At 36.6% G+C, this 69,607-nt stretch overlaps 8 protein-coding genes across 13 annotated transcripts; 3 read left to right on the top strand and 5 right to left on the bottom strand.

The window, feature by feature from the left end:
- Window positions 1-725: 725 nt before the first annotated feature.
- Window positions 726-6,165, bottom strand: LOC132182077 (cold-responsive protein kinase 1-like). Its single transcript, XM_059595283.1, has 8 exons — window positions 5,786-6,165; window positions 2,941-3,344; window positions 2,703-2,825; window positions 2,446-2,573; window positions 1,786-1,999; window positions 1,436-1,667; window positions 1,161-1,311; window positions 726-1,067 (listed from the first exon to the last, which is right to left on the bottom strand). The coding sequence occupies exons 1-8, from the start codon at window positions 6,163-6,165 to the stop codon at window positions 726-728; spliced, it is 1,974 nt and encodes a 657-aa protein (XP_059451266.1).
- A 7,673-nt stretch (window positions 6,166-13,838) lies between these two features.
- Window positions 13,839-17,822, bottom strand: LOC132181446 (cold-responsive protein kinase 1-like). The gene is made up of 8 exons (XM_059594673.1): window positions 17,443-17,822; window positions 16,067-16,470; window positions 15,829-15,951; window positions 15,614-15,741; window positions 14,949-15,162; window positions 14,599-14,830; window positions 14,324-14,474; window positions 13,839-14,230 (listed from the first exon to the last, which is right to left on the bottom strand). Exons 1-8 carry the CDS (start codon window positions 17,820-17,822, stop codon window positions 13,913-13,915), a joined length of 1,950 nt encoding a protein of 649 aa, XP_059450656.1. The 3' UTR covers window positions 13,839-13,912.
- A 2,180-nt stretch (window positions 17,823-20,002) lies between these two features.
- On the bottom strand, window positions 20,003-24,004 carry LOC132183420 (psbQ-like protein 3, chloroplastic). 5 transcript variants are annotated; one of them, XR_009440413.1, is made up of 4 exons: window positions 23,312-23,998; window positions 23,054-23,156; window positions 22,877-22,948; window positions 20,003-20,524 (listed from the first exon to the last, which is right to left on the bottom strand). XR_009440413.1 is itself a non-coding variant. In XM_059596851.1 (4 exons), exons 2-3 carry the CDS (start codon window positions 23,777-23,779, stop codon window positions 23,061-23,063), a joined length of 564 nt encoding a protein of 187 aa, XP_059452834.1. In that variant the 5' UTR covers window positions 23,780-23,785; window positions 23,923-24,004; the 3' UTR covers window positions 20,003-20,524; window positions 23,054-23,060. The 5 variants fall into 5 exon arrangements, 2 of the variants coding, with proteins under 2 accessions (XP_059452834.1, XP_059452833.1); XR_009440412.1 differs by having other exon boundaries at window positions 22,877-22,940; XM_059596851.1 differs by lacking the exon at window positions 22,877-22,948 and having other exon boundaries at window positions 23,312-23,785; window positions 23,923-24,004.
- A 7,289-nt stretch (window positions 24,005-31,293) lies between these two features.
- LOC132180361 (auxin response factor 8) lies at window positions 31,294-48,224 on the top strand. Of its 2 annotated transcripts, none has more exons than XM_059593154.1 (14): window positions 31,294-31,443; window positions 31,611-31,723; window positions 31,967-32,065; window positions 32,240-32,296; window positions 32,417-32,572; window positions 32,655-32,739; window positions 37,856-37,946; window positions 38,037-38,201; window positions 38,312-38,434; window positions 39,857-39,932; window positions 42,876-43,023; window positions 45,851-46,875; window positions 46,967-47,157; window positions 47,689-48,224. In XM_059593154.1, exons 1-14 carry the CDS (start codon window positions 31,401-31,403, stop codon window positions 47,861-47,863), a joined length of 2,547 nt encoding a protein of 848 aa, XP_059449137.1. In that variant the 5' UTR covers window positions 31,294-31,400; the 3' UTR covers window positions 47,864-48,224. The 2 variants fall into 2 exon arrangements, with proteins under 2 accessions (XP_059449137.1, XP_059449136.1); XM_059593153.1 differs by having other exon boundaries at window positions 31,608-31,723.
- A 2,586-nt stretch (window positions 48,225-50,810) lies between these two features.
- Window positions 50,811-53,120, bottom strand: LOC132181210 (nascent polypeptide-associated complex subunit beta-like). The gene is made up of 6 exons (XM_059594327.1): window positions 52,988-53,120; window positions 52,791-52,858; window positions 52,486-52,634; window positions 52,321-52,377; window positions 51,925-51,963; window positions 50,811-51,171 (listed from the first exon to the last, which is right to left on the bottom strand). The coding sequence occupies exons 2-6, from the start codon at window positions 52,856-52,858 to the stop codon at window positions 51,008-51,010; spliced, it is 477 nt and encodes a 158-aa protein (XP_059450310.1). The 5' UTR covers window positions 52,988-53,120; the 3' UTR covers window positions 50,811-51,007.
- Window positions 53,121-54,128: 1,008 nt separating this feature from the next.
- LOC132181462 (pentatricopeptide repeat-containing protein At5g66520-like) lies at window positions 54,129-56,548 on the top strand. The gene is made up of 2 exons (XM_059594694.1): window positions 54,129-56,034; window positions 56,207-56,548. The coding sequence occupies exon 1, from the start codon at window positions 54,322-54,324 to the stop codon at window positions 55,900-55,902; it is 1,581 nt and encodes a 526-aa protein (XP_059450677.1). The 5' UTR covers window positions 54,129-54,321; the 3' UTR covers window positions 55,903-56,034; window positions 56,207-56,548.
- Window positions 56,549-59,322: 2,774 nt separating this feature from the next.
- LOC132181426 (uncharacterized) lies at window positions 59,323-60,193 on the bottom strand. Its single transcript, XM_059594634.1, has one exon. The coding sequence runs from the start codon at window positions 60,069-60,071 to the stop codon at window positions 59,493-59,495; it is 579 nt and encodes a 192-aa protein (XP_059450617.1). The 5' UTR covers window positions 60,072-60,193; the 3' UTR covers window positions 59,323-59,492.
- A 1,715-nt stretch (window positions 60,194-61,908) lies between these two features.
- LOC132180913 (protein LEAD-SENSITIVE 1) lies at window positions 61,909-65,199 on the top strand. Its single transcript, XM_059593906.1, has 2 exons — window positions 61,909-62,207; window positions 64,231-65,199. The coding sequence occupies exons 1-2, from the start codon at window positions 62,114-62,116 to the stop codon at window positions 64,968-64,970; spliced, it is 834 nt and encodes a 277-aa protein (XP_059449889.1). The 5' UTR covers window positions 61,909-62,113; the 3' UTR covers window positions 64,971-65,199.
- Window positions 65,200-69,607: the final 4,408 nt, after the last annotated feature.

Genomic DNA, 69,607 nt, shown 5'->3' with positions numbered 1-69,607 from the left:
ACAGTTGTGATTATGGCTCTGATACCATGTTAAAAATGAGTCTTGGGCCTAACTCAACCCAAAAGCTAGCTCAAGAGTTGAGGTTTCCCCTCACCTTATAAATGGACAATCTCCTTAATACCCAGGCAATGTGGGACTTCCAACACGCCCCCTCACGTGTGGCGGGAGGACATCCAAGCCAACACGTGCGACAATGGGTGACGGTGGGCCACAGCCAATTAATTGGGTTAGGCTCTGATACCATGTCAAACCTTGCAATTCGTAACAAAAGGAATGCAAGAAAAGAAGAAGAAAACTCAAAAACAAGTGGAAAACCAGAGAGGAAAACAGAGAGTGAATCAATTCATTGATATATTGAATTCAATCTGTTTCAAGATACATGAAGAAGTATTTATAAGTTTAACAAGTCTTCTAACTACTAACAACTAACTCTAATTGGTTATAACAAATCACCAACACATTTACAAAAAAAAAAATACTGTTCACGTGTATACTGTTCACGTGTATAAAAGACTCTTTTCTTATTCTGCACTCTCTCTTAATAAAATCAACAATAATTTTTTTATTCCGAATAAATTACCAAACACCTTTAATACCACAAATTATAATTCATTAGGGAATGAATTTCATTCCAATGTAAACCTATAGCTTCAAAAGCCTTTATCCAACGCACACAAGAAACTATGTATCAATCTTTATACACAAAGTGACAGTACTTGAGAGTTTCAATTATGTTTTACATTAACGACCAGGGACCTGAGAGAGACAGAGGCAGTGGCATTAGATGTAGATGATGCGGTTGAAGGGGATGTGTACGTGTCTCCACGAACCTTCTTCTGATCAGTATCAACGTAGGCTGGCTTGCTTGGTGGCTGCCGCTCCACTGACCCTTTGCTTTTGAGCAAAACGACAACTTCAGACATTGAGGGCCTCAGAGCAGGTGATGATTGAATGCATAACAGAGCAATCTCGATAATTCCTTTCACTTCTTCTGTTGTATACTCGTTTGGGTCTAAGGTTTCGTCCACCAACTCCTGATGCTCGTCATTCTCATACAATTTCCATGCCTATTAATTGCAACGTCAAATAGGGGAAAAAAAGTTTTAGTATTGTGATGATATTGCAGTATATATATAAGCATATTTGATATGGGAAATTACCCGCTCAAGGAGGTACTCGCCATTGGGATCATTCTTCACCTCGCTCATTCTTCGGCCACATATAATCTCAAGAACAACGACACCAAAACTGTAGATATCTACCTTCTCTGATAACTGACCATGAATTGTATATTCAGGTGCTGTATACCCTCTAATGGATTAATTAGATAAAATTAGCTATCATTTAATAATGGTAATCAAGGAACAAAAAGAACAAGCTTAAAAGAAAGTGGGGTGGTTAATTCTATAACTTGTAACTAGTTGAATTGGCTTACAATGTTCCTGCGAATCTGGTGTTGAGATGGCTTTTATCCTCGGGTAGAAGCCTTGCTAACCCAAAATCTGCAATCTTGGCTTGGAAATCATCATCTAGAAGAATGTTGTCGGTTTTAATATCTCTATGTATGATGCATACATGGAATTCCTCGTGGAGATAAGCAAGGCCCCTAGCTGTGCCCATGATTATATCATTTCTTTGTTTCCAGTTGAGAGACCCACGTCTTTCACCTATGTCAATCTCATTATAATGTTTGAATTAAATACAAGTTACAAAACAAGTCAAAAGATCCCATTTAAACGTTAAATGCATTTATGTGAAAACATTGAAGAGTTGAGCTTAAGTTACCAAACAAGAATTTATCGAGGCTGCTGTTTGCCATGTATTCATAGACAAGAAGTAGTTCTGGTCCTTTGGTGCAACACCCAAGAAGACGGATCATGTTCCGATGATGAACATTACTTATAAGCTTCACTTCACTCTCGAAATCTGCCTTTGCCCTTGAAGATTGGCTAATAGTTAGTTTCTTTACAGCAACTATCTTCCCATTTTTCAGAGTACCCTAGTCAATAACGCAAAGATAAAAGAGATAGAAAATTAATCAACCATAAAGCTAGAGGATTATAAATGCATTAATGGTAAATTTAAATGAATATCTAATAACAACTAAGGGCCTGTTTGGGTGTGCATTTGAGGGGCTTAAAAGTGCGTTTAATACTCAAAAAGTCTATATGAAGAAAAAAAAAAAATACACGTTTGATATAAAAAAATTAAAAACGCTTTTAAGGTTCTAAAAAACTCAAAAATGTTCAAAACACACTTTTGACAAAAGCTTAAAAATTGTTTTTTGATTTAAAAGCTCTATTTCTCAAACGCAATCCGAAACAGATTCTAAAAATGACTAAAACGCATTTTGAAGCTTTTGCCAAAAAAACTTTTTTTTGACATAAAAGTTATATTTTTCAAACACAATCTCAAACATACTCTAAATAAGTAAAAGAGTTTTACCTTGTATACATCACCAAAACCTCCTTCTCCGAGTTTGTTTTCTTCACTGAAATTTTTTGTTGCAGATTTCAAATCTTTGTACTTGTAATTCACTGGGCCTTGCAGCTCAGTTGCCCCTAGTATGTCACCTGCTATGGAGTATAAAAAGGTTATGGTCAGTTCATATAATAACTGCTCGCTTTCTTTATACTTTACAATATATGACACAACCTTACAAGTATACTCACAACAAAATCTTTAGTGTTTACATTAATTACCTCTAATAATTGGCTTGCGCCTTCTTAGTATTATAAACCAGACAAACACAGCTAAAATGAGAACAGCACCTACGACACCCCCCACCACTCCTCCAATAATGGCTTTCTTGTTGCTTGAACTTCCTGTAATTAAAAATAGGGCATCACCCATTTCAGTAATTAATATAAAGATTTAATACTAATTACGTACAAAGCAGGAAAATTGGAAAAAAGATCTCATTAATTACTCAAGACTCACCATTTCCTAAGAAGGGCAAAATATTAGTAGTTTGGTTATCAGCAAAGAAGGGCGTCTCTGAGTACCTCAGGAAACACCCAGCATCAATTGCACGACCAACTACACTAGGAATACATACTTCTGCATTTCTGGACGCAACTGTCAAGCAATCCTGACAACCTATTTCACTAACTGTTTCAGCACACTGCGCCACAGCATACACTGTTGCGTTACCAGCACTACCAACCGCTTCCTTCTTGCTCGCAGCAAAGAAACCATTAATCCTAGGCGTTGCAACCTGGAGATCTGCTAACAATTCTTTCACCGCAACACTAAAAGCAGTAGGCTGCGATGCTGTCTGATTTCCGCAAATCCCTTCATTTCCAGGCTCAGTGGTTTGGTCATAGAAGCTACTGCTCTCGTAGCTGAAAGAAAATTTAAAAATTTGTTAGAATGTTAATTAAATAATTAATTAAGTTTACTTTATTAATATTTTGCTGTAAATGGTAATTTAATATATATGGTTTGAGAGTAAAAGCTTTTAGTTGGAACATGTAGTTTAATGAGGTGCACAAAACATGTAGTTTGATATTGAGAAATGCTATTTAATATTTTTCGTCATTTCATTATTAGGGTTAAATTCATTTTACCCCCTGAAGTTTCAAGAGTTTTTCAATTCAAACCTCAATGTTTAAAAATTGACAATGTACCTCCCTAATGTTTCAAAAATTTTCAATTCAACCCCTCCGTTACTAATTTTTGTCTAGTTGGACGAAAATCATCCCACGTGCGTCTCACGTGGGATTTTGATGCTCTCTATTCTAATTTCGCTTTCATTAAAACCTATGAAATTAAGTAATAACTCTTAATTTCATAGGTTGTAATGAGGGTAATTACATAATTTAATAGGTTTTAATGAGGGCAAAATTGGAATAGAGGGTGGCAAAATCCCACGTGAGATGCACGTGGAATGATTTTCGTCCAACTAGACAAAAATTAGTAACGAAGGGTCTGAATTAAAATTTTTTGAAACATTAGGGGGGTACATTTCCAATTTTTAAACATTGGGGTTCGAATTGAAAAACCCTTGAAACTTCAGGGGAGTAAAGTGAATTTTCCCCTAATTATTATTATTGTTATTATTTTTAAAAAATAACTATTAAATTTGTAAAACCCACTTAAGTGAAGGTACTGTAAATCTTGCATATCGAATGATTAATTTCAAAGAAAAAAATAATATATAGCATTGCTCCTTAGTCGTTAGATATAATAATTTATAGTAGCCTAACTAGTAGGATAATGAATACGATGTAGTACCATACTATGGTCGACAGATTCGGATCCTCTTCAGTGCAAAATTGACTAGAAAATATCCAGTTAATTGTCAAAAATCTCTCTAAAGAGATCCTGAGGCCATAAATGAACATGTCATATTAATAAAAAAAAAATTAATTAAATATTATATATTTTTTAAAAATAATTAAAATATTAAAATATTAAAATATTAAAAAATAATAAATAAAAAAAACTTAAGGGGTGGCTGCAAGCCTGCAACTGGGTTGGCCAGCCACCCCCTTAAGTTTTTTATTATTATTTTATATATATATATATATATATATATATATATATATATATATATATTTTTTTTTTTTTATTAATGGGACACATGTTTCATTTATGAAAAACGCTAAAATATAATAACAACTCCACATTTTGCCCATAAAAGTCCAAGTGGCAAGATGTCACATCATATTTTTAGTGGAAGGAAAAAGACAAAAAAAAAATAATAATAATGTGGCATCTTGCCATATGAATTTTTATGGGCAAAAAATAGAGTTTTTATTAGATTCTAGCATATTTCTTCATTTATAGTCTCAATATCTCTCTAGAGAGATCTTGAACATTGACTATATATTTTCCGGTCTATTAATTTAGACTAGAAACATTCATGGAGGTGTTTGTTAAACAACACCCCCCACTATGGCACTGTTCATGTGTAAAAATAAAATAATGATTGATACGGGAAAATGAAAAAAGTGGTATTAAAAAATGAAAAATTTTATTTTGTAGTGATTTTTTTATTTGAATAGTAATAAAAAGTGAATGATTTGATATATAAGTAAGAATGTTTTTTTTGAAAAAAATGAAGTGAATAATGTGATGAAATGTGGAGAAATACGGGTGGATGGGGTCCATGGCGTGGGATTTAACAAACAAGGATGCATGTTACATGGTGGGCTACTTAAGTTAAAGTCAATGCCCGCACAGCGGTGGCCGGTGGAATTATCTGTCTAGATCTACCCATTGCCAGCTTAACAAATAATTATATCGTGGCCATGAGCCAGTTTAATTAACAGATTCTTAGAAAACAAAGCGTGCCAACTGTTAACTGTATAAACCAATTAACCCAAGTGGAATTTTTGAATTCTTTCGTCCCCAGTCCCCACTAGTCAAATTAATATTCAATTCAAGCAAGTATAAAAGAAAAGAAAACACACGATTGAGGGACAATTAATGATTACAAAATTAATTATTAAAAAAATATGTAATTCCACCGAACCCCAAGCCTCCAAACCCATAGAAACCAAGACCTCCCCACTGGTAAAGTTAACATGACGATGGTTGCGTGTGCGTAAGGGCATTTCGTTCCAGAAAAAAACTATAGGGTTTAATATTTATATAAACCATAGTTATATTTTTATTTTAATAATGACCATAGAAAAGGGTTAGTCAATTTAATTTTTTTATTTTATAAAAGCTTAATTTCATTTAATAAATAAACAAATGATATACAAATACAATATCAATCTGCATTATTTTATTATAATATAATGATCGAAAGCGTGGATGGAGGGTGTATACCTACCGGAGGAAGCAGCCGTCGTAGATGACGCGGGCACCGTTGGCGGCGGAGCAGTTGCGGATTTGAGCGACGGCGGTGGTGAAACAAGTGAGGCAGTCGGCGGTAGAGAGGTAGTTCCGGCACTGGACCGTGGCGTAGGCGGAACCCGTGACTTGCTGTGCAGTTGCGAATCTGGTGTTGGTGTTGTTGTTGAGCTGTGCTCTGAGGCTGGAGAAGGTGGCGTTTAGGCTTGCATAGAAGGCCGACTCGTTGGACACGTTGTATTGGCTGCAGCCGCTGTTTAAGAGATTGATCTGTGGGTCTGCAACAACCACAGCCGTCAACCACCACCATATTAACAATATCATTGACAACACCCCATGCTTCTTTCTATTTGGGTTCATCTTCAAGCTCGGAAGTAGTACGTAGCAGTACTTGGTATATATATATATGAGTTAGTCAGTTTAGTTGGGTAAAGTTTCATGTTGATTTAATTAGTAAACATAATTTAAATTCTCTCGGTCAACTATATTGGGCTAATAGGGTTAGTTTGGATAGAAATTAAGTATGATAAAAAGGATCGATATAAATTTGAAATCCAAAATAAAATAAAAAATAAAAAAATAAAAAAACAATGTCACCATCGATGACGGGGTTCAGTGGTACGGTCTTGTAGTTATGTACCCACTAAAGAGCGAGTTAAAATCGTGTAATGAAAATAACTCACTTTTGATTAGTATTAGTCACTTTGTCAAATCCTCCCCCACGGGCCCCACCCCACTACGGTCAACGTTTGTTTATGCCTAGTCGTCCACTCCACTCTGCCATTTTTTTTTTTTTTTTTGAATGTCCATATTTGAGGATAATGGTGATGCAAGACTATATTGTTTATGCCTGGTCGTCCACTCCTTTGCTCCTTGCTCTGATGTTTGCTGGTGTGTCTTGGTGTTTTTTGTTGTTTTTTCCTGTATTTTCTTGCTTGTTTTATTGTCCTGGCGTTTGAGCTTAGGACGTAAATAATTTTCTGGCCTTTCAGGTCGAGAAGGACTAGTTTTGGCGTGGTGCTTTTGCTCATGCCTGGAAAATGGCTACCTATATCTCAGATTGAATTTGTACCGGACAGATTTGTTCTATAAGCTAAAGATTAGGCATGGATTAGCGGATGTAGACGTCATAGAATTTTAATATAAGATTTGTATGTTTTTAACCTCTATGACGTGTAATCATTTAGCTTCGGTTATGAATTTTAGAGCTTTATGCTCTATAATTATAAGAGCTTTTATGCTCTTGATTATTCATGAATGAAATATGAATGAATTTCTCTTAAAAAAATAATAAGAAGAATAAGAATAAGAAGAAAAAAAAGCTCTCTTCCACGAGAGAGCTCAACCCAACATTACTCCTTTCTTCCAAGCTAGATTTGTTCGTCTTCGCCGTTCCTGTCCACTAATGCCCCACTCCACCACTTTTCCCAACCTACTACAAAAAAAAAAAAAAAAAAAATCAATTTCTGACTTGGCTACAGTACACGACTTTTTACCACGTCAGTAAATATTTTTCTGACGTGGCAAAGTTGGCACATCAGTAATTACTAAAGTGATTTTTTAACACGTCAAAAATTTCTAACATGTGAAAATGCCACGTCAGAAATTTCTGACGTGGTAAAATGCTGGCATGTCACTAAAAAAATTAGCTAGACATTCAACTTGTTCCCTCTCTTTTCCCTCTTTTATTATTTATTCTTTTCAGATCTTCTTTTTTTTCTGGATCTTCTTTCCCTCTCTCAATCTCCCTCTTCTCTCTTCACTACGGCCAGCTCCCTCTTCTCTCTCAGTCTCTCTGCACGGTAGCAAAAGAAAAGTGGGCGCAGAAGAAAAAGAAAAAGAAAATGAGAAGAGAAGAAGAAGAGAAGCAAAAAAAAAAAAAAAAAAAAAAAAGGAGAAGAGAAGATAAGAAGATTTTTTGGGTTTTTGAAAATTTGTTGGGTTTGACGTTTGGGTTTTTGATTTTTTAGGTTGATTTTTTGATTTGAATTTTTGATTTTTTGAAGATTTTTTGGGTTTGAGTTTTTCAAAATGGAGAAAAGAAGAGAGAGAGAGTGTGAGAAAATGGAAAAAAAGACTACCGTGACACTAGTCAATAATTCATTTGGAATCATAAAAATATAGTATTTACCGTTACACTTACACCTTAAATTAATCATATCATTCTTTTGACTAGCTAGCTAGTAGAATAAAAAAAAAAATGCAGAAATAAATAATAAGAAAGAAGGCGCGCGTGGATCGATGGAGGTTGTACCTGAGGAAGCATGTTACAATCCTAGGTCTATTAGTAATCTATTAGTAGTCTCTGCCTTGTCTCTTAACTTGGTTAAGAGTAATCTTTATTATTTTCATATGATTGTTATTTTTTCTTATTTCTTGTTAATGTCGTAGTTCTTAAATAAATAGGATTTCCAAGTCCTTGTTGGAGTTGTAAGGTATTTCCTTTATGGTGCCTTATGTCTCCCAGTCCTAGTAGTATAGGTTTACAAACTCTAGAGTAAATCTATGTCGGTTGTAACTTCTATTTAAAGCAGACTTTTGCAATAATATTGGCAGAGAATATTTCAGTAAAATTAACACTTTGTGTTGTGAGGTTTGGGGTCTCTCTAACGATCTCAATTTTCTGCAATCATAGGTAGGAAACGCAGGACTAGTCCTATTTTTCTACGTACCCAAGGTCCAGTTATGAGATCTATGGGGGTGTTTGTTAAACAACACCCCACCACACGGCACTGTTCATGGACCACGGCACTGTTCATGGATTAAAAAAAAGAATAAAATAATAATAATAATTGGTATGGAAAAATGAAAAAGTGGTATTGGGAAGTAAAAAATTTTGTTTTGTAGTGATTTTTTTATTTGAATAGTAATAAAAAGTAAATGATTGGATATAAAAAGTGAGTGATTTGATATAAAAGTAAGAATATTTTTTTGGAAAAAAAATGAAGTGAATAGTGTGGTGGATGTGGGGGAATGTGAGGGGGTTTAACAAACACCCCCATAGGCTCGTAACAAAGCAGCCATCATAGATGACGCGGGCACCGTTGGCGGCGGAGCAGTTGCGGATTTGAGAAACGGCGGCAGTGAAACAAGCGAGACAGTCAGCACTAGAGAGGTAGTTCCGGCACCGCACCAAGGCTGGCAAGGCATGGGCGGAATCCTGTGGAGTTGCGAATCTGGTGTTGGTGTTGTTGGTCAGCTGTGCTCTGAGGTTGGAGAAGGTGGCGTTTAGGTTAGTATAGAAGGACGACTCGCTGGACACGTTGTATTGGCTGCAAGCCTTATTTAAGAGATTGATTTATGGGTCTGCCAAAGCCACACCCGTCAACCACCACCATCTTAACAATATCACCCCATGCTTCTTTCTATTTCGGTTCATCGATTCTTCAGCTCTTTTAGATACGTAGCAGCAGGTGAAGTTTGAGAGAATGAGAAATAATTTTGAAACCAAAAGAAATAATTATCAAGGTTGTCCATACGGCTGAAATAGCGGTTGCGGTTAGTGGTGGCGGACGCAGGATTTTTCCTACGTGGGGGCATTTTTTTAATGAATAAAATAATTAAAATAACTAAAAAATAATTAAATATAAAAAATAATTTTTTGGTCTTCTTTTTGCATTGCTGTATTTTTTTAATGAATACAAAAATAAAGTTGAACAAAAATATAACCAACTGAATAAGGGTGCGTTTGGGAGTGCATTTTTTAAAAAATAATCTGTGATTTTAAACCAAATCGCAATTTTAGGGTGTTTGGGATTGCGATTTTAAAAATGCAAATTTTAAAATCGCAAAAAAATCTGCGATTTTCATAAGCTGATTAGAGGGTGCTTATTTGAAAAAGTGCGAATTTAAAACAAAATCACGATTTCTATTAAAAAGATATTTGGCGCAATAATTACTTTTTTTTTTAATGGGAATGAAAAAAATACCAAAAATACCCACCTAAAATATATTAAAACCCTTCTTTTCTTTTCTTTTTTTCTTCATCCTCGCTGTCTCATTCATCCTTTCTCCGCCCTGTAGCAGTGTGCATCATTGTTGTTCATCTCTCCACCCCTCTACCAGGTAATAATCTCACCTTAATATTTTCTTTCTCTCCATATAACTCCTTTGCATTTGTAAAACTTTTCACTGTTTAGTGTTCGGTGTTATTTTATGTGGTTTGTATAATTACTGTGCCTTTTTATATATGCGTTTATGTTCTTCGACCATTTCTACATAGTAAAGTTGTGATTTTTTTTTTTTTTTTCAAAATTTTATTTAGATTACCGTGCATGCATAGTGATCTGCAATCCATCATAGTATGCGTGTACAGTAACCGTGTGAAGTTTTTTCTTTAAAAAAAAAAAATTGTACAGTGACCAAGATGATGATTTTTCTTTGGTCACTGTGCACTGCATAGTGATGTGTACAGTGACGATTTTTTATGGCTTTTTTTTTTTTTTTCAAAGGTACTGTACAGTAATAATTTGTGATGGATTTTTATTTTTATTTTTTAATGGGTACTGCACTGTAACAATTGGTGATATTTTATATATATATATTTTTAATGGGTAATAAACATTGATAATTTTTTTTATGCATTTTTTTAATGGGTAATAAACAGTGATAATTTTTTATATATATTTTTTTCATGGGTAATAAACAGTTATCAAGTACTAATTTAAATTATTGGTGAATTATGTAACAGTTAAATTTGATAAACATTATTAGTTTAATTTGATGGATTGTTATTGTATTTTTTATTATATGTCTGTTTGGAATATGTTTCAAGAAATAAAAAATACAAAAACAAAAAAGCATATAGAAACAAGTAGTATAGCAATATATAATTGCCTAAGTAGAAAACTCAAAGTTAATGTCAAATTATAAGCCATACTTTTGTTTGCATATGTGTTAAAAATGGAGGCTTATAGATAATTTTAGTTATTTTACTGTTATAAAAAAATGTCCTTATTGGTAATTTGGTCATGAAAGCGCAATTATATGCTAATGTTATCCAAACACTCAATTGATAAAAAAGTACTTTTTAGCATGTTTTACCAAACGCCTGTGCGATTTTAAAAATGCAATTTTTAAAATCACACTTATTGAAATCGCACTCCCAAACGGGCCCTAAGTGAATAATTCAACAAAATTTTTAATTATGTTTTAAAACATATAAATAGAACTTACAATTTCTTTTGTTACTACTAGCGCTAATTCAATTGTCCTATTTGTAAATATGCTCTTCGAATTTAATCTCTATCACTAAGATGATAATCACACTTCTTTTTTTCTTTTTTCTTTTTTTTTAAAGTAAGGATCTCTGGATAGATTTGCTAAATCTACTTCAACACGAGGTTGTTTAGAATTTGATTGGAGGTCAATAGAATCGTTATTTTTCTCCATAATTTTAGACAACTACAATTATATATTTATACAATTAAAATATGAAAAAAAAAAAAAACTATATAAATTCATAAATAATTAAATCTAAAAACAATTAGCAAAAATAGGCTTAATAGCAATATAATTATATAAATATTAAGACAATCCATTTAAAAGAACAATTATTTTTACAAGGCTGACAAGCACGCGTGTTTTATTTTTACAAAGTCTTTTATTTTGTTTTTAATTTAAACAGCCGCTGTTCCCCACTTTGGGCTTGGATTCTTATTATTATTATTATTTTTTAACTTACACGGCTGCTGTTCCCCATCATTCTTTATTTTTTTTTTATTGTTTTGTTTATATTTGTTGCAGCCTGTCCCCACTCCCCAGTCAATATTCCTAAAAAAGAAAACGCACCGTTTAGAGTACTATTCATCGTCTTCTTCCTTCCCTTCGTTTGAAACACTAGGTTTCTAATTTTTTTCAAATTTCATTTTACGAAGGGGCATAATATATGGTTGAGGCATGAGAGAGAGGACATAATCATGGCTGAAGGGCATACTTATGCCTGAGAGAGGGCATAATCACGGCTAAGTGGCATACAAAAAAATTTTACCAAAGGGCAAGGAGAATTTTATGCCCCTTGTCGACCCCCCTGGATCCGCCCTTGGCGGTTAGCGGTTAGTGGTTAAAACCGCTAACCGTAACTGCCTAGGCGGTTAGTAACTTTTACTAACCGCCTTTGCTAACCGGGTAGCGATTAACCGTCTAGGCGGTCAACCACCCGATTAGCGATTAACCGCTTTGAGCTAACCGCTTTTTTCTAACCCTTTTTTTGGGCCTTTTTTTTTTGACCAATTTTGGGCTAGTTTTGGACTGGTTTTGGGCCAGTTTTGGGCTCACTTTAAACTTTTTTTTTTGGGCTCATTTTAAAGTTTTTTTTTTTTTTTTTTTTTTTTCAAATAAAATTCTCCATTAATGGGTTGCAACAGTATTGAAAAGCTCTTAAACAAGAAGAAATCAATAATAAATAATTACAAAGAAAATTCTCTAAATCCAAAAGGACCCTATGATCAAAATAAAAATAATGATCTAAATATTTCCAGGTCATATGAATATGTACAAAGAAAAAAAAAAAAAAACATGGATTTTTTTGTTTACCTATGCTGCATTGGACACAATTGAGAACACATGGTGTCAATATGAGAGAAGAGAGAGAGAAATCTGGATTTTTCAGAGCGTTATGGAGGAAGAGAGAGAACTGCACCGCGTGAGGCGTTGTGCTTGAGCTTTAGGGGAATTGAACCCCGGATTTCTTGGTGAAAAAATGGCGCATTTACCACTATGCTACAATAACTTATTGTGATTTATTATATGAAATATATATATAATATAAATATATATTATATTTAAAAAAAGCAGTTAGCGGATTTTCAAAACTCACTAACCACTAACCGCAACTGCCTAAGTAGTTAGCGGTTTTTACTAACCGCTTTCAAAGCAGTTAGGCGGTTACGTACGGTGATGCGGTTTTAAATTTCACCCATAGTTGTCCAACCTGATACCTTGAGGTCGAAGAAGACTTGAAGTCAAAAACATATTTTTTTTTTTTTTATTCGATGGAAAACCTTGAAAGACGTCGTCCGAACATGATATATGAGGACAAAACCTTGAAAGATGTCGAAACATGATATATCTTCATATCTACCTAGTTATATTGAAGAGGTATTTTTATCTTTTTACTTTTAAAAATATAAACAAAAATACCCATTCACTATAACTAATTGGATATTTTCTAGTTCATTTGAACTGAAAAGTATTTTAAATCAATGTCGTCCATCAATTAAGCACATAAACAATTAATTAATGTGCGTCACACCCAAAAGAAAAAACAAAAAAACAATTAAATGAACAACAATGTACTCATACCTCATAAAAAAAAGGATTAAATACTTTATTGCTCCATGTGGTTTAACAATTTTATTTTTTGTCCCTTAGGATTTAGTTTATATCACATGAGATATCTCAAGTTTACATAAAGATGAAGATAATACATTCATCTAAATTCCATTCAAAATTTCATAAAGTTACGTTAGCACCATTAAAAAATTGACGCGTATTCGTATACCTAATTATGACCCCGTCTTTTCAACCGTGAGAGGATGATAGATCAATCGTCCACAACTTGAAGAAGTATAAGCCAAGGATGTATTGTACTCGCGATTCAACAAGTACCGAAGAGTTATCTTAACCTTCGTTCGAGGGTCAACAAGTACCAAGAAGAAAACTATACCCTTAAAGGCTTAAAGCAGACTTCTTCTTCTTCTTTTTTTCTTTAAAAAAAAACTCTATTTCTACTTTAAAGGTTTTGAAAGCGTATTTAATGTCTAAACCTTATCAATAATCATTCAGAGTTAAAATTTCAAAAATAGTCATAAAGAGATAGTTCAATCGGCTAGAATCATGCTTAATGAAGCGGAGGTCACTAGTTCCAATCCTCCTTCCCTCTTGTGTAGATATGTAAAAACAAAAAAACAAAAAAATTCAAAATTTTTTTTTTATTCCGAATAAATTACCAAACACCTTTAATACCACAAATTATAATTCATTAGGGAATGAATTTCATTCCAATGTAAACCTATAGCTTCAAAATCCTTTATCCAACGCACACAAAAAACTATATATCAATCTTTATACACAAAGTGACACTTGAGAGTTTCATATATGTTTTACATTAGCGACCCGAGACCTGAGAAATAGAGGCAGTGGCATTAGATGTTGATGATGCGGTTGAAGTGGACGTGTCTCCACGAACCTTCTTCTGATCAGTATCAACGTAGGCTGGCGTGCTTGGTGGCTGCCGCTCCACTGACCTTTTACTTTTGAGCAAAACGACAACTTCAGACATTGAAGGCCTCAGAGCAGGTGATGACTGAATGCACAACAGAGCAATCTCTATAATTCCTCTCACTTCTTCTGTCGTATACTCGTTTGGGTCTAATGTTTCGTCCACCAACTCCTGATGCTTGTCATTCTCATACAATTTCCATGCCTATTAATTGCAACATCAAATAGGGGAAAAAAAGTTTTAGTATTGTGATGATATTGCACTATATATATAAGTATATTTGATATGGGAAATTACCCGTTCAAGGAGGTACTCGCCATTGGGATCATTCTTCACCTCGCTAATTCTTCGGCCACATATAATCTCAAGAACAACGACACCAAAACTGTAGATATCTACCTTCTCTGATAGCTGACCATGGATTGCATATTCAGGTGCTGTATACCCTCTAATGGATTAATTAGATAAAATTAGCTATCATTTAATAATGGTAATCAATGAACAAAAAGAACAAGCTTGAAAGAAAGTGGGGTGGTTAATTCTATAACTTGTAACTAGTTGAATTGGCTTACAATGTTCCTGCAAATCTAGTGCTGAGATGACTTTTATCCTCAGGTAGAAGCCTTGCTAATCCAAAATCTGCAATCTTGGCTTGGAAATCATCATCTAGAAGAATGTTGCCAGTTTTGATATCTCTATGTATGATACATACATGGAATTCCTCGTGCAGATAAGCAAGGCCCTTAGCTGTGCCCATGATTATATCATTTCTTTGTTTCCAATTGAGAGACCCACGTCTTTCACCTATGTCAATCCCATTTTAATGTTTGAATTAAATACAAGTTACAAAACAAGTCAAAAGATCCCATTTACACATTAAATGCATTTATGTGAAAACGTTGAAGAGTTGTGCTTAAGTTACCAAACAAGAATTTATCGAGGCTGCTGTTTGCCATGTATTCATAGACAAGAAGTAGTTCTGGTCCTTTGGTGCAACACCCAAGAAGACGGATCATGTTCCGATGATGAACATTACTTATAAGCTTCACTTCACTCTCGAAATCTGCCTTTGCCCTTGAAGATTGGCTAATAGCTAGTTTCTTCACAGCAACTATCTTCCCATTTTTCAGAGTACCCTAGTCAATAACGCAAAGATAAAGAGATGGAAAATTAATCAACCATAAAGCCAGAGGATTATAAATGCATTAATTAATGGTAAAATCTAAATGAATATCTAATAACAACTAAGGGCATGTTTGGGTGTGCATTTGAGGAGTTTAAAAGTGCGTTTAACACTAAAAAAAATATATTTGAAGAAAAAAAATGCATGTTTGGTAAAAGAAATTAAAAGTGCTTTTAAATGTCTAAAAAGCCCAAAAATTGTCAAAACACACTTTTGGCAAAAGCTTAAAAGCATTTTTTTTGACTTAAAAGCTCTATCTCTTAAACGCAATTTGAAACGGACTTTAAAAATGACCAAAACGTACTTTTGACAGCTTTTGCCAAAAAACTTTTTTTAACTTAAAAATTCTATTTTTCAAACATAATCTCAAACATGCATGCTTTAAATATGCAAAAGAGTTTTACCTTGTACACATCACCAAAACCTCCTTCTCCGAGTTTGTTTTCTTCACTGAAATTTTTTGTTGCAGATTTTAGATCTTTGTACTTGTAATTAATTGGGCCTCGCAGCTCAGTTGCCCCTAGTATGTCACCTGCTATAGAATTAATATATTAACTACTCACTTCTTTATACTTGAGAATATAAACATGTCACCTCCTTTAGTTTTCACATGAATTACCTCTAATAATTGGCTTGCGCCTTCTTAGTATTATAAACCAGACAAACACAGCTAAAATGAGAACAGCACCTACGACACCCCCCACCACTCCTCCAATAATGGCTTTCTTGTTGCTTGAACTTCCTGTAATTAAAAATAGGGCATCACCCATTTCAGTAATTAATATAAAGATTTAATACTAGTTACGTACAAAGCAGGAAAATTGGAAAAAAGATCTCATTAATTACTCAAGACTCACCATTTCCTAAGAAGGGCAAAATATTAGTAGTTTGGTTATCAGCAAAGAAGGGCGTCTCTGAGTACCTCAGGAAACACCCAGCATCAATTGCACGACCAACTACACTAGGAATACATACTTCTGCATTTCTGGACGCAACTGTCAAGCAATCCTGACAACCTATTTCACTAACTGTTTCAGCACACTGCGCCACAGCATACACTATTGCGTTACCAGCACTACCAACCGCTTCCTTCTTGCTCGCAGCAAAGAAACCATTAATCCTAGGCGTTGCAACCTGGAGATCTGCTAACAATTCTTTCACCGCAGCACTAAAAGCAGTAGGTTGCGATGCTGTCTGATTTCCGCAAATCCCTTCATTTCCAGGCTCAGTGGTTTGGTCATAGAAGCTACTGCTCTCGTAGCTGCAAGAAAATTTAAAAAATTTGTTAGAATGTTAATTAAATAATTAATTCAGTTTATTTTTTAATATTTTGAGATAAATGATAATTTAATATGGTACGAGAGTTAAAATTTTTAGTTGGAACATTTAGCTTAATGAGGTGCACAAAACATGTAGTTTGATATTGAGAAATGCTATTTAATATATATTTTTCATATTTAATTAATTATTTTTTTTATAAAAAAAAATTAACTATTAAATTTATAAAACTCACTTAAGTGAAGGTGTAGATCTTGCATATCAAACGATTAATTTCAAAGAAAAAAAAAATAGTATATAACATTGCTCCTTAATCGTTAGATATAATAATTTAATAGCCTAGTACGTAGGATAATGAATACAACGTAGTACAATACTATGGTCGGCAAGGCAAGGTCGTTGGTTGCTTAAGTTAAAGTCAAATGCCGGCACAGCGGTGGCAGGTGGAATTAAATGTCTAGACCCCATGACCAGCTTAAAAAGTAATTATCACAGTATGACAATGTGGCTATGAGACGGCAAGTTTAACAGATTCTTAGAAAACAAGGCGTGCCAACTGTATAAACCAATTAACCCAACTGGATTTTTTTAATTCTTTCGTCCCCACTAGTCAAATTAATATTCAATTCAAGCAACTATAAAAGAAAACACATGATTAAGGGACAATTAAATTATTAATTACCCATAGAAACCAAGACCACATGACGATGGTTGCGTGTACGTAAGGGCATTTCGTTCTAGAAAAAACTATAGGCTTTAATATTTATATAAACCATAGTTATATTTTTATTTTAATAATGACCATAGAAAAGGGCTAGTCAATTTAATTTTTATTTTTTATTTTTTATAAAAGCTTTATTTCATTTAATAAATAAACAAATGATATACAACATCAATCAGCATTATTTTATTATAATATAATGATCGAAAGCGTGGATGGAGGGTGTATACCAACCGGAGGAAGCAGCCGTCGTAGATGACGCGGGCACCGTTAGCGGCGGAGCAGTTGCGGATTTGAGCGACGGCGGCGGTGAAACAAGCGAGGCAGTCGGTGGAAGAGAGGTAGTTCCGGCACTGGACCATGGCGTAGGCGGAACCCGTGACTTGCTGTGCAGTTGCGAATCTGGTGTTGGTGTTGTTGTTGAGCTGTGCTCTGAGGTTGGAGAAGGTGGCGTTTAGGCTCGCATAGAAGGCCGACTCGTTGGACACGTTGTATTGGCTGCAGCCGCTGTTTAAGAGATTGATCTGTGGGTCTGCAACAACCACAGCCGTCAACCACCACCATATTAACAATATCATTGACAACACGCCATGCTTCTTTCTATTTGGTTTCATCTTCAAGCTCGGAAGTAGCACGTAGCAGTACTTGGTGTATATATATATATATATAGGACTATAGGAGTTATCCAGTTTAGTTAGGTAAAGTTTCATGTTGATTTAATTAGTAATTAAACAGAATTTAAAGTCTCTCGGTCAACTATATTGGGCTAATTAATAGTGTTAGTTTGGATAGAAATTAAGCATGATAAAAATGATATAAATTTGAAGCGAAGGTCACTAGTTCAATCGGTTGGGACCACGCTTAATGAAGCGAAGGTTACTAGTTCAAATCCTCCTCCCCCTCTTATGCGGACATGTCAAAAAAACAAAAAAAAAAGGATATAAATTTGAAAACCAAAATAAAAAAAACAATGTCATCATGACGGGTTCAGTGATCTGAAGACAATCTTCATGCAGTTATGTACGCACTAAAGAGTGAGTTGAAATCGTGCAATGAAAATAACTCACTTTTGATTAGTGTTAGTTACTTTGTCCAACCCTCCCCCACATGCCCCACCCCATTACGGTCAATGTTTGTTTATGCCTAGTCGTCCATTCCACTGTTCTATTTTTTTTTTTTTTGAATGTTCATATTTGAGGATAATGGTGATGCAAGACTACATTGTTTATGCCCAGTCGTCCACGGCTCCGCTCCTTGCTCCGATGTTTACTGCTGTGTTGTGGTTTTTTGTTGTTTTTTTTTCCCTGTATTTTCTTGCTTGTTTTATTGTCCTAGCGTTCGGGCTTAGGACGTAAATAATTTTCTGGCCTTTTAGGTCAAGAAGGACTAGTTTTGGCATAGTGCTTTTGCTCATGCCTAGAGAATGGCTACTTATGTCCCGGATTGAATCTACACCGGGCAGATCTATTCTATAAACTAAAGATTGGGCATGGGTTAGCGAATGCAGACATCATAGGATTTCAATGTAAGATTTGTATGTTTATAATCATTATGACGTATAATCCTTTAGCTTCGGCTATAAATTTTAGAGCTTTATGCTCTATAATTATAAGAGTTTTTATACTCTTGATTATTTATGAATGAAATCGGAATGAATTTCTCTTCAAAAAGAATATATATATATATATATATATATCTTCCACGAGAGAGCTTAACCCAACATTACTCATTTCTTCCAAGCTAGATTTGTTCGTCTTTGCTATTCTCGTCCACTAACACGCCACCCGCCACTTTTCCCAACCTCTTCGCTTTCCATCACTCATCTCTATGCTTCCAACCACCGCCATTGCGCCACTCACACGCTACATTTCAACAGTAGGGTTGACGTTGCAAAAAATTGAAAGATGGTGACCCTAAATTTACACTTTTTAAAGTTTAAGAGTATAATTGCAAAAGTGATGAAAAATCGGAGGTGTTATGTGAAGTTTTCCTTAAAATGTATTATGAATGACCGTTTTCTAGGGGTGTCAACTCCTAAGCCCGGCTTGCCAAATACTAAAACCGAATCGGAACCGGTACCCCGCTCTTCGGCTGAAATCGAACTGTAACCGACTGCTAACCTGGCCCTTGCCCGTTTACCCGGTCCGGTACCCGGTTTTTGAAAATAATTAGTGTTTGGGGCTTATTTTAGGTATTGGGCCTAAAATAAGCCCATTATTTTTTTCATAAGTTAGCTCATTTAAAAAAGAAACTATTAATCTTTTTGTCTAAATTAAAGAGGCTTTATTGTAATTGTTTCAAATAATTAAAAAATAAACCTAAAAAAGCATAAAAATCCTAAATAATCAATGTTTTTGCCTATATGAGCCTTAAAAATAAAAATTCAAATTTTTAAAAATACCCTAAACATAATTTTAAATTAGATACATAAATAAAACATTAAAACAATAAAAAGTATTGTTTTATATATATACTGAGTATTGCGTAATACTAAGAGTAAAAGAATTAAAATATATATATATTATTTAATACCCGGTTCCGGTTTTCCCGGTTTTGACCGGGTGCCAAAAACCGGGACCGGAACCGGAGTCCCGGTTTTTTTTTTTTTGAAACCGGAACCGGAACCGGGTCCCGGTTTTCCGGTCCCGGTTCCGGTTTCCCAGTTATTTTTGACACCCTTAGTTTTCTTTTACTTGCCAAATTTGAAATGTTTTCTTTCACTCCCTGCTTCCTAGCCTTTACATGCTTGCTAGAAACCGACAATTGGAATTTCGAAGGTTGAAAATATGAAATGTGAACAAATAGAATATATAAGTTAGTGAAATAAAATTCGGCTGCAAGAAAGCGAATTTAAGAAGATCATATTTTACTGCTAAAAAATTTACAGCAAAATATAATTTGTCTTTCCTTGTTCAGTCAAATGCTCTACAAACCAGCAACTGGAAGTTGAGGTTAAAAAAAAGACTTGAAACTATCAAGGTAGCAAGTTCCCCAATAACCCATCATCAGTTGTTATTCTGCCTCTGTCTCATCTTCATAAATCATAATCTACCTCCTCATCAGCTGTTGCATCTTGATGTTGCTGATACTCTGCAACTATATCATTCCTGTTGCTCTATGCCTCCGTAAACTCTATCTCATCCATCCCTTCTCCAGCTTGCATTGTAATGATTCCACTCAACAATGTTCTTGTTATGCAAATTCAGCATTTGTTCATCCACTTTCTTGGTGCTCATCTTACCACGGAACATACCTCAAGAACCAAATCTTCAAGATGTTCTAGTTACAGGATTGGTGAAAGACATTTCTCAATGATCTGCAGGGAAAAAGCATAGGAATTTTTGTTTTAAAAAATTGATAAGACTGCCTAATATAGTTTTACAGAATATGAATAGTACCAAATACTGATTGTGAAGGAGACTTTGAATTTATAAAACTAGATGAATTAAGCATTTACTACTCTTGCATTAAAAAAGTAAAACTAGACTTTTTTTTTTTTTTTGCATCTTGTCCTAGAATAGGCGCTTGAAAGAAGGGTCTGAATTGGCCGAGCACCAGGCGATGCAGCTAGCAGCTTGTCCATCCATCGGAGTTGATCTAATGTCCTCAAACCAGTGGGCGGTGCAGCATCATTGGTGTTGCTGCAAGGTTGCGTTGCTGCTCTTCGCACTTGCCTGTATGGCTGTACCTTATGCCGCGCCACAACCAAGTCCCTGTTGATGCCCTTGCCATTAACAATGTTTGATTTCCTCCATTCTGCAACCACCTGAGCGTACGAACACTTCACTGGAGCATACTTATCTCCGGTAAGGGTGAAGCAACGGGCAGAGGTGCAAGCTTCACAAGTAGGGAGACAACAGATATTGCAACACTTCCCTGAACCCACACCAACCCCATTTCTCCTCGCATTCAGGGATAGGGATAAATCTCCTCCGTCCACCGCCCTTGAACTCCTCTATGGCCATGTAGTTCCCATAAGAATTACTGCACCGCTGACCCAAGAAGTCAATTTGAGGATCCCTGAAAACAAAACCCCCCCACAAAATTCCACCCTAGCCACATCATCAATTGGTGAGAGTAGCCAAAATGCTCCTCTCTCCCCAGAAAGATCGAGTGTAGGTACCCTTTCCCTCATTCCACTATTCTCAGCCTGGAGTTAACCCAGGGTCGATGATGAACCCAAAATATTTCGCTTCTACGAAGAAGAACCTTCCCATGGAACCTTCGACACACTCCCAGACCTAGAGAGAGAGAGAGAGAACCCCACAAAGGCCTAAACCCCTCAAATTAATTAATAGTTGATGTAAGTAAGATTCTAACATTAATAGTTTTTTTAAAAAAAAACAAGATAAAAGTTAGGTACTAAAAGTTTATAGTTTTGTTCTATAGCTCTCTTTTACTTTTCCTTTTTTTTCCCCTCCTTTTTCTTTTACACTTTCAAAGTTTAAGTGAACTATCTGAGGTTCTGAGCTGTTCATAACAGATTAGCAGCGCATGTTGTTTCGCTAAAATATCACTCTTATGCTAGTTTTGATCAGCACACTACTCTTAGAGCAATTACATCAGTCCTTCGATTTTTCTACGAAAGAACTCGTAATTATCTGCTTCAAAGTCAGAATCAGTAACAGAGAAAAGCAAATTAAAAATAACTGGAACAGATCATATTCTTTGATACATTCTATAGCATTCATAAGACCATGTCTATAAAAAAAAATTCAAACCTGTGCACAACCTGTGTAAGAAAGAGAGTCCATGGGTGGAAACTTGAACTAGTAGGGTAAGAACGTTAGGAATCATGGCTGGCAAACATAGAAAATTTGACTAGTTGAAAGAGATTACTATAATATGTGTCATGTAGTATACAAAAAAAAAAAAAACACTTGATTCATGTACTACACTTTTTCTTTTGTATTTTTTGTTTTCTTTTTCTTATTGACTAGATTTAAATCTAAGACCTAATCCTACATGCCACCCTTTTACGAGAAAAGCCATGCCCTGGAACTAATTCCACATAGGACTTACGAGCCCCTTGTTCCTTCTTTTTATTTTATCATTTTATCCTCACAAAATAACCTTCTCATAGTTAAGATACATGTGCATTAAGTGTAAGAACATAAACAGCTCAGATTATGGACACATATTAACTTACATTTGTATAGCAATGTTCCGTTGGTTGAACAAGTGAACCAATCAATAGATCCTTGATTAGTATTTCATTCTTTTCTTTTTTTTTCTCTTTCCATTTTCATAAAATGATACTGAAACTCCATTTGAAAAAACACCTACAATTGCCTTATCAATTAGTTCAAATTACAACAAAAATGACCGCAGCTCTACTCATATATGACTTTGCTCTCCTCGTTTTATTTATTGTTGTTGTTTTTATTAGTACTTTGACAACCTCTGCTAACACTTTTCTTCTCTAAAATCATTTTTATTCATAATCCTATACAATAATTTTTCAGTTGCGCCCAAATTCCAATGCTTTATGACAGGATCCTAGATCAGCTAGTTTACAGTCGCATAAAATTCACGAAGTCATTACCTACGGCAAGCAAAACAGGTGGTTAGCACTTAGCAGACGAACACCCAGCCAGTAATTCAGCTAGTCAAATTCCATTAATAATTTCTTTCTTAAAAAGGCTCATCTTTTACAACAAGGTAATACCTTTGTCAATGTGTGTTTTACACCCATTTTTCAAATGGATGACCGAATGTATCTCTGCTGAATCCTACAAGTCTAGCCAAAATGAGCTCATTTTTGACAAACCAGCTAAAGTCCCATGTAATTTCATAATTCAAAGGACAAGAATCTTAAAAAGGAAAGAAGGAGAAGGAAAGTTACCTGACGATTATATTCTAGATAAAATATCATTGAGGGCCACAACAATGTTCTCATAGCACTGCCAGACACGTGATGCATCTTTATCCCTTGCCGCATAATCTAGCTGTAATGTCCATTAAACATGAACAATTGTCAATTCACAAGATTAATAAACAGAAAACTTGAAATGTCCTGTAAAATTCAACGGAAAGAAATCTTCTTTGCAAATTAAAGCGCCATATAAAAAGTCCCAACAAAAAAAGGGCCTCCAGGTCTTACTCTGGTAGCATTATTGAAGAGATCGGAATACAGCTTCCTTAGCTGGGGCCTCTCACTTCCAGGTTTGCCTTGGATTATGGTATAGATATCCTGTTTCAGGTAGGATGAGTTTTTCCTCAGCAGCTGCTGTGCTTCTCTCCATGACTCTGCCTCAATTAGAGATTTTATCTGTAACAAATCTCGCCCATGTTCTCTGATTCCACTCTTCGCCTCTTCAAATGTTCGATCAGGTGCCACCATATTCAGCTCAAATCCCACTGCAACTTGTCGACCAAAAATTGCTTCTGACCCTGCCAATAGCACCGACCCCATTGCCGCCATTCCTCCTATTCTTCTACTGAAATTAGACCCTATCACCTTCTGGGGCATCTCTCCGGACGCAAAAGAGGGCTTTATACAGCAGGTGAAAGTTGGAGGATAATAACATGAGAGATTGGGTTGCAAGATCAATGGTGTTTTCAATGCCATCCTCCACTGGATTTTAGCAATCAACTTAAATGGGTGTAATAATCTTTATCCAAAATCTATTATTGCAATTTCCAAATTTCAGCGCAAGAACCCCAGAGAATAATTGTATAAATTCTGGAGATTGAGCTGAGCTGAGAGAGTACCTGAAACTTTGGCAGAGATTTCAAAGGTTACCGTTGGTTGGTTGATGAGAGGCGATTCAAGAGATTTGGGCCGGGACAGAGGATTAGATTCCCGAATGAGAACGTCTTAGGTACTGACGTTGCACAAAAGTAGGCTTTTGTGCCACCAATTAAAAAGTGACACCTAAGCCATTCTTACCATTCTTAAAAGAAAAAAAAAGAAAAAACCTGCTGCACTAAATTATACCAAATTTGAGGAAATAAAAACTTCAAAAATTAATTAAAAAAAAAAAAACAAATTAGAAGTGTTGGCTCCATAGTGGCAACCACCACAAGTAGGCGATAGGGGTGGCTGTGGCTTTCCACCGTGGGCAGGGAATGGCCGAGCAAGCCATTCCCTCGCCCAAGGAGAGAGTTCCGGCGAAGAGAGATACGATCGAGAGAGAGAGAGAATGGGGAGAGATCTAGGTCCCGCAAAGAGAGAGAGGAGAAATCCAAGCCATAGGGGGCGATTCGCGGCCATCCCCCAAGCCACAAGGGGTGGCTTGCGGCCACCTACCCCCTGTGGCCTGGGTGGGTGGCAACGACTACCCCTAATGGCCTAGGGGTGGCAGCCAGCCACCCTCTCCATTGCAAAACTTTTTTTATTATTATTATTTTTTAAAAATTATTAAACTTGATATAATCAGGTGGTTGGGTTTTATTTTGGTAATATGTTCCATGCTGATGTGTCAAATGGTGAATGGTGGGCATAAAAGAGTACTTTTGTGCAACCTCCTTATCTAAGTTATTCTCTTACCAAATACCCAGTATTTTTTATTTTTTTTTTACGGAGAGTAGAATTCGAACTAGTGATTTTTACTTCATAAAACGTAGTCCATAGCTGATTGAGATACCCCTTGAGGACCTTACCACCCGTATTTATACCCACATTTTAAAACGGAAATTTTTATTTAAATTTTTTAAAAAAAAGAAAATTGTTTTAGAAAAATAAAAATTGTTAATTTTTTAAAAAAACTGAAATTTTTATTTAAAAAAGTTATAAAACAAAATAAAATCGAAAATTTTTAATTTTTTTTCTTATAAAAATTGAAATTTTTTGTTTTGTTTTATAACTTTTTTAAATAAAAATTTCAATTTTTAAAAAAGTTTAAAAAATAAAAAGTTTATATATATTTTTTAATTTATAGGCTTATTTTTGTCTTATTGAGAAATATATAGGGGCATTTTTATCTTTTTGCTAGCCTTGATGGATATTGACAATGTTTTAATAGTTTAGGGGACATTGTCAATTGGGTGATAGTTTAAGCGGGTATGTAAACTTTATCCTATATATTATATATCATAAAAGATGAAGCATGTATTCAATTTCAATAAGTTTATTATTTAATTAACTTGAATAGTATGATCTTGATTATAGTTAATAACTAAATATTAATTTTTATTTTTATTTTTTTACATCATTTACAATTGTCAATGATTAGAAAAAAGAAATAGGGAGGAAAAAGCACACAATGACAAGTTTGTTTGTTAAAGTGATCCGTATATAAGAATACCAAAGGTTCTGGAACTACTGCGGTGAGGTGAGAGGTGAACGTATTGTTTAACGGGGTTGCAAATTGGGTCTTTGTAACATAAGTTTTCTATATGGGATGCTTTTGGAGTTGGCTATCTCCTAGAGTAGCTTTACTTTTTGTAGAGTTATACAAAAATGTTTTCATTTCGTCACCAAATCTATGTATTGATATATTATGCTTATTCTGGTTGTAGAGATAAAACGTGGTGATTAATTTGATAACAGTTTGTTTAGTTAATTGAGTTATTTCATAAATGGGGTCTAAATTTGAAATTTCACAAGGGACAGAAAAATGGGGAAAGGGGAGAAGAGAGAGGACATGAAGTTGTTCTCTCCTCCGGAGGCATTCCAAGAGGAGGGGATGGCCTCTTAGTTAGAGGTGGGACTCTCACCAACAAGGAAGGGGATCTTGTATCTCTAAAAGTTAAAAAGAGAAAAGGATATAGACTCATACTCTCAATGCCTTTCATTTTTGTGTAAGGATATTTATGGCCATGCAATACATTGTGATTTCACCTTTTCATCCTTTAAGATATAAGTATTTTCTTGATTGTATGGGGTGGCCGACCACCCCAAACTCTTTGGGGGTGGCCGAGTCACTCCTAAATGGTCAGATTGGGGGTGGCTTGGCCACCCCATGCCCAAATGGGTGGCCAATTTGGGGTGACCATAGCAAATCCTCATTTTATTTATTTATTTTTATTTTGGTTTATTGAATTTGGGGCACAGGGGCAATTTTGAAAGTTTTAGACTAAAAAATGCATGTGCCTCGCACATGAGCAATTTTTCGTCAAATTGGACGTAAATAGTTAAAGGAATGGCTACATTGCAAATTTTTGATACTTTGTTGGGGTACATTGTAAATTTTTAAACATTAAACGTTAAATTACAAATCAAATAAAACTTTAGGAGGTAAAGTATAATTTTCCCAAAAAATTATGATCTGATCATTCAAATTCAAGATTTTGAATTTTTTGAATACCCATATGAGATAGGTTTTGAGAAGTTGGTAGATTTTGGGCTTTTCAATTTAATTTTCCATATTTAGGGGATTTTTTTGTAGTGAAAAAATTAATAGTTTATGATTCCTTTTGCAACAAGGAATTAGAATTGAAGATCTAATGGATTTGGTGTCTTTTTGTGAAAAAAAGTATTGGTCTGGTGTTTTTTCCCCCTATACTTGGGTGCTTGTACAATAAGTCAATAACTCACAGTGATAATTCCAGAGTTTTTGGGGACGTTATTAAATATCCAATAACTTTGTGGGCATTGCTCTCCAAATTACTAAGATTTATACACATTAAAGTGAATTTTGAAGTAAAATGATGAATAAAGAGAAAATATTTTACCTTTTGGCCACTTTATAATTTATGAGCAAAATAAAATAAAGCGGAAAATTCACATATTCTCCTCAAACTACCACTCAATTGGCAATATTTCACAAACTTTCAATTATGATAATATCCCCCAAAGTATCAAAACATTGTCAATGTCCTCCCAATGATGAAACTACCCTTAGTAAAAAAAAAATAAAAAAAAAAAAATAAATAAATAACACATTTCTCTCCATTTATAGCATTCAACCCGCAATTTATGTGGCCAGATAAAAAAATTTTATTCATAGTTTTCTCTCTCGTTTTTGTATGTGCATCCTCTTGGTTTTAGTTAAGGTCATACAAGTTAATTTTTAACTAGTTGATTAAAAGGTAACATAATCACCAATGAGTTTGAAAAGATAAAGGCTAATTTTCTGTTTAAATTTTTAGGAATGCATATAAGAAGTGCAAACGCTGTCCGTTCAATAAGAGTAATATAAAAGAACACATTGAGCAACGTAATTTGCAATCCCGCTATAAAAAGGTGAAGGGACACGATAGAATTAAATATAAAATAGATTTATAAGAATTTTGTGTCAATATCAAAGCATTTTGATGATCACTTCATAACAAGGAGACATTATTTTGGCAAAAATATGGTAGCTATTGGGGTAAACGGGAGCTGGAACCAAGACTCTTGGTTAAGGTTGTCTATATCGCCCAAAGAATGTATCTTTTAGTGTCTCGAGCCATAATGTAATTGACCATGTCACTGGACACTTTAAGTTTAAGTGATATAGATAAGTAATACATAGTAGCTTGTGAAAATTCTTCGTAAAAAGGTTTTATAAATATCTTTAATTTTACCTCTATTACATGTAATCTTTTAGTTTCAGCTATGAATTTCAGAGCTTTATACTCTAGGATAGTAAGAGCTTTTACGCTCTTGATTATTCATGAATGAAATTAGAAGGAATTTATATTAAAAAAAAGAAGAAAGAAATTGTTAGGAAGATGTTGGTTCACACCAAGTTTCTAAAATTAAGACTATAAGAGTAAGCCAAAGGAAATAGTAGTGAGATTATAAAAGAACTCTTAGATACATTATAATGGATAATTTCGGAATTATCTGAAGACGTTGCGGATGTTTTAGATATACCTTGTTTTACTAAAATATCTAGAACATATTATAGTGGGAGTTGAGATCCATTATTTGAATTATATCCCAAGGAGTGAAATAACATGCTTTGGATGCGGTTGATTAGATCAATTTATGGATATGTAAATCTAGTTGGTATTCCAACTAAGTCTGACAAACTTGTAAAGATGCCTAACAGTATTGAAAATCAGATGTTGTGATTAAATCTGCAAGTAAAAGAAAATAGCCGATAATGATAAAACCTTCAAAGCAATGGTAAGAAACTTTTATCATAAAGAAAGGGATCTACTATGAGAAATGTTTTTATCAGGAAACATTGCTAGAAGTCTATTCAGATCAACAGTTTAAGGTTTATTATTTTGACCAACATGACTAGTGTATCTGGAGATACAGTCAGACAAGTGTTTTAGCAATGATCTAGAGGTAAGATGCATAAGATCATTATTGAACTTATGCATGCGTCCATGTGGTGAAATATCAAGTTTGATCTGGCAATATCCAAACTATGATAAAACCTTTTGTACAAGAGATATGGTGGTGCCCAGTATTACTAAGACCTCAATCATTGATGATGATGTATAAGTTCTATCTGTAATCAAAATCCAAATATTGATGGATTGTTGACAAACTGTCATCGTGGTTTACCTAGAAAGTAAAAGAGATTGCTTACAGTAGACACGTAAAAACCACAATTTGTTATGATTGCCATCGATTGATCAAGTACTCGGTCAATTGTTCGAGACTAGGGTTGCATCGATCATTCGTTCTCTCAAAATTTTCTTAAAAGTCCAAAATCCCAACCCTGTCTTGATTATAAAAGGTCCAAGGTTAATTTAGAGCACACTTGTTTAAAACAAAATTTTATTTCAAGGTGTTACGCATATATATTTACCTAAGATTATGGAGAATAATGATTCTATTGAGTCTCAATCGAATTCCAAATGAACTCGAGGTAGACTTAACAAATTTGTTTGTAAATCCTTGCTTAAGAAGAAAAAAAATATGTTTATCATCCTAACGATAATGATCAAATTCGAAAATCATATATACAAGAAGGATAATTTTGTATAAAGACAACTTGAAAAAAAAAATTGTAGCGATTTTAAAATATGAAATATCGTCAAGAACAATTGAAAAGTGACTTTAGGCATGCAAAAATAATATATATATATGTGGGTGTGTGTGTGTTTTGAACCATAATTTAATTTTTTTCGTTAGTTATATTTGTAATATATATTTTTAAAACTCTATTGCTCTTTGTAAACCCTAGTACTGACTTTGTCGCTGCCCACTATTGTGTGATGCCCCCTTCTAAGAAATGGATCCTCTCTATTTTTTTTTTTTAAAGGATCCTCTCAATTTCATTTAAAATGAAGAAGAGCCATTTAGTGAAAAAGGTATAAAAATTGCGACAAGATTATTCTCATCTTATAAGAGAAAGATAATTATGCTTCACCCTTTTACCTAAGTGACTTATCTCTATTTCATTTGAAATGGTAGTGCTTCACCGTAGTAAAATAATTTTTATTCTTATTTTCTCATTTTAGGCGGTAAAAATAAAATTCTGTTCATGCTACATAAGCAGTTTTAAACCAAAAAAGTGAAGTAAAAAAACGTAGAAAATTTAACGAGTTAAAAGTCAAATTTAAACGGTCAAAAAAAGGTTGAATTTAAAAATTAAGGAGGAAAATTAAAATTGAGTGGTTGGAATATTAAAAGATATTATTAATAGGATTAATAAAATAAGTTAATAATAACAATAATAATTAATATTTTTTTTAACGGAAATATGAGAAGTTCATTGATTAAAGATTACAAGCATAAACCTATACAAAAATCATACCCACATACTATGAGGTTACAAAGTTATAGATACAAACAAAAATTTGTACAATCAAGTGCTAATCCATGTACAAATACAATTAAAGAGCAAATCGATCTGCTCCAAGGAGACTAGATCTAAGACATAAATAGTCAAATTTTCGAACAAAATTTATTTAAACTGACCGTGAGAGATAATCCCTCACACCTAATTATTCAAGCCGTGAGAAATAACCCATCACACACTAATTATTCATCACTTATGAGAGCAGATCTAGAGATCAGAAACCTTTTATTCAAAACAAAAAATACAAGCAAACAACCAGTAAGCAGCAGCAGCGGCCATAGCTCAGGGAGGAGATGAACGGCACAGTACAGTGAAAAGTGGACGAACACATAGTAGAGATGCTGAAGTTCAAATCGAAACACCTACAAACATAAAAAAAAAAAAAATAATAAATAAAAAATAAAAAAGTGGGATGGGGAGGGGGAGGGTAGGAGCGGGGAGCAGATGAAATCAAATTATGATTTTAGAAACCTTCATTTTTTTAATAATAATTAATATAACTCTCCTAATATGTTTTATGTTTTGGTTAAAATTTTCGATACTACCGACTAGTTTTCATTTAAAACCTTGATGCAAGCAGCGTCTTCCTTAAAAAAAAAGAAAAAAAAGAAAAAAAAAGGGACTCGTATCTCTCTTTCTCTTTCCTCATCATCTTCTTCTCTTTCCGATGACACGCTCTCTTCCTGTGTATCTATGCAATTTGTTTGTTTGTTTTTTTTTTTTTTTTTCCTTCTCTCTTTTTAAAACATAATCCGTACTCTGACAAGGACCACTGGAAGGATGGTGGCACATGCCTGCTGTCACATCACTACCGAGCGGACGGTCACAGATTCGCCAGTACGGATCTGGCAACGGTCCAGATTGAACTTTCGTCGCAGCTCTCTTGGACTCGCTCTCTCAGCTCCAGCTTGGTCGGGACCCCCCTTTATAAGAGAGGGAAAGGAAAAACACAGCTTTCCTTTTTTTTCTCTCCCTCTCTCTCTCTCTCTCATGTACCACTATGAGTTCCCCCTTTCAATTTCACTCTGACTGTTAAATCTCAGTCGATAGTGATAGGGCCTATCCTTCGTTCAACGGCCAGTGATTCTGTTTCCTCTCTTTTCTTTCCTTTCTTTCTTGCTTTCTTTGTTTGTTTCTTAGCGGAGCTCTCTCTTTCATGGCTGCGCTCTCGTGCGACATGCTCTGCTGTTTGTTTATGCATAGTGGAGTGACGGATCCTTTCCTTTTCGGGTTCCAATTTGCGTGAAATTACGGAAAATGCCTCTCTCCTCCTCGCTCTGAAAATCTTTAGCTTTAATTCTCGAACTACTGTGCAGAGATCGCCATCTGTGAGTATGGCACGAATTGGTAAATAGAGGCAGAGCAATGGCTTGAGGTAGCATAGTTAGGCTTGTTGTTGTACTCCATACCTTTAGAGTTTGTACTTTTTTTTTTTCTTTTTTTTTTTTTTTTTTTTAGTGAACTAAGTTATGGTAGGTTTGAGTGAGGGTTAGGGTTATATAAATCTCCCTCTGTAATTACAAAAAACAAAACAAAAAAAGAACAAAGGAAAAGCTTGATATGAAGCTGTCAACATCGGGTTTGAGTCGGTTGGATCATGAAGGTATCTATCATTCCATCTCATATCTTTCTTCTTCTTCTTCTTTATTAAGTTTAGTATTCAGATATTTTAATTTTTATGTCATTTTCATGTTCCTATTTTTTATTCCTAGTGTTATTTCTTCTTTTTTTTATTGGTAAGTTTTGTTTAAAATTTTGTTATTGGAGGAGGAGAGAAGAAGTGCCTAAATTCGGAGCTATGGCATGCGTGTGCTGGACCACTGGTGTCCCTACCAACGCCGGGGACTCGTGTCGTCTACTTTCCTCAGGGTCATAGCGAGCAGGTTTCTTATATTTCATTACTTCTCTCCCCTTACTCTGTCTTCTTTTGAATTAAAATTAAATTAAATTTCTATTTTGAACACTCTGTCATACTATACTTACTGTATTACTAAGTTTGCAAATGCTTTTTACTTAAACCAATTTGTTCTTACTATATATGTAATCTAACGTAGTAGTAGTAGTAGTATGATTTAGAGGAGATGAAATGAAATGTGAAATGAAGATGGTAGTTGTTCTTGTTGCAGGTTGCTGCCACTACTAACAAAGAAGTTGATGGGCACATCCCCAATTACCCGAGCTTGTCGCCCCAGCTGACTTGCCAACTCCACAATGTCACAATGCATGTGTGTTCTTTTCTATTTTCCTTTTCTTTTTTTTTCTTTGTTTTTTGTTTTTTGTTTTTTTTTTCCCGTTGGGTTGTGAGATATATTAATTGAGCACTATCTGTATTTCATTAAAAAAAAAAAAGAAAAAAAGTAAGAGTCTTAATTGGAATTTTTATTTACGAGGAATTTCAGGCAGATGTGGAAACGGATGAAGTATATGCTCAAATGACATTGCAGCCTTTGACGCCGGTATTCCTGACTTTGTTAATGTTCTTAAGTCATTTTTTACACAATTTGTTTTTACCTTATAGTGTTTTGCAATGTCTTCTGGATGGATTTGCAAATTTCCTTTCTCAATGATACACATAGGACGAGCAAAAGGATACATTTCTCCCTATGGAATTGGGGATTCCAAGCAAGCAGCCGACCAATTATTTTTGCAAGACATTGACAGCGAGTGATACCAGTACCCATGGAGGTTTCTCTGTTCCCCGTCGTGCTGCTGAGAAAGTTTTCCCTCCATTGGTAGAGTGTGCTACTTTACATTCTTTTTCTTTTGACTCTAAGTGGGATGCTGTTGCATTTTCCCTTTCTTTTTGCCCTGCAGGATTTCTCACAGCAGCCGCCAGCTCAGGAACTTATCGCAAGGGATCTCCATGATGTCGAGTGGAAGTTTAGGCATATTTTTCGAGGTAGATTTGAAGTATTGTTTATTAATGGTATTTGTCAGATAAAAAAAAGAAAAAGAAGAAGATGAAGATCTATTCATTGACGTTACACTCTGATATTTTGCTGCTGGCTAAGATTCTATAAAAAAGTGCCATCTCATGGTATTTTTATGCTCCAGAGCTATTTCTCTGTATCTTCGTGCCTGGTCTGACATGATACATTATTTCTTGGTTATTATCATTAGGTAATACGTTTATCTATAATATCTTTTTTTTGAGATAATTATTTTATCTATAATATCTTAGTAATTGTCTTGATACATCATCAAAAGGCGGTTATGTTTAAGAGGTTTGTTAAGCAACATGAATGCATAGAAGTCGTGTTGATCGGTATCAAATCTTTTGATGCTTTCTATTATCAAAATCCAGTGTCAAATTTGTTCTTGGTATCAATTATACTTGAGGTAAAATGAAGTATGGCATGTTCAAAATGCTATCTATGTTTAATAGCTTAAGTTGGACACAACTCTAGTCAGTTGCTGGATAATCTCTTTTATAATCAACTTTGTTATGGAACAAACCAACCTGGCTTTTTCACCACTTAGATGTAGAAAATGCTTTGTTCATGGCCCCGACAGAAAAAAGAAAAGAAAAAAAAAGAAAAGGTGTATATAGAAGTTTCTGGAATTATGATTCCACAATGAACAAATAAGTTGCAGTTGGAAGAATGTGCTGCATCTTTCAAAGCATTCCCAAAGTGCATTGTTTTGATATATTGAAGATGGAGTGGTAGTGATCGGATCTCCGTCTTCAAGCTGAACTTACATTGACGTGTAGTGAGTTATGTACTAGTACGCCTGTTTTCGTTACTGGGAACATTAGGTTGACAGCTTATAGCAGAGATCTAACAGTTAAAAGGATTATGTTTTGGCATTTTCGAAACTTATGAACATGTGGAAAGCGAATCTGTTATTTTTCATTGTATGTTGTGAGGGTGTGTTTCTTAAGTTATTTGAGGGTAAAATAGTATTAGATGTATTGTGTAGAATGTTTGATTACTAGTGGGCTGACCAAAAATTGGTTTTTGCTCTAGGTACTTCTGTTTTTCGTTTGAAATATGAATTAGGAGAGCTGGCGATCTTCTGACCAACATCAGAAGGCTAGGTCCAAAGAGTGGGGTATTAGCTATTAGCTGAAGCCAATCTCAGCTGATCCCTGGCCGTCTAAGGCCCCCTTTGTAGTGGGTCTCTTAGGCCTGTTTCACTTGGCCCACCCTAACCAAGTTTCAAAAAGAAAGGCCCCGATGGGCCCTAGTGTTTCTCAGGCTAAGTTCTGCCTCAAGCCTAGAACTAAGCTTTCACCGGGAGTGAAAGTGGGATCTAAGCCTTTTGCTTCGGGCTCAGGTGTGGTGAAAGGGTCAGGTGCCTGTGTTCAGCCCGACTGTCCTTTTGTGCTACACAAAGCAGCTGTCTCAGCCACTGATTCTCTTCTTGTGCCAGGAGTGGCTATGGAGATCTTGCTGGAGTTTGGTTGCCTTTTGACCAACATATTGGCTTGCGGTTGCCGCTTTTCATGGAGGGCAGTACCGTGAGCTCCTCAGAACCTGCCAGCAAGGATTTGGTATCTTTGTGCAGTTTTGATTAGTTTGTTTTGGGGGCCGATGTCCAAGAGGAGGATTTTGCCCGTAACTCTAGGTCTAAAGTGTTTTGCCAATCACATTTTGCCGACGAGGAATCAAAGATGGTAGCTTCTAGGAATGGGCTCTTCGATAGGGGTGTAAATGGTGTTGTTGTGGTTCCTGTAGAAGCGGCTTGTGTTTTGAGTAAGGTTGATAGTTTGAGTGATGCTAATTTTGACTCGAGGCCAGTCGGTTTTGCTATTCAATCAGGCCTTGTTGATGTTGGAGCAATTTCTAGGTTCGTTGAGAAGGAATCAGTTGTCAAAGGAGGAATTCTAATCTTTTCTCTGGACCTTGCTCCTTTTTCACCTTGCTCTTCTTTTGGGTATTTGAGGGAGGCCAATGTTATTGTTTGCAAGGGGGTATAGAACACTCTATGCGTTTGATGGGACGGAGCTAGGTTGTGCAGTAGGGAATAGTTAGCTTGTTAGGCTGTTAGCGCTCCGTGGCCTTGCCTGGATGTGGGTCCTTACAATAGGGAGGAGGCTATGATCTGCACTCCTCTAAAGTCGTGCCCCCTGCTGTGTTTGGGAAATATATTTGCTCAGGGCTGGAGTATTTTGTTTGGGTTCTGCAAAGAGTGAAGGAGATCTATTGTGTTGTGAGGCTTTCATGTGAGAATTATGAGGAGCAATCCATGGCTTTGTAAGGTTATGAGGACATGAAGTTGTTCTCCCCTCCAAGAGAGGATGGTTTCAGGTTAGTGTTTTGTAAGGTATTAACGCCCCCTGGTAGCACCTCTTTCCCTTGAAGGTATATTTGGAGGGGTAAGGCCCCATTTAAGAGTGGCTTTCTTCGCTTGGATGACCACTATAGGTAAGATCCTCACTTTGGATAACTAAAGGAAGCAGCATATCGTTGTGATTAATTGATATTGTTTGTGTAAGAAAAGTGGAGAAACCATCAACCATCTTTTTCTCCATTGTGAGTTAGCTAGTGCTTTATTAAACTCTATTTTTGGATTGTTCGGCTTAGCTTGGGTCATACCTCATCGAGTGAGCTTTGCTTGTTGGAGAAGGAAGTTTGGTAGTTCACCGAGTGAAGCACTCTGCAAAATGACTCTGCTATGCTTGATGTGGTGCATTTAGAGAGAGAAATGTTCGTAACTTTGAAGATAGAGAATTGTCACCTTTTTAGCTGTTAGAAGGCTTCAAAATCAGCAACACTACAGTCTCTCACCTTTTATTTGCCGATGACACCTTGATTTTCTGCAATGCCAGGCCTGCCCAGTTACGTTACCTGCGGTGTTTGTTTCTGTGGTTTGAAGCTGTTTCAGGGTTGAAGGTTAATTTGGCTAAAACGATGCTTATTCCGGTGGGGAATGTGGAGCACGTGGATATGCTAGCCGGTATCCTAGGGTGTGAGGCGGTTACCTTGCCAGTGAAGTATCTTGGTCTCCCATTGGGAGGCTCTTATAAGTCCAAGCATATTTGGGATGAAGTTATCGAAAAGATTGAACACCGGTTAGCCAGTTGGAAAAGGTTGTATTTATCGAAAGGGGGAAGGGTCACCCTTATCAAGAGTACCCTTGCTAATATGCCCACTTATTTTTTGTCTCTTTTCCATATTCCGGCGAGTGTTGCGAGGCGCATTGAGAAGCTTCAACGCAATTTTCTATGGGGAGGGATAGGAGAAGAGTTTAAATACCACTTGGTGAAGTGGGCGCAGATTTGCACTCCGATCAAGGAAGGAGGGTTGGGTATTAGGAATCTAATGATCTTCAACCGCGCTCTTTTAGGGAAGTGGTTGTGGCGTTATGGGTCGGAAAGAGATGCTTGGTGGAGAGTTGTGGTAGATGCGAAGTATGGAAGTTTATGGGGAGGGTGGTGTTCTGCTGAGCCTGGAGGGACGTGTGGGGTGGGGTTATGGAAGAATATTAGGAAAGGGTGGGATACTTTCAAAGGCTTTACGAGATTTGAAGTGGGGGATGGGACCAGGATTAGCTTTTGGCATGATTGGTGGTGTGGAGATTCTGCTCTCAAGATAGCCTTCCCGATCCTTTTTAGTATTGCTTGTGCGAAGGATGCCTCAGTTGCGGATAACGTGGAGATGTTGGGTGGGTCCATTCAGTGGAATGTGAGTTTTTCCAGAGAGGCTCATGATTGGGAGGTGGAGGCCTTTGCCTCCTTTTTCCAGGTGTTACATTCTACTAGAGTAAGAAGAGGGTCGGAAGATAAGTTATGGTGGAACTCTTCCAAAAGAGGATCATTCAAGGTCAAGTATCTCTTTTTCTCTTTGGCTTGTTCGGAAGGGAGGAGGTTTCCTTGGAAGAGGGTGTGGCGGACTCAGGCTCCCCCTAGGGCAGCGTTCTTTGTGTGGTTGGCAGCGTGGGGGAAAATTCTGACATTAGATAATCTCAGAAAGCGTAATGTGATTGTGGTGAACAGATGTTGGATGTGCAAGAAAAGTGAAGAGACGGTGGATCATCTTCTTCTTCATTGTGAGGTGGCGTCTGCTCTGTGGAGTGCCTTTTTTGGCCGTTTTGGGTTATCATGGGTGATGCCTAGACGGGTTTTCGAGCTGCTAGCTTGTTGGTGGTCTGCAGGAAGGGGGGGGAGTGCTGCAGTCTGGAAGATGGTGCCTATTTGCTTTTTTTGGTGTATATGGAGAGAGAGAAATAATAGGTGTTTCGAGGATGTGGAGAGGTCTATTGAGGACACTTTAGCCTATTGTTTCCATACTCTTTATCTCTGGACTGTAGCTTATGTTTCTCCGGTTCCGCTTAGCTATGTTGATTTCCTTGTACGCTTTTCCCCTTCTAGTTAGGTGTTCCTAGTTGTATACTTCCAGTGTACTTTGGGGCGCCCTACGCTTTTAATAATATCAGTACTTACCTATCAAAAAAAAAAAACTTTGAAGATAGAGAAAAGACGGTGGTAGAGTTAAAAGCCTTTTTCTTTAGCTCCTTTTTTCCATTGGATAGCTGCCTATGATAGTTTCTATTAAAGTAATGATTAAGTGATTAAACTTATCTCTTCATATTAGCTTAAGCTTTTGGGATAATTGATAATTTAACATGGTATCAAAGCCAAATGTCATGGGATCGAACTTTGACTCCGTCAAATGACCCCCCTTCATTTAAATTAAATATTCCACATGTTGGGCCTCACCTATTAAAATGGAGTTTGAGCCCACACGTGAGGGGGAATGTTAAATTAATGATCAAGTGATTAAACTTATCTCTTCCTATTAGCTCAAGTTTTTGGGATAATTGGTGATTTAACAGTTTTCATATTTCTAGTTTTTATGACTTTTTTGTTTTTGGTTAGGTGTTTCTCTTGTATACACGTCCCTTGTGTACTTGGGTGCGTCTTTTGGTTTTAATAAAATTCGATTACTTGCTAAAAAAAGCAACTTAACTGCACTCCTAGTTTATGTAGTATCTATGCTGAGGGTGTTAAATTGTGTAAACAATGCTTTTCTGAACAAGCTGACACTGTCTTTTTCTTGCTCATATTGCAGGACAGCCAAAACGGCATCTTCTTACTACAGGCTGGAGTGTGTTTGTTAGTGCCAAAAGACTTGTTGCAGGGGATTCTGTTCTCTTTATCTGGTGAATATGCCTATACTTTATTCCTGCGATGCTTTTTGTTTGATGCCTGGAATCCTGAGTTTTTATTCTTTTGGTTAATTACATGACCAGGAATGAGAAAAATCAGCTTCTTTTGGGAATTCGGCGTGCCACTCGACCGCAAACTGTGATGCCATCGTCGGTTTTATCAAGTGATAGCATGCACATTGGACTCCTAGCTGCTGCTGCTCATGCTGCAGCTACCAATAGCTGTTTTACTGTTTTCTATAACCCGAGGTGGCGCATAGTTCTCAAAGTCTTTTTTTTGGTCTTTTCATTCATCCATTTTTTTTTGTTGGTCTTTTCCTCTGTAATGCTTGCTACTTTGCCTTTTCAATTATGTACAGGGCTTGTCCATCTGAGTTTGTTGTACCCCTTTCAAAATATGTTAAAGCTATATATCACACACGTGTGTCAGTTGGAATGCGATTCCGGATGCTTTTTGAGACTGAAGAATCAAGTGTCAGAAGGTAATATAGTAGTTAATTGTTTAATGACACACTTGCTAGTCTTCATGTGATGATGTTTGTGCCACTTCTATCAGTTTCTTGCATTTTATGGGTTCGAACTTCATATCTGTGAAGACATTTGATGAGTTTCTTAGTGACTTTGTGGCGTTCTGTCACATAAGTACTGTTTCTTGTTGTTGCTTGAGTTATAAGAGGGTACTCAAATTAGTCATGATGTAGATGCAGTATTTCCATGACAGATTACTTAGGTTTCCTGGCATATGAATTTTACCACATTTTAGGCAAGGTATTTTGTTGACTGGGTAGCCAAAAGAGGAGTGCTAGTGACTGTCACCTCAACACTTGCTTTAACTTTCCTATCTTAACAAGACAATGTTTATTGTGGTGATGACAACAATAACTGCAACCAGCCTGAGCCAGTTGTTCAAAACAAATAAATAAATAAATAACCATAAATATAATACTTAGCCCAAAAAAGGTGAAAAGAATAAGAATATGATCGAAAGCCCCTCTTCTTTTTTCATAGATTCACCCATTTGAAGGTTTTCACTTTTTCAGTCACATGTCTGTTGGCCTGGCTGGTCCTCTTCTCTTCCTCTTATGTAGGTTTAAATGAATCTCACAAGCCCTTTTGCTTCAAAAAATGTCTCTCCTTTTGTTCCATATACAACCGATCCTACTTCTGCAACTAGGAGTAGGTTCTCTCACAAAAGTTGTCTCTTCAATTTGAAAAAACACAAAAGATGCGAAATGTAGCCACTCTCTTAAAACGAGAATAATTTGTGTTTTCAGAAGATAGTGTAGATCTTGCACTAGTGGCTGGTAAAACTCTGTTTCTATCCCCCCAATTTTTTGGGAAGAAGTAATAAGCATATTCTTCTAAATCAATGTTTAAATTTCAAAATAACTTGCCAAGTCCATTGCCAAACGGAGCCTTGTAGACCTAAGTATACAACTACCCAATCCATAAATAAAAACAAGTGTTGGACACCGAATGAGCCAACACGTAAACCTAACAATCTTGCCAGAGAAAGTAGATGATGGCTTTGTTTTAAATTTGTATTAATATTAAAATCACTCTTTCTCATAGTAATAAGCTTTTGCACTTTTACCTTTTAAAAGTCACCTTTATCATCTTTTTGAGGTGTGATTGTTGGAGCAATGGCCCCTTCAACTCCTGAGTCACCAAATAATGACATCCTACAAGCAAATGCCATGGTAAATGAACACTAGATACAGTTTTTTTGCATGTTGGTATTATTTATGGTGGGTAGGTTTCGGTTATGGTGGGGGTGTACCACAGAAAGTGCAAGCTAAATGCGTGTTCTTTATCTCTCAATGGTGTGGCAGCTTGGGACTGCTGCCTCTGGTTATGTTATATGCACATGTGTTCAGATGTGTAAGACTTGTTTTTTTTTTCAGGTACATGGGCACGATAACTGGAATAAGTGATCTGGATCCTGTTCGTTGGCCAAATTCTTATTGGCGGTCTGTTAAGGTACTTGAGCTTTTCTCATGGCATGCATGTATTCGCCATTACAATGTTGCATATCTTGTCTTGTGCATATGGAGGGAAAGAATTCTTTGCAGATTTTTTTCCAGGTTTTTTGTTGGGAAATGTAATTTTAGAAGAAGAATGTTAGAAAAAAAAATATTTGTTAGTGTATTTGATAGCATCGCTGTCACCAATTTTAATAGACTTTGTGTGTTGCAATTTTTTTCTATCAAGTATTGTAAACTATGTTGTGATAGTTCCACCTTCACTTGGTTTCTTGTAAACTCAACTAAGTTTTAATTTCTATGAATATGGGAGGCTATAGGTCCGTCCTCATCTATTAATCACGGTCGGCCACATGTTTTTTTTCCTATTTTATTCAATTTCATACCTTATGTCACCCTATTTAACATATCTTTCTTCACTACTACTCATGTTATTTTAGACCTCTCTCTCTCTCTCTCTCTCTCTCTATATATATATATATATATATATATATATATAATCAATTTGAATTAAGTCACTCTCTCACTAGGGAATTAATCAATTTTCATTGCGCATCGTCAAACCATTTTAAGCGATTTTTTTTCCTCACTAAGGGTCGCCACTATCTTTGAAAGTATGACTCTATTCCTCATCTTTCCTAGTATATCCATTGATTCATCTTTACATTCTCATTTTGCCACATTCAACTCATGAACATGTTGCTTCTTAGTAGCCCAACATTCCATACCATTGAATATAGCTGATTTTATAATTCAACTTAATAGGTATTCTATGATTAAACATACTCTTGATGCACTTCTCCATGTCACCCATTCCGTTCTTGTTATATGACCCACATCCTTGATCTCCTCATCGTTATGAATTATTGATTCAAGAAACTAGGAGTAATTGTTCCTTGGTATCTTTTGACCATCAAATTTTACTCTCTCAGTTCCTAGTTCAATTTTTACTAAACTTGCACTTCAAGAAAAATATACTTGGTTTTGGTCCTAATCAACCTAAAACCTTGGAATCTAAAGTATCCCTCCAAGTTTCCTTCTTGGCGTTAACTCTTGCTCTAGTCTCATCACCAAACTCAATATCTTCCGCGTATAAAATATATCATGGGATCGCATCCTGAATGAATCAAATAAGCATATGCATGACCAATGCAAAGAGATAAAGCTGCACATAGAGTGATTCAATCAATCGTTATTTACTAACATAGATAAAATTTACTTGTGTTGGTTATAGATTGTAGTGTAAATGTAAAGTTAGTGTATGGAATCAGGCTACCCTGAGTCCCCAATCAAAGATATGTTTATTGAATGGTTGAAATCTAGTGGAAATTTTGGTATAATCAATTTTCTATTAGTAGTTGGGATTCAGACACTTATTGTTTACTAATTGGAGCACCGAATATAACTTTTTATTTTATTTTCTCGACAACTCATATATTGTTAAACAAAAAAAATCGGCAACTAAAATATTGTTAAAGAAAAAAAAGGGGCTGGGGAAGAATTTGAGGCATGCAAGAATATTGAACTTCAATTTTGGCCAAAATCCAACTGTTAAATTAGGAAGAGCTTGATCAATTGTCTGAAGTTATTTCACAAAATGAAGGATATGTTAGCAAAGATATAGCTGTTCCATTCATTCAACATTTACCCTTTTGCAAAGATATTTTACAAAACAAAGCATATGTTTGTACTCAATAAAGGATTTATAGGATAATTTGTTTGTTTGTATAATTGAAGGGCTTATAGTCTAGTCTACTTTTTCATCTTTCAAAGATCAAGTTCGAGGGTTCAACTCATCATATGTGTGGATTTGTAAGGTTAGGAATTATTCTATCATTTGGACACACACATACATAAACTCAAGCACAAACACAAACATATCTGTATATGCACATCTTTTTGAGGTTTATAGAAAACATTCACTGTGAAATATCTCTCTTGCTAGAGAAAATAATGAAATAGAAGTAGAAAGTATATTTGTTTCATGTTACATGATTTACTTGGAGATAACTGGCTATTCAAAGATATAATTGATTTAAGAGCAAGAGGGAGGGAGGGAGGGAGGGGGGAAGAGAGAGAGAGAGAATACGCATAGGAATGCATAAAAGCACTGTTTTTAAGAAGCGAGTAATATCTGGTTATACTCTTATCATTTGTAAAGCAAAAAGGGCATAATTTGTACAATTTTCCTTGTCCTTTTATGTCTTGTGTATGTAAGATTGAACTGATAGTACATCCATGTATCATATCTTGTATATCTGCAAACACTTAAGGCTGCATTTTAATGATTAAAACTCTGTATAACTAATGATTCTGTTGTCTAGAGAATGTATGACATTTGGTCCTGCACGCTACTCAAAATTATCAATAAGTGGAGTTTTGTATGGGTGGGTCCTACTTCTTTTGCAATATATTTAAAGAAAATAGAGAAACAGAGAGAAGTTTATGAAAGAATAAAAAGAGGCATGTGGGAACACCTAAAAACACATTTTGTATGATGGTTGAGGGGGCTAATGTGTAGACATTCTGGATCATGTTCAAAGCAAAAGTGGGATAATTCGTGCAAGTTCCCTTCTCCAATATGTCTTGTGTATATTACATTCTAACTAATACAAATACCATCCATCCTGTCTTGTACAACTGCAAACCTTAAGTCTGTATTTTAATGATTAAAACTCTTCGTGCATTTAAAGTTTATTTTGTCGGTTCTCAGTGATTCTCTGTTAACAAAATTGCAAGATATTAGGTTTACTTACTATGTGCTAATGTAATGTCTGAAGAATATGTGGATGAAGATTTTTTGTAAAATTTTCTTACAAAGTGCCTCTCCAGTAACTAATAAATCATATTATTCTGCATCAGTTAGCACACGTGCTTTTGTCATTGTTATGACTTCGTATTTTATTTATTTATTGATTTATCTTTCATCCTTCATGTATAGGTTGGTTGGGACGAGTCAACAGCAGGTGAGAGGCAGCCAAGGGTATCTTTGTGGGAAATTGAACCCTTAACAACTTTCCCCATGTATCCGTCGTTGTTTCCCCTGAGACTAAAACGCCCTTGGCATCCTGGTGTCTCAAATTTGCTTGGTATTTATCATTTTTAATATTAACGTAATTAGTTTGATGATGAAGTTTTCATTTTTATTTTTATCTTTCCTTTTTCCTTTAGGATATGAATGAGGTCAAACTTTGCATCTCAATTGTCTATAATGCCAAACTGAATTCGGGGTCAACAATTTGAAATTATCATTTATCCCAAAAGTAATATGAAATGTGAAATTTTAATTAATATTTTAATGCTCCCCTTTACGTGTGGGACCTGACAACATATGGAATTTTTTAATTGAAATTGAGAGTAAATGTTATGATTCGAATTCAAGACTTCTGTTTTGATACCATGCTAAATTATTATGTAGTCCCCCCCCCCAAAAAAAAAGTTAATAGGAAATGGTTTCTGATAGTTCGGCTTTTTGGTGCAGTTTCGAATGTCGTGAAATCAACACCCGTTGGGTTAGTCATTGGTTATTGGGGTTGGTGGTCCGATGAAACCCGATCTGACCATACTCAATAAAAACCCAGTTTTCTACCTGTTTTTGAAACCCTCATCAACATAGTTGGCCCCAACCAAACCTCCACTTTCATTTTCAGTTTCTTTTTCTCGCTTTCCCTTATGTTATTTCCATTGTAGTCGTTGAGCTACTCCATCCCTCACATTTTGATCACTCGACTTTTGTCTGACTGCCATTGGTTTTGCTGATACTGGGATCTATTGCTCCCACTTTTTAGGTGTGCTTTTAGATTTTTATTTTCCTTCTAAAATTTCTTGCTTGCTTCTATTGTTTTGGCCAATTGATTTTGTTTTCCTTTTGCGTAGAAGTGTCAATTGGGTTCTGTTTGATTATAGTTTTGAGGGCTTGTGGTGGTGATGGATGTTTATGAGGATGGAGTGGTTTGTGTTTGGCTAGGTTGAGGTTGTTCTGTTGTATGACTTTGACACATGCTATCAAAGCACACACAAGCCAAATTCTATTCTCTTGCTAGTTGATGAGGACGATTGGGTGAGCTCACTTGGTGGCAATATTGAAACCACCGCCTATACAAGAACCTGAGAATAATATCTCTGGGTTTGACCCAGACCAAGATGAGGTTTGAACCATTTGGTATTTTTGGGGATGGACATATGATTTGGGTTCGTTTGGCTATACATGGTCTTATTGGGAATAAGTTTGAGATCATCATTGGAAGTAGAGGATTCCTAAAAGACTTGGGTTGGATTATTGCGATGTTGCTGATAAAAAAACGATGGAGGTGATGGTGATGATTTAATTGGAGCAAAAACTGAGTTGTCAAGAGGAGTGGGTGGGGCCCTAGTTGCTGTGAAGGGTGGCATCGTGGGATCAAGTTGATTGGGAGGTGGATTGAACTTGGAGGGCATGCTTAGATACATGGATAGATTGGAGCGGTTGTAATGGCCCCAAACGGGCCAAACTAGAAGATTCAAAGGATAAAAGTTTGGGCTAGCAATATGATAGTCCAAGCAGGACACGAGACGGAACAAAAACCGAAATCCAGCAGAACTGCACCTCACCTACCCTACAGTAGCTGGTGCAGGTGCAGTTTGGTCTCTGGCCGCTGATCGGTGGCCGCTTTCTGGTGACTGACACCATCTGGTTGCTAGAGTCATTGATCACGTCTAAACAAGAGGCACAAAATGTTCATTTGTGGGTTTAGGCTCTGTATCACAGCTAAATAAGAAGGGGGTTTAAGATCTTAGTTTAAGTGTTTGTTTGGTTTAGCAGTTTCAAAAAGTGGTTTGGAAAAATAGCGGTTTCAAAACACAGTTAATGAAAATGCGATTTTTAAAAACGCAATTAAGAATTTGGTAAAACCGTGATTCGGTGTTTAAAATTGTGCGTTTTCAAAATTCGCACCCCTTTGCATGCTGCACAAAAAATGTTCACATTCTCAAACTGCCATTTTTTTTCAAGTGCAAATGTGTGTTTGGCCTGTAAAATTGCAACGCACTCTAAATACTTTTCCCTTGGGTATGCATTATAACAGTTCAAGTCATATGTTACTTCAGATAAGGTTGTATTCTATTTTATTCAAGCCAAATGTGGTTTTAAGAACCCTATTTCTATATGTTACTAAGTAGTTCTCTTTCTGGCACTATGCATTTCTATTGTCTAAAATTATCCGTTAATATGGTTTTAACATGTAAATATGATAAACAAGACCAATTGACTTTTGCATCCAGATGTTTTATCTCAATTTATTTCTATTAAATTAGTTTGCATAATTGTTATGTACCATGTTCCACTCTTTTATATCCCAATCGCATGTCTAGAGAATCTTGTATCGAATTTCAATTTTGTTCAAGATGCAGGTAAAGAACTTGAGATATGATGGAACCTTAAATTCGGTTAGAAGTCTTGTCAGATGAAGTGGTTCAGTATCTCTATTAACTTGATGTGTTATTAGAAGAAAGATAAAGTCAACGTTTTCTCGAGGGGTTCATCAAAAAAATTTCAAAGGAGCAGTTTACTGGAGAGTAATTCAGATACAACCTCGTCAAAATCCCCTCTCTTGCTGCTTGCCCTAAATGTAGCTTTTGTCCATATGCTAGTTTGTTCTTTATTTTACAAATGGCAGATGATATGTCTTCTTCATATCCATATAAATGTATGTATATATATGTGTGTATGTGGGTATGTTGGTGTTTGTCCAATTTTTGTTGTATGTGTGTGTATCCATGGAGAATGTGTATGCATATAATTGGGGTTTGCCTATTTATAATTTTTTGTTATAGTATACACCTGCTTTTTGTGTACGTACTAGTGGTAAATGGTAATCCCTAACAACGTTGTTTTGGATCTTCATTATTGTTTATTTTTTCACTTTGGTTTTGGCACAGATAACAGGGATGACGGAGCTAATGGGTTGATGTGGGTAAGGGGGGGAACTGGAGAGCATGGTCTGCACTCTCTTAATTTTCAAGGAATGGGTTTGTTACCATGGATGCAGCAGAGACTGGACCCAACATTGATTGGAAATGATCATAATCAGCAGTACCAAGCCATGCTGGCTGCTGGAATGCAGAACCTAGGAAGTGGCGATCTCCTAAGACAACAAATTATGCAATTTCAGCAACCATTCCAGTATATTCAACAGCGAGACAGCCATACTTCACTCTTGCAGCAGCAGCAGCAGCAGCAACAACAGCAACAAGCAATTAACCAAGCTGTCCCTCATAATATCCTGCAGGCACAAACCCAAGTTTTAACACAGAACCTGCCTCAGCACCTTATACAGCAACCACTTAACAACCAACAAGAGGAACAGGCACGGCAACAGCAACAGCAACAGCAACATACCTTTCAGAATACACTTCATAGTAGAAGTGATCAGCTGCATCAGGGACTGCAGTCAAATGTGCCTTCTTTTGCGAAAGCAGACTTCATGGATCCAAGCACAAAGTTCTCAGGTTCTATCAGCCCTAGACAGAACATGGTCAGTTCATTTTGTCCTGAAGGGAGTGGCAACTTTTTGAACTTCTCCAGAGTTGGTCAGTCTATGATAGCTGAGCCGTTACCCCAACAATCCTGGGCGTCTAAGTACACACATTCACAAGTCAATGCTTTTGCCAACTCAATGTCACACTCAACATATCCAGGGAAAGATGTTACTGAAGAGCCAGAAAATTGTAATTCTGATTCCCAGAATCCTACTCTTTTTGGTGTTACTATCGACTCTTCTGGACTTCTACTCCCTGCCACAGTTCCTACATTTGCTACTTCAGTTGATGCCGATGTGTCCTCAATGCCATTAGGGGATTCTGGATTTCAGAATTCTTTGTATGGTTCAGTGCAAGACTCCTCTGAGTTGTTGCGGAGTGCTGGGCAGGTAGACCCACCAACCCAATCTCGGACTTTTGTCAAGGTATGAGCTGCAAGCTATTATGGTCTTTCAATTTATTACTACTATTGCTTGCTTAATAGGCATGGCCAGATGATGCTCTATTTTTGTGTAGGTTTATAAATCAGGGTCCGTTGGGCGTTCACTTGACATCTCCCGGTTCAGCAGCTATAATGAGCTGCGAGAAGAACTGGCTCAGATGTTTGGAATTGAGGGGAAGTTAGAAGACCCTCTTAGATCAGGCTGGCAGCTTGTATTCGTTGACAGGGAGAATGATGTGCTTCTCCTTGGAGACGACCCATGGGAGTAAGTACTGGCTACAATAACAAATAGCAAATTGATTAGATGTTTTCTGGAGTCTTATCTCTCAATTTGTCATTTTACCCTTGATGGATTTAAATGCTTTGAAACTGGTTTTATGTCTTGTTGGGTGTTTCTTCTTAATGCTTTGAAAATGCAACGAGGCCCCTTTTTCCCTTTACCCTTTTCGCATGTTTCCTTGTTAAGGCAAAGTAAAAAAAGCGGCTTTAACAATGAGTTTAGATGCTTTGTAAAGTTTAAATCATCCCCATGGTGTTTACACAGCACTTGGCTAAAGTTTCTTGTGTTAGTCATTGCATTCTGCTGAGCTTATTAAGTTTTCTCAAGGCCACTTACTACTAGTTTATCAACTTTTTATTTTCTTTTATTTTATTGCACCTTTCCTCTTGGTTTTATGTATGTATGTATGCAAGAAGCACTTTTAAATGATTTACAACAGGACAAAAAAAAAAAAAAAATGATTGTTGAATCTGTGGTGACCTATTTTCTGTGCACTCACGACACAATCTTGTGCAGGGCGTTTGTCAATAATGTTTGGTATATCAAGATACTCTCACCGGAGGATGTTCATAAAATGGGTGCAGTTGAATCCTTCAGCCCACATGCAGCAGCTCAAAGGCTGAATAGCAGTGGCGGTGAAGCTCAAGACCTCGTCTCCGGGCTACCATCTCTTGGCATGCTCGAGTACTGAGGTTAATTGGAAAGCATTTGACACTCTCCCAGATATTGCTTCAAGATTCACTACCGAGATAAATCCAAATATTGGATCAACTAGTTTTGGTGTGTAACACCTTATTCGCCTTATTTTCTCTCAAAAGTTTACCGCGCGACCTCTTTTTCTATGACTCTAGTATAATGGGTTTGACTTTTATGGAGAAAAATTATACAAGTTCACAACTTAGATATAAAAATCAGAAGGATTGAATTTCTAGCAAATTCTAAACCCGTCCTGAAAATATGCTGTTATGAAAGTAGCTGTTGACACTCACTTTTTGCTGCATTTTATTGTGGATGTTAGTGTGGATGTCATCAGAATTATTGCTTTTGTGATAGTACCGTTGTGGATAGGTGCTTCATTGAGACCCCATTTGCTGTATTTCATTATTTGGTATATCAACATTAGCTGCATTTCATTATTGCTATATTAGGTCTAGCAGCTATATATATATATTGGAGAAGAAGAGTCCATTTTTTTTATTGGCTATGCCTCTATCTAACCTCTCTTTAATATTATCTGACCTATTTGTCCTAAAGAAATGGATTTCCGACGAATCTGAAATTGCTCAGGCTATTTCTATTTAGAAAGGCACCCATGCTTCCCTATAGAAGAGGAGGCAGCCAATATTATCAGTTTTTGCGAGAATGGAAGTAAAATTCTCTGGGCTGAGCCAGGGTCCTGTGAAGGAGTCCAAAGAAATTTTACATTTGATGATTTCAAAAGGGAATACAAACGGTCAATTTTAGAAAAGCTAAAAGACTCAAGTGCTTACAATTCTAACCTGTCTTTTTTAGTAAGATTTATAGCTTTTATGACTACTAAGTTAGAGAAATGTTTGGTTTTCATACAAGAGATGAGCAAATTTACTATTGAATGTCGGATCACATCTGGGTTTTATGAATTCAATGGTGAATTTGCACAAGAAATGGATGTGTCGAGCTTATCTTTTTTAAGTTAAAAAATAAAGGCTAAAGCTTATAGCATCTAACTTATGCTGGTATACTCCTAGCAGGTCTTGACTATATAATTGTTGCTCGTTGACAAATATATTTTTGGTTCTTTTTTTCTTCTTTGGCAAAATGCAACAAATATTTTTTTGGTTCTTTTTCCCTTCTTTGGCAAAATGCAAGCCGATAGATTCTCTGTTACTGTCGACGGGTGGATTTGCTTTTTGCCATGAGTCCACCTAGCCAGTTCCATTTAGTTGGTCCATACAATAGGGGATAGCATCCAAGGTTGGTTATTGAATCCAAAAATAACAAAACATTGGTAAATGTTATCATTTGGCAATATAATTTCGGGGTTGACATTCAACAATTTGGTTTCTGACAAAAAGAGGTAGTCTTAGATTGAATCAAGTTCCTCGGCAATTTCTCTGAAGGTGGTTTGGTACTCTAATTTTAAATATTTTTAATTTTGGTTTGAAATTTATATATACGTTTGACTGTTGAGAGATAACTACTGGAAATCTTGATCCCTCTAAATTTTGGATTAGGATCCCCTCCAATTGTGAGTAATTGGAGAATCTCATTTTTTGAGATCTTAGTCATTCAAAGCATCTAAGAGTCTAAAACATCTAGGAATACAAAACTCAAAAATAAACTCAACACACTTGATTATAAATAATAAAAACATTTATTTATTTGTTTTTTTTTTTAAAAAAATAATAATTGGAGGAGAAGCCGCCCCATGCCACCGCCGTGCGGCCATCCCATGGGTGGTTGGGGGTGGCCGCAGCAGATCTAGAAGTGGTGCGCGGCCACCCCATGGCCAAGGGGTGGCCTCGCGCCACCCCCAGAAGCCCATCATGGCCACCCCCAACAGATCTAGGGGTGGCGCGCAACCACCCCCAGAAGGCCATGGGGTGGTCGTGCGGCCACCCCCAGCAGATCTGGGGGTGGCGCGCGACCACCCCTAGAAGGCCTGCGCGGCCACCCCATGGCCTTCTGGGGTGGCGCGAGGTCACCCCATGGTGCAGGGGTGGCCTTGCACAGCCACCTCATGGCCTAGGGGTGGCCTCGTGCCACCCCCAGCAGATCTGGGGGTGGCGCGCAACCACCCCCAAAAGGCCTAGGGTGGCCGCGCCCACCCCTAGGCCATGGGATGGGCGCACGCCGCCCCCAGATGGGTGGCTCTGGGCTGAGCCGCCCCTTGTTTTTTTTTTTCATTTTTTTTTTAAAATTAATTAATTTTTTAATTTAAATTTGATATAAAATCCTATGTGGTTGTGTTTCTGTTTGAGTTTTGAGATTGAAATATTTTGAACTCTTAAATTCATCTAAAGGTTGAGATTAGAGAAAATGAGATTCTCATTTTCCTCTTGAGGGGATCCTGATCCATTTCTAAATTTTTACTTCTGACAATAACCCTTAAAAGACTGAATTGTTGACACGGACTAAATCGGTAATTGTGCAAAAACAGTCGGGCTTGATATGGCTCGCTTCCTTGGCCTTCAGCTTTATAGCTTGGCGTAAATGCTTTTTCTTACTGATGCGCTCTCTCTCTCTCTAATTTTTTGGGACATGAAATGCGGGCCGACCTTGTGATCGGGTTAATTTAGTTGAGTACGAATATCAACCCAACCCATTTAGCAGGCCCAAGTTTATAGCTTGCAAACTGCTGATATGAAATTAATTCATATCGGATGAATTCGGCATGGATACAGGAATTCATCTGTAGTTCTCCCCAAGAACTACAGATGAATTCAGCATCATATGCAGAAGTTTCATGGGAAACATTCCTGTTCTTTGCAAGTTACTTAGATAATATCCAGTTACTTATATTGAAGGGGTATTTTTATCTTTTTACTTTTTGATTGAAAAAAAATACCCCTTTAATATAACTAACTAAATATTATTCAGTTCAAATGAAATAGAGAGGATCTTAATTCTCTTTGCAAGGAAAGGAATGAACAATAGAATAGTGTAAGAAGGGGCCGCGTGACTTGATAAAAATAATACCCGACATTCAAATGAAAGGGTAGGTCTCATGCATGCTACAATTCTGTCCATGGATTCCACAACACATCTCAAGAAAAGTGAGAGAAAACCATTATAGGGGCCGAAGGGAAGAAAGGGAAAGAAAGACCAAGCAATTGGAAACCATCCCCCAACCAGTCTAAGAAGTATGGCCATCTTCCGCAGCAGTTTCAAAGGTTTCACCAGCAACAAGCTCTGGGACTTCATCATCTTCTTCTTCTTCTTGCTTTGGCTGTGCACCAGCAGGTTGCTGCCTTTGAAACTGCTCCGCAAGCTTCTTTAGGTTCTCCAAGTTATCTGGCCCTGGAAAATTCAAGCCCATAGGGGACATTGGCAAGTTAGTCCCCACTAGATTGAGATAGAAAACACCAACAAATTCACTTCCAAAGCCCATAGAATTAGAGTTTCTTTCAAGACTGCTAGAAAAATGTAATCCTTGGGTTAAAATTGCTTCATATCCAGAATTTAATCACTCAAAGATCAGCCCCGGAATATGTATATATTATATTACTCTTTATTAAGTCATTGGCAATCTTTGTTTGAATCACATAAGCCTATTTGTAGAAGAGTTGACATCAGCAGAAATAAAATTGTTGGGTTCATCGAAGGTGGAAAAGAGCCGGTCATCAAAGACTCTATAAATAATGTTTGGGACATCTAATGCCAGGATGTTGGGCAACAGTATATGCACATATGAATTAACCCAGGGACAATTTTTTTGGCTTACAAAAGCTTTGTAATTTATATATATATAATAAAAGGGCCTCCTGAGGACTAAATCTGGCGTTTCATTCGACAAGTGTGCATCATTCATGCAAAGAGAATTCATCAATTGGGACAAAAGTATGATGATTTGATTTTACTCCAAATGAAAGGCGAATAGACAGGGAGGTAATTTGTAGTTATACCTACCCACAGTGAGCCAATTTGTAATTTTACTTATTTTTTTATCCTAAGGTCTCAAGAAATTCTGGCCTCTAACCAAATACCAACATGGAACTAAATGAGTAACATTAAGGCTTGAGCGTAAGGAGAATAGACGTGATGATATCATACCTAGTTGGTTGATGAGCCCTGGGAGAAGATCTTGCAATTCTGAAATACAACAAATTCAATTCTTAGTTCCTGTCCATCGAAAGATATTAAAGAAGTAGAAGTGCAACAGTGACAATCAGCAACAAAATTGTAATGCCAAGAACCATCTCTTTAAAAGAGTCCCAAAATCCGGTTAGGGCCTACTATATGACATGAATGGAAAGCTGGGAATGCTTAAACATAAAGTTAAAAGAGCCCCAGCAACACTACTAAAATTAAATGAACCAGCTCCTATCTCAGCAACCCATGTTAGACCACATCTTCAAATAGTTAAGAATACAGAAAAAGCCGAAGAAAAAAAGACAACAAAAAAGAACAAGCATGCTAGAAAGGGGAAAAAATGAAATGGGAAAATACTTTTTGTTTGAGGAGAACCAGTAACAACCCAAGTGTTTGCAGCAATGGAAGCTTGAACTGGGATGAAAGATAAAAGAATTATTAGTCATCGGTTGCCAAAAACGAAAGCAATAAAAAAAAATTGATGGGATAAAATGCTGAGAAAATTAAGATTAGTAGATCAACCTTTGGGATTAAGAAACTGGATGACTGCATCATCCTTGAAAATGTTAACTTCTTCAATGGCAGGGATGGTGTTCACCCCAACCCTTTTCAAGGTACTCTGAAGCCTTTTATCATCAGTGGTCGTGGCTTTGTGAACAGCCTTCTTCTTTCTAAGTTTCAAAGAACAAATCATACTCAATTAAAAACAAAAAGCAACCGACCAAAACATCATGACATCAAACTAAAGATTTCCAAAAAGAACTCAAACCCATCAAAAGAAAAAGAAAACATCTTTCGGAGAAACAAGAAAGAATCTCATCTCAGACCTTCGCATGCTTCCTTTTCCACCAGTGCGAACGGCACCGGCCATCTTCATGAGCCTCTCCCGATTCATCTGCATATGGAAAATGCAATATGAGCAATACTAGTACTACTTTCAGTCAAACAAACACAACGAAAGTGCCACCAGTAAACTGAAACCGAGACCCTTATACTCAGAAACGGGATACACAATGAAAGGTACCTTTGCAAAGCCGGAAAATGAAACGGAGACGAGAAGCACCAAATGCCGGCGAGAGAGTGAGTGATAGAGCTAAATTGGTAACCCTTGGTACCCTGCCTGCCTGCCCCCTCCAATACCCAATGAGCTTCTTTATAACAACTTCGAGTTAGGTCTATTTATGTACTGTTCGAGCGGGGTTTTTTTATTTATTTAATTATTATTATTATTATTATTATAGCAATTTAGCAAATAAGAAAAGGGTATAAGAAAACAAAAATCCAAAAGATAATGGATTCTTTGACGACAAACCTAAACGGAAAATACAGTGTTAAGAATAAAAATAATCAATAGGAAAATGAGAATTTGGTATATTTTGCTAAAAGTTTACAATGCGGTTTCTAGAGCAGGCCAAAACACTGGTCTGGTTGAAGCAACTGCAACAACAACCGAGTCGATGTCATTACTTCCATACAACAGTCGTCGAAGAGGAAAATGAGAACCAATATTTGAATAATTTTAGAAGTCACTCTTGTATCACTCTAAGAATGGTGTGGCTTTTAAAATTACAATTTGATCAAAATTCAATAATAATCAATCACAAGATCAATGGTAATTTTAAAAGCCACATCATTCTTTGAGTAACATAAAAGTAACTTCTATCATTACTCCCGATCATTAGTTGCAAAAGTCTACCTAACAAGATAAAATCACATAAAATCACATAAGAACATGGAGATTATAACCCACTTAAAATAATAATAATAAAGACAAAAATAAAAAAAACAGCTTCATCCGTGAAGAGGTGCGGTAATGAGATGTCGCATAAGGAGTAATGATATAAGAATGACCAAAGTCCTCCTAAATGTAATGTAGCATTTAAACCACCGATAGATCAAAATTTAATAATAATTATTTTAAATTTAATGATAATTTTAAAAATCACATCACATTTTACTCTTTACATGAGGCACACACGCGTGTATTATTTGTTAATACCCATCAACATGTCAAGTTAGGCCCAGCTTGTGATTTGGCTACAATGCCACATATTAGTGGCCCCGGCCTGATTCTGTGGATAACCACAAGGATCCATGCAAGCCCAACCTAGCCATTTCCTAAAACAGAGAAGAAGAAAAAAAAAAAACATGTGGCGGTGAAGAAAACTTCCGCTGCGAATGGTGGTGTTCTCCGGCGATCCACCACCGAAAAAAAAAGAAAAAAAAAGCGCACGCCATGATGCAAGATGCTACAAATATTTCAGTAACTTCATTTTACACATTTCCTTGTCGTAAAAGGAAGGGTTCAAATTGTAGCATATTTTCCAGGGGTATGAAATCAGGGTTGGCTCCAAATACATGAAAGCGAGTAGTCAAAGAGCTCTCGCCCTGTTGGACCAATGCCTGACCATGAATCATATCAAGCAAATTCAATCCCAAGTTACGGTTTCAGGCACCCTTTCGGATCCTCAAGCCGCTAGCAAGATTATCTCCTTCTGCGCATTGTCCGACCGCGGCGACTTGAACCACGCCTACCAACTCTTTCACCGTCTACCGCAGCGAACCACATTCGTTTGGAACACCATGGTCAGAGCTTTTGCGGAGAGAAATGAACCCGTTAAAGCTTTGTCTCTGTATATGAATATGCTTGAGAGTGGCCTCTTACCAAACAACTACACCTTCTCTTTCGTCCTTAGAGCTTGTGCTGGCCTCTCTGATATCTCCTTGGGTTTAACGCTTCATTCCCAAGTCGTCAGGTTGGGCTGGGAATCCTATGACTTTGTGCAGAACGGGTTGATCCATTTGTATGCGACTTGTAACTGCATGGACTCTGCTCGTAAATTGTTTGATGCGAGCGTAAACCGAGACGTCATTACGTGGACAGCTTTGGTTAATGGGTACGTGAAGGCTGGACTAGTTGTGGTTGCACGGGAGTTGTTTGATCAAATGCCGGAGAAGAATACGGTTTCTTGGAGTGCGATGATTACTGGGTATGCACAGGTTGGCTTGTTCAAAGAGGCTTTGGAGCTTTTTAATGATATGCAGGTTTCTGGGTTTCGACCAAATCATGCTGGCATTGTGGGTGCACTCACTGCGTGTGCTTTTCTTGGCGCATTGGATCATGGAAGGTGGATACATGCATATGTGGATAGAAATGGGATGGAATTAGATAGGGTGTTGGGCAGTGCTCTCATTGACATGTACGCAAAGTGCGGGTGTATTGAAACTGCTCGTAGTTTGTTTGATAAGATGCCAACAAGAGATGTTTTTGCCTTTACTTCATTGATTTCAGGCCTAGCAAATCATGGTCAGAGTGCAAGTGCGATTGAGTTGTTTGTTAGGATGAAGAATGAAGGAGTTGTACCTAATGAAGTTACATATATATGCGTCTTAAGCGCATGCAGTCGAATGGGGCTAGTGGATGAAGGGCTGAGAATTTTCTATAGCATGAGTCAGGATTATGGGATCAAGCCAGGGGTCCAACACTATGGGTGTTTGGTAGATCTCTTTGGAAGAGCTGGAATGTTAGAAGAGGCAAAGAAGGTAGTGAGGGAGATGCCAATGAAACCAGACTCGTATGTATTGGGTGCATTGCTCAATGCTTGTAGAGTTCATGGAGATGTTGAGTTGGGTAGAGAAACGGTTGAGCACTTGGTGCAGCAGAGTCTAGACCATGGTGGGGTTCATGTTCTTCTTTCCAACATGTATGCTTCTGCTAACAAGTGGGATGATGTGGCAAAAGTAAGGAAGGTAATGGAAGAGAAAAAGGTAAGAAAGGTGCCAGGATGTAGCTTGATTGAAGTGGATGGTGTGGTTTGTGAATTTGTAGCTGGGGATTGGTCGCATCTGCTCATGGAGGAGATCATCTTAATGTCACTTGCCATTGACAAGCACTTGAAGTTTCTTTGGTGTGATTATGACGATGATGAAGATAAATGAATAAGTGAACTTCTAGCTGAGAGTTGGTAAATACAAAGCTGGTGTTAGCAAGCAAGTTCTTGCTTTACAGTTGAACTGTTATGTTGCTCTAGATTATTTTTCTAGTTCAACTCGGTCGTCTGCATTGCTAAGGTAAGCCCTTTTACATGCTTTCTCAAATTTGTAAGTTTTTACTTGCATGAATTTGATATGTTGATTAGTGACTGTTTTTACATACTTTACTTTTCCCTTTGTATCGTCATTATTATATTTCTGAAAGGAAAATGGTACTCTCTCTTTTTCATTGAATACTTGTGTTGTGAAGGTGGTGAGCCCCATGTTGATCGGGGATCCGGATCTCCATTACTTAAGCTCGGGTTGGCGTTGGTGTTTGGATAAGGAATTATTAGAAGTATCAACTTTAAATTTTATTCATGAAATGAAGTGGATCATTGTCCTTGCACCACGACGAAACAAGAGAATGAAAGGCCGCTTTGCATTGGAAGCTTTTTACCCTCCCCATAATGATGCCTTTGTTATCTTTGGAGAGCATAGAAGCTTGCTTCTCTTTATGTTTGTCAAATTAAAGTTTCAGAGGGCTGTGAAAGCTCCAATATGGTGAAAGGAATCCACCATAGTAGTCGCATAATTTAAATCGCTTTTGGTTGTTTAGGTGTCATTAAGTTCTCTTTAATTCTATGAAATTGACGTAATGGAAAGCCTAATCCTAATTAATTAATTATCCGACTCTTGAAACAATTTAAATAAGACTATTAAAAAATTAAAGACTTTTAGAATCTTGAATACTTAAAAGGCATACCATTGGCATTAACAACTATGCTAGTGAGTGACAAGACGCACAATCAAAATAGGCCGCGTTTAGAATACAAGGCCGCACCATTTTAATTGGCGACAATCACCAGGGATGATAGCATTTCCTGTGCTTTTATTACAATTCTTCTTGTAGACGGTGGAGATACTTCTGTCAGGCTATTCTAAAATTTCTTCAGATCTCTATCTTTATAATTGAATTAAATAGTAGAGATTTTGTCATATAAATATTTATTATTTTATCATTTATCAAGTTATAAATGTTAATAATATATGATAAGTAATAAAATGATAAATACTTAATATGACAAAACATTTGCCATTAGTACTGCAATGCTCAAGTCTCTCAAGATCTAATAAATAAAAAATAAAAATCTCTCAAAACTTCACTTTCATCCTTATTCATTAGTATAGGGACTTTAAGTTGTTCAAGCCATTCTCAAAGCACTAGTGAAATCCCAAACTTTCAATATAATTTTTTCTTCTACGCAATACAGAGGGAGAAGGGGTACCAGCACACAAAGCTCCGCATTGTTTTCACCAAAAAGAACAGAAAAATACTCACCCTTATCAAATCACTAATTCCTATACCGTATCTGGAACCTACATAAATGTCGCAATAATCAGGGCAGAATCTTACCAATAAACAGAATTTCCTCTCAAAGTTTTACTTTCATATCCTACATTCCCAACAGGCAATTCCCAAAATTCAGTAGGCATAAGAACTTGTTCATGTTTGGCATGGCAATCCAGAAATTTGGAACATATAAGCAAAAGTAGCTCTACACTCGGGAGAAATGGAAAATAGCACAGTATCACCACTACAGAGGAAAATAGCAAACTTGAAATTGGATATCAAATCCACTACAAAATTAAACCAGGAGGAACTTATCACTAAAAAGACTTGAGATCAAACTTATTTCAAATTTCTTCCGACTGAGTTATACCATCATAAACATATTGGGCATTATGTTACCAATAAAGAGAATTGTCTCTCAAAATTTCCCTTCCATATCCTACATTCCCAAATTCGAATCTTGTATGGTTTAACCTTCCCCAGCAGCTAGTGATCATTCCCATGTCTTACACTCACCTCACTGGTAGGCAGGACCATTCCACTTCCTTGGCCCGCAAGAGAGGGAATTCATCAATTTTGCTCATTAAAGCTCAATATTTACACCATACTTAACAAAAGTAGGCAGGACCATTCCACTTCCTTTGCCCGCAAGAGGGAATTCATCAATTTTGCCCGTTAAAACCCAGTATTTAACCCATACTTAACAACAGTGTTGCAATGTTTACAGCAAGTAACAACTGAATAGAGCCAACCAACTAAGATCATATAGATTGTCATTACCAAATGATCCCCTCTCCTACCCCCTCCCTCGATTAAGTTTTGGGGATCAGATCAAAGTTAAATACAAGAGGTCATTGATCTCCAAATCTTGGAACTCCTACAAAAGGAATGGCAAAGCACAGAACTTTTTTTTTGTGTGCCTATTTGCCCACGGCCACACCCTTGCAATACCCATAGGTATACTACACATTCTAATACTTACTAATCCTAGGATGAATAAACATGCAAAGAAATTGACCTTACTACCACAACATTCTTATTCCAGCTGTTTCTTGAATAGCAGTCCTTTAATCCATGTACCATAGCATTTACCTAAATCACTTCAAGAGGCTTCCGAACTTTTTCTCAGTCAGGAAGTCTCCCCCTCCCAACCACTACATGATGTTCACAAATTAATCGCAAGAAGCTCAGAAAGGCTTTGTCCCCTGAACCCAACCTAGCATGGCAGGATCAGTCAACCCTAAAAGTCCACTCTGGTCAAAGCCAAAAGATAAAATAATAATTTAACACACTTATTCAACAAACATAACCCACAAATTACCAGTTATCCTGAAACACAAAGTAATTCTATGTATGCATGCATATGCACGTATATATGTATGTATAAAGTTGGTAAGCGGAATTAGAGATGGTTGAATCAAAACTTTATAAAATTCTCTCTTAAGAAAGCAGTATGAATATTCCATCCACAACATTCCATTGTATTCTATGTACACACTGGTAGAGCTATAAGGTACACCTGGTGTATCGCAACATTCTAAAGGAAAAAGAAAAAGAGGCTTCCAAGTCCAAGTCCAGGTCCAGGTACTTATTACTTTTTGGGTTTCATTGTTAAATCACCACTTGTCCAACTTTAACACAGTCACCCACTATTTGATTTGAACCAATGACTCAGAGAGAGAAACAAATGGAGTCTATCAAATGGATATATTATGAAAGGTGGTTCACAATTCGGCAGGCACAAGAACTTGTATATTTGCAATCCGGAAACATGGAACATGTAAGCAAAAATAGCTCCACACTCGGAAGAAAAAGTACAAAAAACAGCAAGTTATCCATAGTCTTAACATAGGACGCGATTATCACCATCATAGAAGAAAATAGCGAATTTGAAATTGGAGATCAAATCAACTACAAAATTAAACCAAGAGGAACATATCAAATTGATTCAATTATAGAATCCTAACAGTAAAATCATCAGAAATTTAAGAAATTGGGAGATGAATAAATAAACCGCATAAAAGATCACAGAGTATTAGAATATAGATCATATATAGGACAATTTTAAGATAATTTTAAGATGTAAACTGACAAATACAGACAACAAAAGTTACCACTTGTTCTTTTAATAATAAACCTTGACAATCCAAACTAGTCCCATAGGCTTCATCAACCCCAAATTTTATTAACTTATGTACCACTCTCATACCACTTGCTTGACCGGTTCAGGCGCAGAATCGGCGGCCGGAATCTTCACGTATCCCATCTTCTTAGGGTTGGCGTCGTCATCGTCGTCGTCTTCGTCATCATCGGAATAGGGAGAGCCATAGCGGCTGTCGTAGAAGCGGTTGGCGAAGAGGGACCAGGCCAGGTACATGGTGGCGGCGGTGAGAGCCCCACAGCCGACGCCTAATAGCAGAGCCACCACCACGCTCAGAATGTCCTTGGTGCGCTCCCGGAGCGAGCTGAAGTCGAAGTCGTAGGAGGAGGAGGGCAGGTACTTATTCAATCCCGATGGCTCGATTTGGTCACGCGGGGCCTCGTGTCGGGCCGGGAATAGGAAGATCTCGGAGGGGAAGGACCGGTCGTGGACTGGCCTAGGGTTGAAGCGGCTGATCTCCGTGACGACGGTGACGAAACCCGATGCGGAAGGGTTTTGCTTGAAGGAGAAGGAGTAGGAGGAGATGACGAGCGTCTTGCAGGGCCTGGCGCTGGCTGAGATTGTCAGGACTGCGAGGATTGCCAACTGGAGGAGGAGGAGACGCTGAGTCAACGACGCCATCGCCGTGGATTGTCTTTGTTTTGCTTTTGCGGTGATGAAGATGAAGAATGGGTTTGAGAATTTGGGGGACACGAGACTTTTGTTTTGCTTGGTCTCTTCTCTTGGGCCTCAGCGTCAATGTAACTTTGGAATATTTGTAACTGTAGCTGCCTATTTATATCTTATTACCATTCATACCCATGGCGTGAGCTGTTGACGTGGCATCATCTTATTGGACCTAAAAAAAACAATTATTTTTTTTAAGTGTCCATCCAATCAATGGAACATCAGCCGAATGGAAACTGGAAAGCCTTTCACCGAATGGAGTATCCTTTTATTCTGATTACTTTTATTTCGGTAATATTATTTTTTACATTTATTTAAAAAAATATTAAGTGTTCTTTTAATGTCTTTTACAATTGTAATATGACTTTTAAAATTACTTTTGAATTTGATATTATTATTATTAGATTTTAATTTATTAGTTATTTTAAAAATCACATTACAGCTGAAAGGACATCAAAAAAACATTAGAAAAACATCTAATATTTTACATTTATTTATTATAGATATTTTTAAATAAGTATTTTGACATGTAAATCGCACGATGCACATTGTCGTGCACCTAGCAAGGCTGCTGATGTTGTTTTTTAGATTTTTTTTTTTTTTTTGGGTGTGGATAAGGCTTAAGAGAAAGGTCACTGTTGGGCATCTTACGTGGAGAAAAGAAAAGCATACATTGCCAGCACAACATGACAACAATAAATGGAAGCTCAATTATGGAAGCACATGTGGTAATCAATACAAACTCAAAATGGGCCAAACATTTAAAGCAAAAAGAGCCTTTAGGTCAGAAGCCCAATCCAACCAACATTGAATTTTTTTTTTTTTTTTTTTGAGTCATCGTCAAACAGGGGCCCACTTGATTATGAAGGCCAAAATTTTCTTGCGTGTAATCAAAAATTAGCATGGACCAAATGGATGATTAATTCAAAGTGCACCATTTAAGTACATGGTGCATTTAGAGATCATATCTACTCATGGTGGCACGCCTATCTCTACACCTATCCACTAATCTTCTATTGTTATGTTTATATATATATATATATATAGCGTAGGCCAAATGAGAACATGAATTAGTGGTAAATGTTCTTTAAGTTGAATACTTTATGGTTTGTAAAGACCTAAGTAATTGTTATAGAACACATGTAGGACAAAGTTGGAGGCTTTTTACGGTAATTAGTGAAGTTTGGCTTCAAATACTATAGAAAGCATAAACGACAAAGTCACAATAGTTGAGTAGTGTTACAGTATATTATGGAGTTCTAGAATTATAGCCACAGTTAAAGAATATCATTGACTTACAGTTAAAGACTATCACTGAATTACACTTAAAGACTATCACTGAATTATAGTTGAAGTCTAACTATAGTTAAAAATTATCAGTAGAAATCTATTTATATTCAAGGTAATTCTTCTATAAATAGAAGCATGTTATATTGTAAACAATACTAAAAAAATAATAGCATAATATTATAGCCTTAAAACACGTATTTTTGAATTATTAGTTTCTATAAGTTGCCAAAAATAAATAGTTGGTAGAGATGCTCTTAAATTCTTAATCTATCTTTTTTCCTTCACATATTTACAAGTTAAAAGTTCACTTGCATATGATGTTCATCTTGAGTAGTAGTTTGAGAATATTTTATTATTTTAAAAATGAAAATAATAATAATAATAATAATAATCAAAGTCCCTCAAACTGCATGGTGTGATTGGTGATATTGGGCCTACTGTTTGAAAGTACGAGACAACGGCAAAGAGAGAGTCCCGTCGCCGTAACCCAAATAGAAATGGGCGTTGTGAGGCCGAGACAGCGATACAAGGGGACGAATAAAGGAAGAAATGCTTATAGGCGAAGGAAGCGATTGCTTTCAGGAGTTGGGTCCCCTTCGTCTCTCTCTATCTCTCCCTCTCTCTCTCTCTCTCCCTGATTGATCGTTTTGTTCAGAGGAAAAATTAGATTTAGGGAGTTTCAGCAGAGGAGAAATCAAATTAAGCAAATGGGAGTGCTGTCGAACAAGATCGGGAGGGACAAACTGAAACCTGGGGATCACATCTACTCCTGGAGGCACGCCTATCTCTACGCCCACCACGGTCACACGCTTTCTCATTCTTCTCATTCTTTTGTTTTTATATTTTTGTTTATCATTCGTGCATTTGCTTCGTTGACAAATTGATGATGATAGATAGGATCTGTTTTTTTGTTTCTGGGTTTTTTTTTATGCAAATTGTTGGATCACTTTTTGATTTCTGAATCGTCTTGTTGAACTAAAATGTGACTTGGAATCTGGTAGTATGCCTTTTTTTGGTTCAATCAAGCTTCGAGTATCCTGCTGGCTGGTTCCAATTGGTGAAATTGATCATTGTCTCATATTTCTCGTTACTATAATTTAATGGAATTTACTATTCGATTTCCAATTTCGTTTCTGGGGACCCACTTCTCCATTGTTTGAGTAAAGATAAGGCAAACGTTGCCGAATTAGAAATTACGTGGCTCCCATAGATTCGGTGCTATATTTTCAAGGTGTATTGTCTTCTTCTTTAACTTAGAATTCATTTTGTGCTATAAAATTGCAACTATGTGAAGTTAATTATTCTTCTAACAGCCACTTAGGTTTTGAAAATAACAAATTTAGGTGATATGGTATGAGGGGCTCTTGGAATCGGGGCCAGTATTTACAAATGGAATGTTGAAACCCCTACCTGATGCTTAATTACAACTATCTAGACCTAGTCATTCTAGAGTTAAAAGGTTCTCTGCTTTTGATACAATGTTTGTGATCCTCTTTTCTTGGAAATTATTTTCTACATCAAGAATCCATTTGTAGTTTGCTTGTTGATGCATATATGTATGTATTTATTTTTTGAAAAAAAAAATTAGTAGTTTCAGGTAATATAGTGAGTGGATTAGAATACTCCATTGATCAGTTTCATGGGGCTGATTTCTACTTTGACGGGGATGAGTTATGACACATACAAGACTAGCTCCTTATATGTAGGCTCTATGCTATCATAATTTTGTGTGGAATTGATGAGAAGGGGAGTTATAATGCTTTGCTTGAACAATGCCCTTTATGAGTTACAAGCTAAAATCATCCATATTAGCATAAGATGCAGATGGCAATCTAGGAGTATAAAGATTGATGGTAAGTAGGTAGATACACTGTCATCATAATTTTGTTTGAAAGAGAGTTAATCATTAGATGATAAATACCCATTATGCTTTGCCAGCAACTGGATCTCTGTCGAGCAGAGTGTAAGAGATCAGATGGAAATGGGAGGGCAGCAATCTAGGGGGATACAAAATGATTGATGGTTTTAATGATAGTATTTCATACAAATAGGATTCAAGCATAGAGTTGCTTTTCGGAGATTTATGTAAATGCAGTTCATTTTTTTTTTTTTTTGCAATTCTATAGATCCTTTACATTTTAATTTCTATCGTTAACGCAGGAGACCACACCTCATGAAACGGAGGTTACTAATTCAAATCTCTTATTCTCCTCATTTTGAGGCCAATTACTCTTTTTTTTTTTAAATAAACAAAAAAAAAAAAAATAATAAAAAAAAAAAAAAAATCAGTAACTCTAGTTCTCTCTTTCATGGTCTTGTTTACTTTCATTGCATTCCCCAAGCCTCTTAAGCCTCTTCTAGTACCAAAAAGATGAGATTACTAGCGGAGGCAATATGTAAATGAATAAAGTGGTAAATATTCTTCAAGTTGAATACTTTCTAAGACCCTAGTAATTTTAAGAACATAAGGCAAAGTTGCAAGCTTTTACATCATGGTTTTAACAAAAGCTTGGCTTTAAATACGAAAGCAAACAGAAAGGCAGAAATCACAATGGTTGAGTAGTGTCAAGACTTACCCCAAGAAAAGAAGTGGCATTGTCAATTCCTTTTTTTAAATGAAAAATTTTTAGTGAGAAAACATGTATTAGAACACCCAAGTGTCATGTACAGAATTATGCTTTGCCACTTTACATTCTTTTTTTTGTTTGCACTTTCACATCTTAACTTTCTTTTCTTTGCATATTTACTTGTGAAAAGTTCATTTGATCAGCTATAGTAATAATCATAGTAACACTTTGCCAACCTTTCTACCCTTTGACAACAGGGATATATGTCGGAAAGGAAAGTGTTATACACTTTACGCGGGGTGGAGGCCAGGAAATCGGAACAGGAACCGTGCTAGACCGCCTCCTTGTGAGCTCATCAGCTTCCCATCCTACGGATAATCCATGTCCAAAATGTGGTGATCAATCAAAGGTTGATGGAGTCATCTCTTCCTGTCTAGATTGTTTTCTTTCAGGTGGAGCTCTCTACCTCTTTGAGTACAGTGTCAACCCGGCTGTCTTTCTTGCCAAACCTCGTGGAGGTACCTGCACTCTTGCTATGTCCGACCCACCAGAAGATGTTATTCACCGTGCTTCTTATCTCCTCCAAAATGGCTTTGGTATCTATCATATTTTCAATAACAACTGCGAGGACTTTGCAATATACTGCAAAACAGGTTTGCTTGTGTTCACTAGCATCAGTGTCGGCCGGAGTGGGCAGGCAGCATCCCTTCTTGCTGCTACTAGTGCTATCCTATCTTCACCGCTTCGATTTCTTACTACCAGTGTTAGCGGTCTGGCCGCCGTCGGTTACGGCATGTACTGTGTCAGCCGTCTGGTTTCTGATATGGGAGTACGCCGTGATGTCAAAAAAGTTCCGGTGGAGAGTCTTGTTTCCTGCTCTGCCTCTGGCGTACAAGAGCCAGAAGCCGTAGCTGAGATAGTGGAGAGTGTTGTTTCCTGCTCTGCCTCTGTCATAAATGAGTCAGAAGGCTCGACTAAGATGGTTAAGGAAGAGTAACCTTTCGACATGGACAGAAATTCTGTGGTTTGCATGGATGTTGCACTAATTTGATTATTATAGGGGACAGCATAGGATTGTTTGCTTTTGTTTGCTGCCATTGTTCATTGTTGTCATGCTAAATATGTAAATTGACTTGACATTTGACACAATTGTTATTTTTTTATATTTAAGTTCCCACATCGTGGATGGCATTTGTTTGGAAAGTATTTGAGGCTATTTTTGTTTTCAGGTTATATTTTTTAGAGCATCTCAAGCACTTAATGGTTATTTTGGCCACTCAAAATCAACTTTTTAAGTATAGCTACTACTTTTTTCACAATGAACTCTAGCAGACTATCGATTTTACAATATACTTTATTTAAATATTATAAATAGAGTAGAGAGAGAGAGGGAGAGAGGGAGAGAGAAGAGAAAGGAGAAAGAAAGAATAAAAAATATTTAAAATGTGCTATAGTGAACTTTCATACAAATATGAAAGTTCACTGTAACAAATTTTAAGAAAATTGCACCAAAATTGTTAAATTTAACTTAAAAGTTGGTTTAAAAGCCCGGCCGGAAATGCTTTTATAAACACATGCCCCAGCACCTCTATCTTCTTGAATCCATTTTTCTCCCCTTTTTATTACATTTGTTGATAAGAAGTCATGATATAAATAAATCCAAATCGAGTATTATTTTTATGGTTGTATAGTTCTATAATATTATCAGTTAGATTAAAATTTGGTCATACCTAAAAGAACAGTGACATCATTTTCAATATAGGTTTTAGTTAAAGTGTAAGCCTTGGTAGCCCAACATGTGTTTGATGAGTAAATACACATCATAAATCAACAGGTTGAAATTGTGGTATATTTTCGCCACAACACAATCTACAAGCTTAAAGCATCACATCTCCAGAGCTTCAGGTGACATTAGAATGATGATATACCCCAAGCAAGACAAGCATAAAAGAAAAACAAAAACAGCATAGATCCTTTGATTTTGAACTAACTGCAATCTGAGAGAGAGAGAGAGAGAGAGAGAGCTATATTACCATATCATTTCAGAAGCGTGAATCAACCCATATATAAAAATACATATACATATAGTTAATTGTCTCACATGGATTCCTTATAAACACACATAGCAACTATGAAGTCACAAGAGTTGACAGAATCTCCCCTAATTAACGCTGATTAAAAAGATGTCCATCCACCCAGAAACACCTCCAACTAGTAAGCCCATAAATCAGCTCCACCAGCCTTCTTTACAAGGATCTGATTGTATTCAGGTCTTGACGTCTGCAAATCATTTGATCAATTTTAATAACTTATCAAAAAGCAAAGCAAGCGAATTGGAGAAAGAAGTAAACAATCAAAAAAATTTGCTGAAAACACAAGCTTTCACCACGAATTCCATCAAACAAGAAATATCTGTCATGAACTAAAACAACAAGATAATGAAAGCAGGTTTGCAATGGCAAAAGGAGGGTTCTTAAACACAGAAAACCCTTCTGAAGATATCCATATATGATCATTTACTTCTTGAAGGACGGTTTATGGAATGGAAATAAATCTGCAAGTTCCACAGCATAGTCTGGCCCTGTCAATAAAACTAAACTAGATATTTCCTAGTTCTTTTCTATTAAACATGACATCCCATACACACACACCTTCCTCTCTCTCTCTTTCTCTCTCTCTCTCCATGTTGTCTAAATGAAAATGGGATAGATATATATCTACCAATACTTTGTCCACAGCCACGAGAGTAAAGCCAAATAGACAACACCCTTCCCCCACCCCATCCAAAAACAACAAGGTAAGAATAATAAATGTATGTACTTATATTAATATAGATTTTTCTATTTCACAACACCAAGAACTTGGTATATATAACTAAAGAACTTCATTTTTTTTTGTAGAAGCCTGCAAGCATTTAGCCTCAACACATTGATGATTTTCACCAACTCAAAGAGGTTTGTACTTTCCATACCTAATTCAAGCAGGTTGAACTAAATATTGACCTTTCTGCCCATTCACAACTATCTCTCCTACAACCCTACTCAACTTCTCTTCAGATTCAATCCATGAACCCTTGCCCATGGGATATGTCTCAACATGGTTCAGACATATATTCAATCAAAGCATGTCAAAGTATGAAGGAGAGGAAAACAATCTCTTCACTACACCTTCCATTTGTATATTTTCTTGAACATGCTGCATATGCAATAAGTACCCTTGTCCAACATACTTTTTAATCAAACAGCAATGGAATGCTTGTTGAATATGCTCTTCTATATACAGATATAAAATCAAATTATTTGTCTTAACACTACATCTACCCTGCTATGCATTTATACTACTTCTATAGCCTCATATTACAGCAAGTTGATACATCACAACAAGGAGACCCTTATTTGATACAAAATGGATGGATTTATAGCTCCAAAAAATTCCAATGCCACAATTTCTAACTATATCTATTTCTTCGAATGAAGTCATGGATATCAAAATCAGACACCTATGCCTTGATTTCTCTTAATTACAAACTTTCCTCTTAATTTCTTTTCAATTATTTCCTACACGATTCCATCCTTTTCCTTTTACTACGACTCATTCACCTCAAATTATCCATTTCTACTTCATTCATTTCATAACCTTGTGCCAAAAAATCGATCTAAATCGAGTAATTCCAAAGACTAATACTATAGAATAAATTTGATCTAATTCATCCAGGAACGATATAAAAAGTGCAAAGAAAATTGAAGAGAGAGAGAGAGAGAGAGACTGACGAGATCTTTGAAGAGGACGAAAGCGATGATGAAGAAAAGAATGAACAGGATCTCAAACTCTGCGAATCGGACGAATGCGAACACCGAATTCACCGCCCGAGTCGTCGCCGACTCCTTCTTGTTCCTCCCCATTCCCTAACCTGACCGATTCCGATTGCCAAGATATCAAATCGAAGAAACGACGGCGTACCGGTTGCACTGCTTCGCGGACGAAAGCCTTCAATGTTCAAGCCTCTTTGGTCTTCGCCTCTCTATGGGGCTTCGCTAAATACTTATAAATTGTTTGCCAGTAGAGGTCAAAGTTGGATCCTTTCAAAATAGCCCAACTACGACATGGGGCGAACAAGTGCTCGTCTCCGCATCTTATCACTTTCCCTCTTTAATCCCTCTTTAAAATAGGGGAATAACTTCAATTGGGCTAAAAGAGGAGGTTCCCCACCACTCACAAGCTGACAACTCAGCTTAGCACACAAACTCAAAATGAGAACAAAACATCATATTATTCTTCCCCCATTGACTTGTTGCTCACCTCCGCCTGACGCCGCCGCCCCGAAAACGCTACTTCCAACCCTTAGGGGTGATGCGTAGCCACCCCAACCACCATGGGGTGGCCAGTGGGTGGCCGCACTGGCCACCCCGTGGCCTGGGTATGGCCTCGCGGGCCACCTAGTGGCTTGGGGGTGGCCGCGCAGGCCACCCCATATGGCCTGGGGTGGCCAACGAGCCACCCCGTGGCCATGGGGTGGCTGCGACGGCCACCCTGTGGCTTGGGGGTGGCCGCGCAGGCCACTCCAGCTAGATCGCGCGGCCACCCCCAGGCCAAGGGGTGACCGGCACGGCCACCCCGTGGCTGGGGTTGCTCGCCGGCCACCCAGCTCCTCCCCTTGGCTGCTCTCATATATGATTTGGTGTTTTGTTCTCACTTTAATTTTTTACACTTTTTCTTGTATTGATGACGTGTCACGTGTTGATTGGTGGGCAACAAACCCATGGTTTTTGCCACGACCGTATAGCAGCAGCTCTCTTAAAATAGTGATCGCAGATATAATAAAAGTTTAGAATGATTAAATGAAGTTTTATTTTTTTGTATGTTAGGTCCAAATGTCCAAGTTTGTAGGTAGAGTAATGCTACACACATTTTCACTTCTCCATACCTATTTCCCAACAATATGTACATTTTAAAATAATTGTTGAATTTATAATGAATCCTCATGAATTTTAATCGAATTATGATTTTAAAATCCACCCCAAGAAATAAATGTGAGAAAGCAAAATGTGTATAACATTACTAAATACAAGGAAATTTGCACTATGCCGGTTGTTTCCCCTTTTTTTTTTATTTATATTATGTCTAACCGTCCAAGTGTGTCAGTAACGTTTATAGGTGGATATTCGAGAAAGTATGAGAAAAAACTGCCACGGTGCCAATTATAAAAATAACAAATAAAAAATAAAATAATGAAGCTTTGAAGTTAGAAGCATATTACACAATTATATTTCAATCATATTTTTTTAAAATTCAATAAATTAACTATTGAATTTGTAGATTCATATTGATCCTATAAAAATTCAATAGTAACTATATAAAAATAGTTGAAAATATAAATTTTATTATTTCTTATAAATGATTCTTTTGCACTTAAGAATACTCACAATGGAAGAGCTAATAGTATTTTTATCTAAAATGACTAATCACATTTATAAAAATACCTCCATTAGATTAGTCAAAAAAAAAAAAAATGGATATTTTATTGAATTAGCCAAAAAACAAATGCTACATGTAGCGGCACTATTCAATAGAGCGGTTTTATTTTCCATTACTATTTCTCTTCCACATATTTTTTTTCCCAAAATTTTCTCATAC

The sequence above is a fragment of the Corylus avellana genome, chromosome ca5 (genome assembly GCF_901000735.1).
Source record: "Corylus avellana chromosome ca5, CavTom2PMs-1.0".
Classification (NCBI taxonomy): Eukaryota; Viridiplantae; Streptophyta; class Magnoliopsida; order Fagales; family Betulaceae; genus Corylus; species Corylus avellana.
Note: the sequence above shows the minus strand (reverse complement) of the source record. Positions and strands in the feature narration are given on the sequence as shown.

What these genes read in the sequence shown, in the direction of transcription:
- LOC132181426 (XM_059594634.1), bottom strand. Translation starts at nt 60,071, where the DNA reads ATGGCGTCGTTGACTCAGCGTCTCCTCCTCCTCCAGTTGGCAATCCTC.
- LOC132180361 (XM_059593153.1), top strand. Translation starts at nt 31,401, where the DNA reads ATGAAGCTGTCAACATCGGGTTTGAGTCGGTTGGATCATGAAG. An exon ending in CTTATTGGCGGTCTGTTAAG is followed by an intron (nt 39,933 to 42,875) that starts GTACTTGAGCTT and finishes CTTCATGTATAG; the next exon opens with GTTGGTTGGGACGAGTCAAC. An exon ending in AATCTCGGACTTTTGTCAAG is followed by an intron (nt 46,876 to 46,966) that starts GTATGAGCTGCA and finishes ATTTTTGTGTAG; the next exon opens with GTTTATAAATCAGGGTCCGT.
- LOC132182077 (XM_059595283.1), bottom strand. Translation starts at nt 6,165, where the DNA reads ATGAACCCAAATAGAAAGAAGCATGGGGTGTTGTCAATGATATTGTTA. An exon ending in GCGCAAGCCAATTATTAGAG is followed by an intron (nt 2,574 to 2,702) that starts GTAATTAATGTA and finishes ACTCCATAGCAG; the next exon opens with GTGACATACTAGGGGCAACT. An exon ending in ACCAGATTCGCAGGAACATT is followed by an intron (nt 1,312 to 1,435) that starts GTAAGCCAATTC and finishes TTAATCCATTAG; the next exon opens with AGGGTATACAGCACCTGAAT.
- LOC132181210 (XM_059594327.1), bottom strand. Translation starts at nt 52,858, where the DNA reads ATGAATCGGGAGAGGCTCATGAAGATGGCCGGTGCCGTTCGCACTGGT. An exon ending in CCAGTTTCTTAATCCCAAAG is followed by an intron (nt 52,378 to 52,485) that starts GTTGATCTACTA and finishes CTTTCATCCCAG; the next exon opens with TTCAAGCTTCCATTGCTGCA. An exon ending in TGGTTCTCCTCAAACAAAAA is followed by an intron (nt 51,964 to 52,320) that starts GTATTTTCCCAT and finishes GTTGTATTTCAG; the next exon opens with AATTGCAAGATCTTCTCCCA.
- LOC132183420 (XM_059596851.1), bottom strand. Translation starts at nt 23,779, where the DNA reads ATGGCATTGAAAACACCATTGATCTTGCAACCCAATCTCTCATGTTAT. An exon ending in TCTTCAATAATGCTACCAGA is followed by an intron (nt 23,157 to 23,311) that starts GTAAGACCTGGA and finishes TGGACATTACAG; the next exon opens with CTAGATTATGCGGCAAGGGA.
- LOC132181462 (XM_059594694.1), top strand. Translation starts at nt 54,322, where the DNA reads ATGAAAGCGAGTAGTCAAAGAGCTCTCGCCCTGTTGGACCAATGCCTG.
- LOC132181446 (XM_059594673.1), bottom strand. Translation starts at nt 17,822, where the DNA reads ATGAAACCAAATAGAAAGAAGCATGGCGTGTTGTCAATGATATTGTTA. An exon ending in GTTTTGGTGATGTGTACAAG is followed by an intron (nt 15,163 to 15,613) that starts GTAAAACTCTTT and finishes GTTATTGACTAG; the next exon opens with GGTACTCTGAAAAATGGGAA. An exon ending in GCGAGTACCTCCTTGAACGG is followed by an intron (nt 14,231 to 14,323) that starts GTAATTTCCCAT and finishes TGCAATTAATAG; the next exon opens with GCATGGAAATTGTATGAGAA.
- LOC132180913 (XM_059593906.1), top strand. Translation starts at nt 62,114, where the DNA reads ATGGGAGTGCTGTCGAACAAGATCGGGAGGGACAAACTGAAACCTGGG. An exon ending in CTATCTCTACGCCCACCACG is followed by an intron (nt 62,208 to 64,230) that starts GTCACACGCTTT and finishes CTTTGACAACAG; the next exon opens with GGATATATGTCGGAAAGGAA.